At 66.0% G+C, this 67,296-nt stretch overlaps 2 protein-coding genes across 2 annotated transcripts; one reads left to right on the forward strand and one right to left on the reverse strand.

The window, feature by feature from the left end:
* Window positions 1-1,519: 1,519 nt before the first annotated feature.
* On the reverse strand, window positions 1,520-37,138 carry MECP2 (methyl-CpG binding protein 2). Its single transcript, XM_045000693.1, is given in 4 exon segments — window positions 1,520-7,808; window positions 7,811-8,114; window positions 9,709-10,014; window positions 37,040-37,138. Coding segments are annotated over 4 exon segments (1,347 nt in total). The 5' UTR covers window positions 37,075-37,138; the 3' UTR covers window positions 1,520-7,106.
* A 7,809-nt stretch (window positions 37,139-44,947) lies between these two features.
* Window positions 44,948-54,954, forward strand: LOC123357513 (blue-sensitive opsin-like). The gene is made up of 5 exons (XM_045000692.1): window positions 44,948-45,522; window positions 47,483-47,651; window positions 47,987-48,152; window positions 53,839-54,078; window positions 54,704-54,954. The coding sequence occupies exons 1-5, from the start codon at window positions 45,138-45,140 to the stop codon at window positions 54,830-54,832; spliced, it is 1,089 nt and encodes a 362-aa protein (XP_044856627.1). The 5' UTR covers window positions 44,948-45,137; the 3' UTR covers window positions 54,833-54,954.
* Window positions 54,955-67,296: the final 12,342 nt, after the last annotated feature.

Here is a 67,296-nt window from a genome sequence, read left to right on the forward strand (position 1 = left end):
TAGGATTCACTTTAAGATGGAGTTAAAATTAAATTAGGGGCTGTTGGCTTTTCCCCCTTGGTTTCTCATCCAAATTTGGGGGCGCAGTCCACTCAAAAGTTAGTCAATTTTGCCAAAGGGTTCGCCCCTGCCATTGGTAGCAGCTTCACAATGTTCCAGATTTTTTAAATAACCCCAGGTTTCTCTCTTTCCACCTGCTGCCAAACCAAGCCATGCTCTCATTCAAACGGGAATTCATTCAGGGACGTTCTGGCCGGGGAATCTATGAACAAGACACCCATGAAATGAATGACACAACCAGCTTTGTCAACTGCCTGGAGAATTATTTAAAGGTGGGGTTGGCTTGATCCTCTCAGGTTGGGGTTCTGATCAGCTTTGGAGCAACTCCACTGGTCAGTGGGCCCCGATTCCGCAGCGGGCAGACGCCGGCATTGCTTGGTGACACAGTGATGGAAATGCTACCAGTGGGGCCACAGATTTTATAGCGGACTAGCTCTCTTTAACGGTAATTGGTTTTATTCCAGCTCTTCATTTTGACACGGAATTTGTTAAAGATGTAATCATCGGCTGCTTTCACATCCTAGCTAGAAAGCTGGCTAGATCGTCGGGCTCAACAGGTAGTGATCAATGGCTCAATGTCTAGTTGGCAGCCGGTATCAAGCGGAGTGCCCCAGGGGACAGTCCTGGGGCCAGTTTTGTTCAACATCTTTATTAATGATCTGGAGGATGGCGTGGCCTGCACCCTCAGCAAGTTCACGGATGACACTAAGCTGAGGGGAGAGGTAGATACGCAGGAGGGTAGGGATAGGGTCTAGAGGGACCTAGACAAAGAGGATTGGGCCAAAAGAAATCCGATGAGGTTCAACAAGGACAAGTGCAGAGTCCTGCACTTAGGATGGAAGAATCCCATGCACTGCTACAGACTAGGGACCGACTGGCTCGGCAGCAGTTCTGCAGAAAAGGACCTAGGGGTTACAGTGGACGAGAAGCTGGATAGGAGGCAGCAGTGGCCCTTGTTGCCAAGAAGGCAAACGGCATTTTGGGTTGTATAAGTAGGGGCATTGCCAGCAGATCGAGGGACGTGATCATTCCCATCTATTCGGCATTGGTGAGGCCTCATCTGGAGACTGTGTCCAGTTTTGGGCCCCACACTACAAGAAGGATGTGGACAAATTGCAAAGAGTCCAGCGGAGGGCAAGGAAAATGATATGGGGGCTGGAGCACATGATTATGAGGAGAGGCTGAGGGAACTGGGATTGTTTAGTCTGCAGAAGAGAAGAATGAGGGGGGATTTGATAGCTGCTTTCAACTACCTGAAGGGGGGTTCCAGAGAGGATGGAGCTTGGCTGGTCTCAGTGGTGGCAGATGACAGAACAAGGAGCAATGGTCTCAAGTTGCAGTGGGGGAGGTTTAGGTTGGATATTAGGAAACACTATTTCACTAGGAGAGTGGTGAAGAACTGGAATGGGTTACCTAAGGAGGTGGTGGAATCTCCTTCCTTAGAGTTTTTTAAGGCCCGGCTAGACAAAGCCCCGGCTGGGATGATTTAGTTGGGGATTGGTCCTGCTTTGAGAAGCGGGGTGGACTAGATACCTCCTGAGGTCCCTTCCAACCCTGAGATTCTATGATTCTGTGTCACGGCCAGAAGAAGCTGCCACTCACCCCGGCAGTTCCTCCATCCCAAAGTTGTGATAGAGCAATTAGAAAATCCAGCCCAACTTTGACTGAACTATGGCATGTGATGGACACTGCGTGAACTGTCTCTCCAAGTGGTCGACTCCCTTGTTAAAAGTCTGCACTTCATGCCCCCCGGCCCGTGGCTAGCGTTAACTCCCAGGCTCCCTTTGGGCATTAGATTCCAGAGGTGTCGACAGTCCGGACGTGGCAGCAGGTAAGTATCTAACGGTGAGTACCTCAGTGAAGTAGGCAGGCCTCCATTTGCACTTCAAGAGCAAATAAGTGTAGATTTCTGTTGCAAGTGGGAGCAAAACCTATTTTGATTAACAAATTTATTTTAGCATGAGCTTTCGTGAGCTGCAGCTCACGCTGCAGCTCACGAAAGCTCATGCTAAAATAAATTTGTTAGTCTTTAAGGTGCCACAAGTACGCCTGTTCTTTTTGCGGATACAGACTAACATGGCTGCTACTCTGAAACCTATTTCGATTGGAAGCTCTCGGGGGCTCTCTAATTTTTTTTTTTTTGTAAAGCATCATGATGGAAACGTGTGTTTGGGACAATTACTTTCTAGAAACGTTCACGATACAGACCTGCAGGCCATCGCAAAAGGAAAACAGAAAACACAGAAGACTTCACCAACATTCCTCTGTCTCATCATTTTTTTTTAAACTCGACTGGGCAAGACTAAAAGAAATAACACACAAATATAAAATCTCGAAACACCACGTTTTTTGTCCCCCCCTCCCCCCCAAGAAACGACTAGCAGAGGCAGGGAAAACTAAAATTGAACCAAAATCCCAATTCTCTGTGTGTGTGTGTGTGTGTGTGTCTCTGTCTCTCTCTGGAATTTTCAACAAGATAAAAGAACAACTTGTTTAAAACCAAAAAGGCAAAAAACGTAACAAAACAGCCTCTTGCTAGAAAGAGTCGGATATACACGGGGGAGTTTACATCTGTATACAAAGGGCAAGCACTCAGCATATACTGATTAACAGTCCTGGTAATATTTGGTCATATGACAATCACTACTGAGTCTTGAAAGCGGAAAGATGTTGTCTGACGGAAGCGGAGGAAAAAGGAGGTGGCCTCTGACCCTAGGGAGGGCGAGAAGCTTACCAATAGATTTAATTTTTTGCACTCAACAGATTGCGTGTGGGTGGTGGAGGAATCCCACGGCATCTCCTCTAATCCCATCCAGGGTGAACTCCCAGCCCAAGGGTTGGGGAGCGGGGAGTGAGTGAGGGGTGGGAGGGGGTTGGATCCGGAAGAGGGCAGGAAGACAACCGTGGTGGAAGAATCTGGACACTTCGGGACCCTCCCACCCCCTCCCCTTGGAAGTTGAATGCTTGGGCTACTCGTCTTTTGGAAGAACAGCAATTCAAAACTGCTACTTCCCGAGCGGCTATTGCTAACTTAAATGAAAGGGCGGGAGCCAGAATGGTCTTTAAGCACAGCCCCAGATTGCGTGCCATCATGGGCACTGCTCCCATCAGTGGGGAAACATTGAGGAACACAAAGACCAGGTCTTCCTAGCTCCAGTTACGTCATCCAGCGGGTGTGGGTGCATTGCCTACGGAATCAGTCCGGTCTACGCCAGTTGGCCACGAGGCTGCTCAAAGTGCTCCATTGCGATGGCGGAGGGCCAGGCGTCCAGCAGGCAGAGTCATGCCCACTTGGCGCCCGCTGGAGACACGCTGTTCTAAGGTTGACCGAGAGTCCAAAGAGGAAGCAGCGTTGCACGCAGAGCAGATTGGCTCACCCAAGATGCACACAGGGTTGGAGAGAGAATGGAGGGTCTGATCCTGTAGCCCCTGGGGTCCCGATTCCGCCACTACAGGACTTCCCGGCCCACAGCAGCCAGGATCCGAGTGGTCTACTCATTGCTACGGGTGCTTCCAAGGGCACCCTGTTCAGGATCAGAGACATTCAGGAGTTGAGACACAAGCAGAGGAGTGCAAAAACCCCACCCCACCCCACTAGGGCATTAGCTGCCCCCTTCACTCCTCCACACCGGAGCTGGGCTGGGGTCCCTTTAGAGAGAGAACCAGAACCACTGAGATCACAGCTCTGCTCACAGAGAAAGCTACTGGCAGGCAGATTAGAAGGATCTGTTTATTGTCCCTTATCCTACGCTAGTAAGTCGCAGGGATCCTGTAAAGAAGCAAGAGGAAGATTGCGCCCCCCCACCAGACAGGTGCATTGGGGTGAGTTTTTAAATCCCCCCCTTGTGTTGTCAGTCACAAGCAGAAAGAGGAACGAAAAGGAAAGGAAAGGAAGCAAGTCAATCCCCACGGATTTATAACGCACTAGACAGGTAGGTATAGAAAACTCTGATGCTTCAGGGCGCATTTAAAAATAAATCAGAGAAACAGAAGGAAATCATGTCCCCCCCCGACCCTTGGAAACAGAAACCAAGCCCAAACCTCAGGCCTCCCATTAAACTCTAGCTGGGATCAGCTGATGGCAGGGACCACTTTCACGTGGGGGTGAGGTGAGTCGCAAAGCTAGCATGGGGAGGTCCTGTTTTAACCAGTTCGGCTCACTCTGAGTCTTCACTGGGGAGGGTTTGGGGATATCACAGCTGAGCTGGCCATGTAGGAACAAGAATGGGGTGAAAATACCATCCAAGCACTGCCCCCTTTGGCTTCCTGGTTTTGGGGGGGTCCCATGAAATCCCACTTCACCCACCAATCCTTTTTTTTTTTTTTCATGACAGGCTGGGAAAAGAGGGGGATGTCCAGGGGGATACAGGCTACCGGCTGCTCTGAATTTTACAGCCAGAGAGTGGGGGTTCTACCGCAGGGAACATTCTGATCTGGCCCTACCGCGGCTCAGGTGCCAACCGGCAGAGGTGAAGAAGTTTTGTCATGGTGGGTGTAAGGGCCCTTGCCCCCCCAGCCGGTGCCACTCAGATAAATCACTAGACTCTTGTTGTTAGGTGAAGGGAAACCTAAGCAAAAATAAAGAGACATTCAGTGACTAGCCAGGCCCCGCTCCTTAAAGTGCAAAAGTACCGATCTCCTCCTCAAGCCGCTGGCCGGCTGCGCTGCAGGCCCGGCTGCCAGGAAAGGGGGGTTGGAGCCAGGGTTCCAAGGAGGCAGCCTCCAGCTTTGGGCCCAGATGTCTAGACAGCCGACTCCGGCCCCACTTGCCCTGGATGTGGTGGCGGAGGGACAGCGGGGTCCGTACCAGCCCTGGGCAAGCCGTGCAGAGCAGCTCAGTGCTGGGCTCTGCTGGCAGCTGCTCAGCGCGGAACGACGGGGGCACCGTTCCCAGCCAGGCTTAGGCTGCCCTGCAATAAAAGCACCCCACTTTAGTGCTCAGGTACCTTGGGGCGTCCCGTCTGTCCCCAGCCCGTGTGTGGGGCGGGCGAAGCCGGGAGGCTCTGCCCTGCGCTGCCTGGCAGCAGCCCAATCGCTCGGTGCCGAGGGGAGGCCTTGCGGCCCGGGAGCGAGTAACGTGCTACAAACAGGGCACAGCGGCTCCCCCCCTGCACACTCGGGGATCTGAAGGAGCATTTTGGAGGCTGGCCGCCGAGGAGAGCAGCGGGCAGGGTGCCAAGCTGGGTGCAGGACTGATTAACACGCCCCAGCCCCCGCCGGGGCCAAGCGTCCCCCTCTGTTGCCAAGCCCTGGCAGCGAGTGTCGCTGGATCCCTCCCCCGGGGGGGGGGTCACCCTCGGGACCCCCTTTCCACCCACCAAGCACATCAAAGCCTCCGTCCGGCCCTAGCATAGGACCCCCCAGGATCGCGGGACAGCAGAGGACACCATGGATTTAGGCCTTTTTCTGCTGGCTTTGGGGGGATTTTTTTTTTTAAATGAAAACTAGCGGCACCTCTCCCCAGGGTCAGGTCTGGCCAACCCCAAAAAGCCTTGGTGGGAAACTGGACCCAGCTCAGCAACAGCAGGGGAGAAACAGGAGGAAGTTTCAGTTACTCTCTGGAACGGATTCCCAGGGTGAATCCGGAATCACCCCCGTTTGCAACGGGGCAGGGACGGATTCTGATCTTGGTACCCACCACGGTCAATCCGGAGTCACTCCTGATTGCAATGGGGCAGGGCTCAATTCTTATTTTAGCTCCCACCGGGGTTAATCTGGAGTCACCTCAATTGCAATGAGGGCAGGACCAGATTCTGATCTCAGCTGCCCTGCGTCAGTCCAGAGTCACTCTTGATTGTAACAGGGGCAGGGCCAGATTCTGATCTTGCTCCCCGTGGTCAATGCAGAGTCACTCCGGTTTGCAATGGGGACAGAGCTGGGTTCTGATCTTAGCTCCCCTGCGCTCAATGCAGAGTCACTCCGGTTTGCAATGGGGACAGAGCTGGGTTCTGATCTCAGCTCCCCTGCGCTCAATGCAGAGTCACTCTGGTTTGCAATGGGGAGGGCCGGGTTCCAGGCTGCTGGAGCTGTACCGCTCTGCTATGCACAGCGCAGAGCTCAGCCTCTGATGTATTTCTCTCTTAGCCGCAGGGCTTTGAGCGGAGGGGATCGGCCCCTCCCCATTTCGCTCACCTTGGGGAGGGGGAGGAATATATGTTAAACCCTTTGTGTCCATCATTTAAAAAAAAGGCACAGCCTCCTTGGGGGGGTTCAGCTAGGTTTTCCCTTCCCATCTGCCCCCCCGCCCGGCAGTACAAGCCACGCCCCTGGGGCTGGGTGGGGGCAGCGCAGGTATGAATGGAGAGCCCTGGATTTCCCCCTCCCGAAGCAGCCCCGTTAGAAACCCGCTGATGCTCAGGGCTCTGCCCGCCCCCCGCCCCGGGACCGATCCAAGAGTTACAGGTAGTTTCACACCCGACCCCCCACCCCCGGCCGGCCAAAGGCTTGTTAGTGCAAATGGTTTCCTAAGCTAGTAACGTTGAGAAAGAAGTGGAAGAACGTTGTCGTTCCTCGGCCGCCCGGCCCGGCCCGACCCGACCCCCACCCTGCGGGAGGAACAGGCTCTGAGCGCCCCCGCTTTGTTCGGAGTTTGGGGGAGAGGGGCTGAGTCCCCCTACGTGGGCCCTACCCAAACGAACACGGATCGATACTGAAGAACAGACGACGTTACATGGCACTGGAGAGGGAGAGGGGGATCCACACACACGGTCCCCCCCTCATCCCGCCCGGTGGGGGGTGTTCAGGAGCTGGGGGGGCAGCCCCCCCAAACAGCTGCCCTGGTCAGTAGTATATGGGCACCCCTCTCTCATAGAAAAAGTGCAAAGTGGCTTCCAACCCGGGGGGGGGGGGGTCCACACCCCTCACTGTGCTTCTTGGTAGTAAAAACGGGGAGGGGGGCAGAAGTGGAGGGGGTGGAAGCCAGGGGGCGCCGTGGGGCTGGGGAGGTGCTTTGCCGGAGCCCTACCCGGGAGCAGCTGCCTCTCGTCTTGGGGGGGGGGGGTGTGTCTGTCTGTCTGTCCGTCCCGCTAGCCGTGGGCCGCCCAAAGTCAGCTGACGCGCTCCGAGACCGGCGTCCGGGTATCCACCGCCTCGTCCCTGCTGCTGGGCCGGGGGGCCGAGGAGGGGGTGGACACAGCGTCTTTCCGCTCCCCTTCCCCTCGGTGTTTGTAGAGCACCGCGGGCGGCTGAGTCTTAGGCGGCTCCTTGGGGCAGCCGTCGCTCTCCGGCTGCCCCTTGCTGCTCAAGTCCTGAGCCTCGGGGGGGCTCACGCTGTCCTTGGGGCTGGCGGGGGGCTGGGCCAGAGGCTCGGGGGGCGGCTGGTGCGGTGGGGGGGGCGGCTGTGGCTCCTTGCGGCTGGGGGAGGGGGAGGCGGGGGTGGCGTTGCCCCCTCGCCCCTTGGGGCTGCTCTCCTTGCTCCGGCGCCCAGGACGGGGTCCCTTGGGGCTGCGCTCGGGGGGCGGGGGGGCCACCTCCAGGGCCACGGCCTCGCGGGTCTTGCGCTTCTTGATGGGCAGCACCGTCTCCTGCACGGCCTGGAAGGTCGGCTCCTTCACCAGCTTCTTCTTGGGCTCGGCCACCGCCGGCCCCACGGGCCCCGCCGCCGCCCCCGGCTTGCGACCCCGCTTCTTGGGCAGCGTCTGGGGGTCCGACTCCGACTTCCGCTTGCGCCCAGGCCGCCGCCCGCCCGCCCCCGGGGCCGCCGAGGTGGTGGCCGAGCCCCCCGCCCCTCCGGCGCCCCCCGGCGGCCCGGCTGGAATGGCATCTTGACCAGCAGCTTGCCGGAGCTCTTCTCGATCACCCGCTTGACCTGCACGCCCTCCGAGGCGGCCGCCTTGGGCCGGGCCGAGCCACTGCCCTTGGGCCTGCCCCGCCCACGCCCCGTCCCGGGGCCCTTCTGGGCTTTGGCCTTCTTGGGGGGCCTCTGCTCTCGGCGCGAGGGGCTGCCCCGGCCCGTCACCGTGAAGTCGAAATCGTTGGGGTCCAGGGAGGTGTCCCCTACCTTTTCGAAGTAAGCGATAAGCTCCACCTTGGAGCGGAAGGCCTTGCCCTGGGGGCTGCGGGGTTGGGAGAACAAGGGTTAATAGGATCCACCCTCCCGAGCGGGCACAAGGAAGTGGGTGAGCAGGGGATCCCCCACACACTGCCCAAGACAGGAAGCCCCCCCATAGCACCAGCTCTGGGGGCTCGGGTCCCCCAGCTTGTCCAGCTGCTGCTCAGCAGGGGATTGGGGGGGTCTGGAGAAGATGGGGGGGACACACTGGGGCCCCACGAGCCGGGGGATCTGGCGTCAGCCCTTGGGGATCGAGAGTCCCAGCAGCCTCATGCTGGGAACTCTGGCTAATGGTCACGGTGCCTGTGTCTTTCGCCAGCCAATGGGCAAGGCTCCTGGGCTGTGGACGAGCACGGCATGCTGGGAGCTCTGGTCTCTCCTGGAGTGCCTTTAACCTGACCCCATGGTGATACTACAAGTCCCAGCATACAATGCTCAGACCAGCACTGCATGCTGGGAGCCATAGTTCTGCCCCCCCCTACACCAGAGGCCCTGTGCATGCTGGGAGCTGTAGTCCTGCTCTTTCCCCCCCCCCAACCGAGGCCTGGTCAATGCTAGAAGCCATAAGCCCCATCCACACCCCCCACCAGAGACCCAGTGCATGCTGGGAGCCATCGTCCCACCCCCCCACCAGGGACCCAGTGCATGCTGGGAGCTGTAGTCCTGCCCCCCCACCAGAGACCCAGTGCATGCTGGGAGCCGTAGTCCTCCCCCCCCAAGACCCAGTGCATGCTGGGAGCTGTAGTCCTCCCCCCCCAGAGACCCAGTGCATGCTGGGAGCCGTAGTCCAGCCCCCCAGATACCCAGTGCATGCTGGGAGCCGTAGTCCATCCCCCCCAGAGAACCAGTGCATGCTGGGAGCCGTAGTCCGTCCGTCCCCCCCACCAGAGACCCAGTGCATGCTGGGAGCCATAGTCCGTCCGCCCCCCCCACCAGAGACCCAGTGCATGCTGGGGGGCGTAGTTCCCCCCCCACCAGAGACCCGGTGCATGCTGGGGGGCGTAGTTTCCCCCCCCCACCAGAGACCCGGTGCATGCTGGGAGGCGTAGCCCCCCCCCCCAGAGACCCGGTGCATGCTGGGAGGCGTAGCCCCCCCCCCACCAGAGACCCGGTGCATGCTGGGAGGCGTAGTCCGTCCGTCCCCCCCCCCAGAGACCCAGTGCATGCTGGGAGCCGTAGTCCATCCCCCCCCCCCCCCGAGACCCAGTGCATGCTGGGAGCCATAGTCCGTCCGCCCCCCCCCCCACCAGAGACCAAGTGCATGCTGGGGGGCTTTGTTCCCCCCCCCCCACCAGAGAACCGGTGCATGCTGGGGGGCGTAGTACCCCCCCCCAACCAGAGACCCGGTGCATGCTGGGAGGCGTAGCCCCCCCCCACCAGAGACCCGGTGCATGCTGGGAGGCGTAGCCTCCCCCCCACCAGAGACCCGGTGCATGCTGGGAGGCGTAGTCCCCCCCCCACCAGAGACCCGGTGCATGCTGGGAGGCGTAGTCCCCCCCCCCCACCAGAGACCCGGTGCATGCTGGGAGGCGTAGTCCGCCCCCACCAGAGACCCGGTGCATGCTGGGAGGCGTAGGCTCTGCCCCCGTCCCACTCACTTGATCAGGTAGACATCGTACTTTCCCGCCGAGCGGCCCGACTTCCTCTGCTTCAGCTTGCGGGTCCAGCCCTCGGGCAGCGTGGGGTCATCGTACATGGGGCCGCGGTCCCGGATGATGGAGCGCCGCTGCTTGGGAGAGGCCGAGGCCTCAGGGGCGGCCGGGGCGGCCCCGGCTCCTTCGGACGTCTCGGCCTTGCCCGCCTCGGCCGGCTCGGCTTCCCTCTGCTTCTCCTTCTTCATCTTTTTGGCCTTCGGGGACTTCTCCTTGAGGCCCTGCAGATTCTGGTCCTCAGATTTTTCTTCCCTGGGGGCGGGGAATCAAAGAGACATGTTAAGGTCGGGGGGTGCACCTGGGAGGACTCCCAGCCAGCCCCGTTAAAGAGCCCCCTGGCTACTGGTCCCGCCCAGAGGTGTGAGTGTGTGTCTCTGTCGGCGCCCGGCCTGACCCCGAACTCAGTCCAGGGGGGGCGTCTGTCGGCGCCCGGCCTGACCCCGAACGCAGTCCGGGGGGGGCGTCTGCCGGCGCCCGGCCTGACCCCGAACGCAGTCCGGGGGGGGCGTCTGCGCAGCGCCCGGCCTGACCCCGAACGCAGTCCACGGGGGGCGTCTGCGCGGCGCCCGGCCTGACCCCGAACGCAGTCCGGGGGGGGCGTCTGCGCGGCGCCCGGCCTGACCCCGAACGCAGTCCAGCGGGCCGAGGCGTCTGCGCAGCGCCCGGCCTGACCCCGAACGGAGTCCAGCGGGCCGAGGCGTCTGCGCGGCACCCGGCCTGACCCCGAACGCAGTCCGGGGGGGGCGTCTGCGCGGCGCCCGGCCTGACCCCGAACGCAGTCCGGGGGGGGGCGTCTGCGCGGCGCCCGGCCTGACCCCGAACGCAGTCCGGGGGGGGCGTCTGCGCGGCGCCCCGCCTGACCCCGAACGCAGTCCCGCGGGCCCAGGCGTCAGTCGGCGCCCGGCCTGACCCCGAACACAGTCCGGGGGGGGCGTCTGCGCGGCGCCCGGCCTGACCCCGAACGCAGTCCAGCGGGGCCGTCTGCGCGGCGCCCAGCCTGACCCCGAACGCAGTCCGGGGGGGGCGTCTGCGCGGCGCCCGGCCTGACCCCGAACGCAGTCCAGCGGGCCGAGGCGTCTGTCGGCGCCCGGCCTGACCCCGAACGCAGTCCGGGGGGGGCGTCTGCGCGGCGCCCGGCCTGACCCCGAACGCAGTCCAGGGGGGGCGTCTGCGCGGCGCCCAGCCTGACCCCGAACGCAGTCCGGGGGGGGCGTCTGCGCGGCGCCCGGCCTGACCCCGAACGCAGTCCAGCGGGCCGAGGCGTCTGCGCGGCGCCCGGCCTGACCCCGAACGCAGTCCAGCGTGCCGAGGCGTCTGCGCGGCGCCCGGCCTGACCCCGAACGCAGTCCAGCGGGCCGAGGCGTCTGTCGGCGCCCGGCCTGACCCCGAACGCAGTCCGGGGGGGACCGAGGCGTCTGTCGGCGCCCGGCCTGACCCCGAACGCAGTCCAGCGGGCCGAGGCGTCTGCGCGGCGCCCGGCCTGACCCCGAACGCAGTCCAGCGGGCCGAGGCGTCTGTCGACGCCCGGCCTGACCCCGAACGCAGTCCGGGGGGGACCGAGGCGTCTGCGCGGCGCCCGGCCTGACCCCGAACACAGTCCGGGGGGGGCGTCTGCGCGGCGCCCGGCCTGACCCCGAACACAGTCCGGGGGGGGGCATCTGCGCGGCGCCCGGCCTGACCCCGAACGCAGTCCGGGGGGGACCGAGGCGTCTGCGCGGCGCCCGGCCTGACCCCGAACACAGTCCGGGGGGGGCGTCTGCGCCGCGCCCAGCCTGACCCCAAACGCAGTCGGCGGGGGGCGTCTGCGCAGCGCCCGGCCTGACCCCGAACGCAGTCCGGGGGGGGCGTCTGCGCAGCGCCCGGCCTGACCCCGAACACAGTCCGGGGGGGGCGTCTGTCGGCGCCCGGCCTGACCCCGAACACAGTCCGGGGGGGGCGTCTGCGCGGCGCCCGGCCTGACCCCGAACGCAGTCCGGGGGGGGCGTCTGCGCGGCGCCCGGCCTGACCCCGAACGCAGTCCAGCGGGCCGAGGCGTCTGTCGGCGCCCGGCCTGACCCCGAACGCAGTCCAGCGGGCCGAGGCGTCTGTCGGCGCCCGGCCTGACCCCGAACGCAGTCCAGCGGGCCGAGGCGTCTGTCGGCGCCCGGCCTGACCCCGAACGCAGTCCAGCGGGCCGAGGCGTCTGCGCGGCGCCCGGCCTGACCCCGAACGCAGTCCAGCGGGCCGAGGCGTCTGTCAGCGCCCGGCCTGACCCCGAACGCAGTCCGGGGGGGACCGAGGCGTCTGCGCGGCGCCCGGCCTGACCCCGAACGCAGTCCAGCGGGCCGAGGCGTCTGTCGGCGCCCAGCGTGTCAGGGGGTCCTGATCCCGATGCTCCCACAACAGTCTCACACACATCAGTGAGCCGGAGGATGGGCGTGGGCAGGTCCCAGCCGGCTGCAAGGAAAGGCTGGACCACCAGTGTCTCCTGTCGCACCCGCCTGTGCCCAGAGTCCCAGCTCAGTACAGAAGCAGGGAACGGGGTAGGCGTCTGTCGGCAGAGGGGTCTATGATCCCGCAGCCAGGGGGCAGGATGGGAACCTCTGACCGGCAGCAAATAAGGTGTAGATTTGTAACGAGAAACAGGGACTGATCGTGGAGAGCAGCTGATTTTGGGACTTGCTTGGACTCCTGACACCTTGACTACACACGCTTTCGTTAGCCCGTTTTTCGCCAGAGCAGATCGGGCGGGAAATCCCTGGTCGGTCCAAACAGAAACATCTGGCAGAACAGGACATTTTCGACTGACAAGTCTTGAAATGAATCAGCCGAGACACTGAATCTGCGTGTTTTGTAAGAGACGATGTTCTGGCCTCCAAAGCAAGCAGGCGCCGAGATTCCAGCTTAGGCGCTGGCGGCATTTCGCTGCGTTACGACTTTCAGAGAACGGCCGAGCTGACACATCCTACTCGGTCACACCCGTCTCTGATGTCACAAGGATCCACAGAGCTTTTGGAGTCTTTTCATTTCACTTTGTTTAGGCTTTCGAGACTGTTCCTACCCCAGCTCAAGTCCCTGCTGGCGCGTAGGCATCACTGGGAAAGTTCAAAAGAGCCAAAAATGGCTGAGAACTTAACAGCTGGAGGGTTGCAGGCGGCTAACGGCAGCGCTGCCCAAACTTGGCGTTATTCTGAACAACGAGCGCTCAGCCCTGCCTGGAGCTTGACTCAACAGCCCCTCCAAGCGTCAGTGCCCCCCCCCCCCCCGCACAGGTGACAACCTGGCAACCTTCCCACAGCTTCCTAGGACACGTATCAACTGGTTTGACATCAACAGCCGTCAATCCGGTGAGGCCAAAAAGTGGCGACTCTTATTTTGTTTAGTTTAGACTTAAAATATGCACCAATAGAATATCTATTTAAACTATTCACAAGATTTACGACGTTTTGACATTATAGAAACAAACCTATTGGATAAGGTTAAGCGTTTTCGACTCATTTCATTCAAACGTTTAGATCGTATATTTATACAAACATTCGATATTGAATATATTGTATTGGGGCAAATTTGAAATAAAACATTCCAACATCAAAATGAAACTACACAGCGACTACGTTTCGACTGCCGGTTCATTTAATTGGGTTTATACATAGGTGATCAAATTGTATCTATTTTAATATGCACATTTAGACTTTCAGATAAGATTCACCTATTTATATATTTAATACGGACATTCAATATTTTATATTATATTGTTTTGACATCATCTAAACAAAATGATGACTTACGATAAAATGGGTTTGGAGATCAGAATATTAACCTTAGGGCTGGTTTGTGTTCATGGATATTTATATCTAACATTTGAGATCATCAAAACCATTTGATAAGGCAAAAATGTTTCATTTAGACTTTTATTAGAATTGTTTTTCTTTAAAATTGTAACGTTATATTTTATGGCTATTTAATATTTTTATAACTGCTTAATACATCACAGCATCAAACTATTCAATAAGGTTCAAACATTTCATTTAGACTTTGATTAGATGCCATTGTTACATGGTTGTATTTTTATATCTATATATTTAATATTTTATACCAAACAGCTTGAGAAGATAAATGTGTTTTGTTTGGACTTCTATTAGAAGAATATTCATTTGAATCTCTTTGTTTTACAGATCGTTAATTATATTTTATTTAACCGTTTCCTGGGATTGAAACGATTGGATGTTTCCAAATGTTGTCAACTGTTCCGAATTTCTGTGGCCATGTCAGTCTGTTTCGGAGTCAAACCCTGCTTCAAATGGGCCAATTTCCCACGGGACGCAAGTCCCGTTTTCCGGCCCGTTCTAAGCACGCGCTGGCCCGTGGAATGGCGGCTGGGCTGACCCGAGGAATAGAGACGATGGATCTCGTGAGAGGACGTGAGCCCAAGACGCCGGCCAAAGGGGCCTGGCTGTTCTCCCTAAGGACCTCGGGGAGGGGGAAGCGCTACTGGAGCGAACGGACAACAGTGGCACAACCTGGTCGTGGATCAGTGGAGGCTGGGCCGCAGCAGCTTTCCAGCCCAGCAGAGCAGGACGACGGGAACTCGTTTGAAGCCGGAGCTGGATACGGTTATGAAGGGCTGACCCGCCAGGCTAACCCCCAGGCCACGTTCTCCAGTCCTCCGTTCTAGGCTCTGGCGCGTTTCAATTCTGGCGAGGTCTCCCCACCTAAAGCAGCAGCAAACCCGGCTGCTGAGATAAATGCGGAGGCGGCGGCTAGGGGAGAAAATAGGAAGCGTCTCGCTGCTCTGAGCTATAATTAATCCTGCACAGCCCCCTACGAGCGTTGGTAAACAACAGGCGCCGGCTGCCGCTCTGCTTCCTGGAAACCTGGGGCGACACGGGAGCCGTCGGCGTGACGCTCTTCGGGCCCGGCGCCGAGCCCCAAGAGGCCACTGGCAGGTGATCTGCGGCTGGGGGCATGGCATAATTCACAGCCCTGGTCACCCGCTGGCGAGGGGGAAGGGGTGACCCCATTTTTAGAGATGGGGAAAGCGAGGCCCAGAATCGGTCCCCGCGTGGGCTCCACCAAACTGCAAGCCGGTCAGTCAGCCAGAGGGATGGAGTCGACGCTGCTCGGGGTCCCGTGGGCAGAGACGAGAACCAACCATGGTGGGGCTCAGGTCCCCGTTGAAGAGGCGGCCGAGGCTCGTCAGCACGTCTGGCGGGGCGGATGCTTTGGGTCACATCTGGGCCAGCTGCACCCGCTCACTGCGAGCGGCACGGGCTCTTGGCAGACTCAGGCAGCAGCCGGCGGCCTCCTGGAAGAGGCAATTTCCGACTTGCAGCGCGTGGCCACAAGTCTGTTTGGGGCCGAGGTTCGTCCTTCCCCCTAACGAGACGAGCTTCAACGCCAGCTCTGCGATGCTGCGTGGGGCTGGATTTGCGGCAGACCCGCTCTGCCCCAGGGCAGGGCCATCTCAGCAGGGCCGGATGTGTGTGAGGAGGTCGCTCTGCTCCGCTCCAGAGGGGGCTGCATCTCAGCGCGGCCGCGGGTACAGAGCGAGGCCGTTCCGCACCAGATGTGGCTGCATCTCAACAGGGCCGGGCGTATGGAGGGAGGATGCTCCGCCCCAGAGGTGGCCGCCTCTCAGGGTGGAATGAAACCAAGCAACGTTCCACTTGGCCTTCCCTCGGGAGTTGTGCATCACATGCATGGCCCTGCCCAAACGCCTGGCCAGCTGGGGGCGCTGGGGAGCTCCTCCCCCCAGCTCCCCATGGCTGGGCACCGCAGCCCCGATCAGGATCCTGTTGTGCTGACACCCCCCCAACCCGGTGGTGGACAATGGTGGGGGCGTGAGGGGATGCCCCAGCCCCGCTCCGGGGATCAGAGTGACTGGCACATCTGTGGCTAATAATAGCCCCGGGGAAACGCTCCCCCCAAAGCCGGGGGGCCCCGATCGCGGCACAGCCATGGAGGCGATGCCCCGCCCTGCGCCCGGCGTGAATGGGATCTGCAGTCGAACCCCGGCGTCCCAGCCTCAGGGCAGGGGGCCCGTGCAGCGCCTGGCACGACTGGGGGGGGTGCTCGGCGCCGCCCCCCTCGTCTGGGCCAGCCGGGCAGAGGACGGTGCCCTCCAGCAGTTCCCACGTCGGGCACACGATGGCGCTTGGGGCTCACGGACCAGCTGGCTCTGGCAGGCAGACGGCAGCTGGGAGCGCCAGGCCGCTCCCACGGCCTCCCCCGCTCCCGTCAGACACCAACGTCCCACCATTACCGGGGGGAGGGTCCCACTGGGCACTGCAGGGTCCCCCAGGCTGAGATCAGAGCCCCCCAGCACGCTGGGTGCTGCACAGCCCCTGACCAAGATGGAGGCTCCCCCCCGCAACAGGAGCCACAGAGACACCCCCCCACAAGCAAAATCAGAGCCTGAGTATGCACCGGACAGTGCCCTGTGCAACACGGCCCCCAGTCTCAGTCCGGGGGGGTGCGCAGCGCCTGGCGTAACAGGGACCCTGAGCTCTCCGGGGGGGAGGGGGGTGCGCAGCGCCTGGCGTAACAGGGACCCTGAGCTCGCTGGGGGGGGGGAGGGGGGTGCGCAGCGCCTGGCGTAACAGGGACCCCGAGCTCGCTGGGGGGGAGGGGGGTGCGCAGCGCCTGGCGTAACAGGGACCCTGAGCTCCAGGGGCAGGAGAGGGGGTGTGCGCAGCGCCTGGCGTAACAGGGACCCTGAGCTCGCTGGGGGGGGGGAGGGGGGGGGTGCAGCGCCTGGCGTAACAGGGACCCTGAGCTCGCTGGGGGGGGGAGAGGGGGGTGCGCAGCGCCTGGCGTAACAGGGACCCTGAGCTCCAGGGGCAGGAGAGGGGGTGGGTGCAGCGCCTGGCGTAACAGGGACCCTGAGCTCGCTGGGGGGGAGGGGGGTGCGCAGCGCCTCGCGTAACAGGGACCCTGAGCTCCAGGGGCAGGAGAGGGGGTGGATGCAGCGCCTGGCGGAACAGGGACCCTGAGCTCGCTGGGGGGGGGAGGGGGGGGGGGTGCAGCGCCGGGCGTCACAGGGACCCTGAGCTCGATGGGGGGGGGAGAGGGGGTGGGTGCAGCGCCTGAGGTAACAGGGACCCTGAGCTCGCTGGGGGGGGGAGAGGGGGTGGATGCAGCGCCTGGCGTAACAGGGACCCTGAGCTCGCTGGGGGGGGGGGGGGGGTGGGTGCAGCGCCTGGCGTAACAGGGACCCTGAGCTCGCTGGGGGGGGGAGAGGGGGTGGGTGCAGCGCCTGGCGTAACAGGCACCCTGCGCTCGCTGGGGGGGAGGGGGGTGCGCAGCGCCTGGCGTAACAGGGACCCTGAGCTCACTGGGGGGGGAGGGGGTGTGCGCAGCGCCTGGCGTAACAAGGACCCTGAGCTCGCTGGGGGGGGGACGGGGTGTTAGCAGCGCCTGGCGTAACAGGGACCCTGAGCTCGCTGGGGGGGGGAGAGGGGGTGTGCGCAGCGCCTGGCGTAACAGGGACCCTCAGCTCCAGGGGCAGGAGAGGGGGTGTGCGCAGCGCCTGGCGTAACAGGGACCCTGAGCTCCAGGGGCAGGAGAGGGGGTGGGTGCAGCGCCTGGCGTAACAGGGACCCTGAGCTCACTGGGGGGGGGAGCGGGTGGGTGCGCAGCGCCTGGCGTACCAGGGACCCTGAGCTCGCTGGGGGGGAGGGGGGTGCGCAGCGCCTGGCGTAACAGGGACCCGGAGCTCACTGGGGGGGGGGAGAGGGGGGGTGCGCAGCGCCTGGCGTAACAGGGACCCTGAGCTCGCTGGGGGGGAGGGGGGTGCGCAGCGCCTGGCGAAACAGGGACCCACAGCTCGCTGCGGGGGGGAGAGGGGGTGTGTGCAGCGCCTGGCGTAACAGGGACCCTGAGCTCGCTGGGGGGGGGAGAGGGGGTGTGTGGGCAGCGCCTGGCGTAACAGGGACCCTGAGCTCGCCGGGGGGGAGTGGGGGTGTGCGCAGCGCCTGGCGTAACAGGGACCCTGAGCTCGCTGGGGGGGGAGAGGGGGTGTGTGCAGCGCCTGGCGTAACAGGGACCCTGAGCTCGCTGGGGGGGAGAGGGGGTGGGTGCAGCGCCTGGCGTAACAGGGACCCTGAGCTCGCTGGGGGGGAGAGGGGGTGGGTGCAGCGCCTGGCGTAACAGGGACCCGGAGCTCGCTGGGGGGGGGAGGGGGGTGTGCAGCGCCTGGCGTAACAGGGACCCTGAGCTCCAGGGGCAGGAGAGGGGGTGTGTGCAGCGCCTGGCGTAACAGGGACCCCGAGCTCGCTGGGGGGGGGAGGGGTGTGCACAGCGCCTGGCGTAACAGGGACCCTGACCACCAGGGGCAGGAGAGGGGGTGTGCGCAGCGCCTGGCGTAACAGGGACCCCGAGCTCGCTGGGGGGGGGGGGGGGGTGCGCAGCGCCTGGCGTAACAGGGACCACGAGCTCGCTGTGGGGGGGAGGGGTGTGCGCAGCGCCTGGCGTAACAGGGACCCTGAGCTCGCTAGGGGAGGGGGTGTGTGCAGCGCCTGGCGTAACAGGGACCCTGAGCTCTCCGGGGGGGAGGGGGGTGCGCAGCGCCTGGCGTAACAGGGACCCTGAGCTCGCTGGGGGGGGAGGGGGGGTGTGCGCAGCGCCTGGCGTAACAGGGACCCTGAGCTCGCTGTGGGGGGGAGAGGGGGTGGGTGCAGCGCCTGGCGTAACAGGGACCCCGAGCTCAGACCCAGCACATGCTAGTGGCACCCAAGGCCTGCGGACCCCCCACCGAAGCCCGGCCCGCGTCCCTTGGCCAGCCAGAGCGGAGCAGAACGAGGCTGCCAGGAGGTGGGTTCTCCGGCCGCGAGGGGGAAGCGCCCCACGGCCCCCGGGCAGGAGGCGGCAAGGAGGGCCAGGCGGACGCAGACAAAGCCAGCCAGATCCTTGCCGGATCTCGACTGCTCGGAGCCAAGAGTGTTGCACACGTAGCCACGTTTGGGCCAGTTGTGCTGCGTCGCACGACGTGGAGCCTCAGAGAGACCCCTGGGGGTCCGCAGCCTTCGTCCCACAGCCCACAGGTCTCTGTTCTCCAGCCAAAGGGTTTGGGGGCCGCACACAACGAAAGGCTGAAGCCCCCGGTTCCTGCTGCACGCGGCCGGGTTCGGTTAGTTCTGCGCACGGCCGCTGGCTGCGGAGAGAGCTCAGCCCTTCCGCTCGCCCGTGGCGCAGGCTGGGGAAAAGGAGGCTCCCGTCACCACACTGTGCACGAGAGTCAGTGCACTGTATGGTGCAGGCTGGTGAAAAGGAGGCTCCCGTCACCACACTGTGCACGAGAGTCAGTGCACTGTATGGCGCAGGCTGGGGAAAAGGAGGTTCCCGTCACCACACTGTGCACGAGAGTCAATGCACTGTATGGCGCAGGCTGGGGAAAAGGAGGCTCCCGTCACCACACTGTGCACGAGAGTCAGTGCACTGTATGGCGCAGGCTGGGGAAAAGGAGGCTCCCGTCACCACACTGTGCACGAGAGTCAATGCACTGTATGGCGCAGGCTGGGGAAAAGGAGGCTCCCGTCACCACACTGTGCACGAGAGTCAGTGCACTGTATGGTGCAGGCTGGGGAAAAGGAGGCTCCCGTCACCACACTGTGCACGAGAGTCAATGCACTGTATGGCGCATGGCGAGGCGGGGCAGACCCCTTCCGGCCCCTGGCTGAACACAGGGCTGGCCTGCACCCGGGCGCGGGACCGGGGGGGTTGTGCGGCGCCCCGTGCAAGGCCCCCCCGCTTTCAGGGGCGGGGCGGTGCAGAGTCCCACACAAGGCTCCCGTGCTGCCCCTCAGTCCTGTGGTGCTCACGCCAACACCGCCAACCCCGTGCTGCTCCATGCAGACACGCTGAGCTGTGGGCTCAGGCCAGGCCGGCGTGCGAGGCCGGGGAGGGAGCCCGCCCAGGACCCGCAGCGCCAGCGGCGCCCGGGTCGCCACGGAGACCAGTTCTTTGGGGGGGCTCCATCCCGGGGAATTGCCAGGCAGGACGCCTGGGTCCCTCCTGGCTCTGCCGCACTCACAGTGTCCCAGGAGACCAGCTTTGCACAGGCGGGGGTGGGGCAGAAGGGCTCAGCGACCCCCACCTGACCCGGATCAGCCACTGCACAGACGGGTGACAGGGCCCATCGCCCCCCCCCCCCCCGCCCCACGGCCTGAGGAGCAACACAAGCATGTGCCCCCCATTCATTCCCTCCACAGAGGTGTGAGCACGCAGGAGAGAACCCAGGCATCCGGCTCTAACCGCCCAGACCCCCTCCCACCCCAGAGCCAGGAGAGAACCCAGGCCTCCTGCTCTAACCGCCCAGACCCGCCTCCCCCCCCCCCGAGCCAGGAGAGAACCCAGGCGTCCTGCCTCCTCAGCCCCCGGGAGCCCCAGTCCAGGCCTGCGTGAGGTGCTGGACGGACGGTCACTCACGGCTACCGAAGGGCCCAGCCCATCCTAGGCTGGTTTCCCAGGACAGCCTGGGACGTCCTGCTGCTGTTGGCACCGGGATCCTGGGCCCCAATTCGGGCCGATCGCACGAGAGGAGACTCGCGAGGCTTGTGCAGCCTCAGCCGGAGCCAGAGGCCAGGTGGGAGCTCGCCGTCAATGCGGGGCGGGGGGGACCCCGCTGATCCGAGAACAGGGGGGACCCGGGCAGGGAGCCGCGCTCTGAGCACGGGACGGTTCTAGGAGGAGCCGGGGAACCCCCTGGCTACGTTCACTGATGGGACTCCATGACAGCGCCTCAGCTCCAGTCCTGCGCTCCCTGGCACTCAGGAAATCAGTAACGGCGCCAAGCCAGGCAGGTGCGAGAGATGCCTGAGGAGTCAGCCAGAGCCCTGCCCTGCTCCCGGAACGCGGCCCACGCTCATGGCGCCCAGCAAGGCTTCACCGCGTGGCTTTCAAGACAGAGCCTGGACCAATTCCTTTAGCCAAGGGGTCCCAGGTAGGAGCCGCTCCCCAGGGCGCTGGGGAAGGAGCGGACCGAACCTGGACCTAGACGCACAGATCACCAGGCCAGAAGGGACCATCTGCACCTCCTGGATAGCAGCCGTCACTCCCGTTCACCCAGGCTGCATCTTGCCTTTCTTCCCGACGGGCTCCGGCCTCGCAGAAGCTGCAGGGCCTGCTGACACGGGAACCGAGACCAATTCCGCTGGCCGTTTCCACGCCTCCTCTGCGGACTGGCCACGGCGGAGGGGAAACCCCACCCCACTGGTGCACGTTGGCAGCCCTGGATTGCTCCCGGCACATCCTACAAGCAAACCACCGGCGCTCAGCTCATAAAACCTGGCCCCGGCCCAGTCCAGCGCCACACCTCCGGCGCCCGCTCTTCAGTGGTGCTGCAATCCCAGGAGCCGAGCGCCTCCCCATCTTTAGTGCACTTCTCAGATTCCTGATCAAATGGTTTGCCACCAAAATGCTGTTTGGTCAAAAAGAAACTTTCCGCGAGGGCGTGTGGATTTGATGAAGTTTCGTTTGTGGGGCAAGAAGGGGGGTGGAACAAAGCATCTCAGCCCCGGCCGAAATGTATTTTAGGGTCTAAATGACAGATGGCTCCATTTGTCATTTCCAAATGGATTTGAGTTTCTATTCTAAAGGATAATATAAGATACAATTAAAGTCCGTAGAAATTGGAAGGAAATTTGTTGACTTTCTAGGAATGTTCCAATTGTATTTCATACTCTAGATTCTAACAAGGTGCGATTTAGCGCAGCGTTTGGGAGGAGCAGAGCAGAGCTCTCGGACGGATGGACGGACGCGCTACCCTTCGGAAGGGAAAATCCGATGCCCAGCTACCAGAGGCGAGTGGCTGCTCGGTGGCCAGGCTGCGCCGGGGAGCAGAGCCACCAACGGGAAGCAGCTGGGAAGGGGCTAATGCCGTTCTCAGGAGCGGCAGGCGGAGCTCGCCAGAGGGAACCGTCCCGCTCTGCAGGCTCAGCTGCAGCCGCGTCCGGTTCTGGGCACCGCACGTCAGGAAGGATGGGGACAAACTGGAGAGAGGCCAGAGGAGAGCAGAGGGCTGAGCCCAGCCTTCACATCCATTAAGGGCTGTGCTAACGAGGATGGGGAGCAATTGTTCCCCACGGCCACTGCCAGGAGGAAACGCAGCGATGGGAGGGAGCCGCGAGTAGCTGCTAGGAAACGCTCTGTAACTCGGACAGTTCAGCTCTGCAATCAGCTGCCCGGGGAGGCTGTGGGATCCCCGGTGTCGAACAGGTTGGGATCCTCTGGCTTCCCTTGGTCCTGCCGCAGGGCTGCACTAGACGCCTCTGCAAGGCCCTTGTCAGTCCTACGGCTCAGGGCTTCTGTGACGTTCCATGTAGGGACTGTCTAAAGAACACAATCTACGCTGGAGAGACGCTCGGACTCGGAAGGAGACTTTCCAACCTCGGGCCAGTTCAATCGCTCATTTTCCAACGTATCGTCTTTCGTATTCGAAATTCTAATAAAAGACAACTGGAAAGCATTGAAATCCGAAGGAGACATTTTGATTTCATCAGAACGTGTCCATTCTTCGGTTCTCTCGTTACTGTGTCAATTCAAACGAACAATTAAAAAGGTGAAAATCGGAACAAAACATCAGGACGGTTCAACCACCCCGGAACAAAGCGATTCCCAAATTTCGTTTGGTGGAAAACTGCCGTTGTTTTACGAGCCCAGATGTCAAGGCGGCGGGATTTCCCCCAAACCACAACCTGAGGCCCCCGCAGGACCCCTGGATTCCTCCCCGGCATGGGTGCCCCGGCAGCCTGAAGAGACAAAGCGACTTGCAGCGTAGATCAGCCGTGAACCTGGAGTCGTTCAATACCAGGCCGCTGCCCGAAGCTCTGGGCGTGCGCAGCGCCTGGCGCAGTAAGGCCATAAATCTAGATTACCCATTGTCACGCCTGGATGCCATGGCGATACCACTACCGAGTTCTAGTTGATTTGCCGAGGTAGTGGGGCCTTCTCAGGACTCCTGGGTTCTTTTCCCACCTCTGCTAGCTGCTGTGGGACCTTGGGCAACTCACTTCCCTGAGCTGTGCCTCAGTTTCCCCTCCTGCTGCTTTGTCTGGTTTAACGATCTGCTCTTTGGGGGAAGGGCAGTCTCTCGCTGTGTGCGTGGGCGTGTGCAGGCCCCAGCACGATGGGCCTCTCCATCTCCGGTGCCTCCAGGCGCTGCCCGTTTGCCCTAATTCTGCTGACTGGCTTTTCACCCGGGGCAGAAGAAAGCAGGAGGGGCCGAGTCTCGGGGCCCTCGGAAAGGCCTTGTTCCCCGGGGCGCATGCGTGCGCAGCATCACCCAGCCGTCGCCAGAGCTTGTGCCGCTACCCCGGCTGCTGGTGCGTGTTTCCCCCACGGGAAAGGGCACCGTAAATCACAAGAGTGACTCCCTGGGCAGCCTTTCGACTCAGCCCGGGCCCGGGAGCCGGAGCCGCCCGGGGCGCACACGCCCGGGAGCCGGAGCCGCCCGGGGCGCACACGCCCGGGAGCCGGAGCCGCCCGGGGCGCACACGCCCGGGAGCCGGAGCCGCCCGGGGCGCACACGCCTGGGAGCTGGAGTGCAGAGCGGCAAGGAAGGGAAGAGATGAAGGGCCAGGGCTTTAAACTCTGCCTTCCTTCCTGCTGCACCCCAGGCAGAGCCTTTCACACGCCCGGCTAGTGGGCACCTGAGCGGCGGGCCCAGGTGCCTCCACGTTTTACCCCTTTGAAAGGGCCCTGATCACCGACCCGCTGGAAAAAAAGGCCCCTCTGGGCCCAAAAACTAAGGACATCTAAAGTCCCTGGTTTTTAAAACCTTCCGTACGAGTCCCCCTTCGGAGAGACCGGGCGGGACCCCAGCATCAGGAGCTGCATAGATCCCCCCCCCCCAGCATACCGGGAGCTGCCCCCCACTGTGCCAGGAGTAGCAGAGACCCTGCCCTCAACTGAGATCAGGGCTCCCCCGGCCGGCCGGCCGCCAGATCTGACCTCTCCAACCTGAACAGGCCTTGTCCTAGCTAGTGAGCCACCCGACAAGGCAAAGGGTGGGGACGGGAAACTGAGGCCCAGGGCAGGGAAGGGACTTGCTCAGTCACCGAGCAGGTCTGAGGTACGAGCTGGGAACGACCCGTCACCGTCGCACGGCACCTAGAGAAACCAAAGGTGAGACCGGCACGGGGCCGGCCAGAGCCGCTCTGGGAGCCCAGGGCGCCCCACAGGCCGGAGCCCAGGGCGCCCCACAGGCCGGAGCCCAGGGCGCCCCACAGGCCGGAGCCCAGGGCGCCCCACAGGCCGGAGCCCAGGGCGCCCCACACGGCCGGAGCCCAGGGCGCCCCACACGGCCGGAGCCCAGGGCGCCCCACAGGCCGGAGCCCAGGGCGCCCCACAGGCCGGAGACCAGGGCGCCCCACAGGCCGGAGACCAGGGCGCCCCACACGGCCGAACACGCCCAAGGCGGCTCCCCCTTGGCTGGTGTGGGCGGCCGAGCGCCCTGGGTCGGCTCCTTTCACCCAGCCGCCCAGGACAGCCTCGGGGGGGTCACGCCAGACGCATCACTGAACTGCTAGAGCCCCACCCAAAACACCAGCCAGCCCCTCCTGCTGGTTAGGAGACAGAGCCCAGCACCCGCCGCCAGGGAGGAGCTCGGCTATTCGCTTGGCAGGGGGCTGCCGGGCGCGGGGGGCTGCTCACCCAGGGCTCACGCTGCCCCCCCCGAAGAGCAGCGCGCCACCCAGCACTGGACAAACGGCAGCATTGTGAGGGGAACATCACCAGACCCCGGCTGCGATCGGGGGGACCCCCCATCTCTGCTGGGTGCCGCACAAATCCTCCCCCCCCAGCTGTGATCAGGGGACCCCCCCATCTCCGCTGGGTGCCGCACAGACCCCCCCCCCACGGCTGTGATCGGGGGACCCCCCCCGGCTGCGATCGGGAGACCCCCCCCATCTCCGCTGGGTGCCGCATAGATCCTCCCCCCCGGCTGCGATCGAGGGACCCCCCCATCTCTGCTGGGTGCCGCACAAATCCTCCCCCCCCCGCTGTGATCAGGGGACCCCCCCCATCTCCGCTGGGTGCCGCACAAATCCTCCCCCCCCCGGCTGCGATCGGGGGACCCCCCATCTCCGCTGGGTGCCGCACAGACCCCCCGGCTGCGATCGGGGGATCCCCCCATCTCCACTGGGTGCTGCACAAATCCTCCCCCCAGTTGCAATCCGGGGACCCCTCCCATCTGTGCTGGGTGCCCCACAGATCTGCGCCCCCCAGCTGTAATCAGGGGACCCCCCCATCCATGCTGGGCGCTGCACAGACACCCCCTCCTCGGCTGTGACCGGGCACTCGTTTGTGTCAGGCTCCCCAAACAAGCCTGGGGACCCCTGTTCATGCCAGGGGCACACAGACCACCCCCAAGATGGGGGGATCCCTCTGCACAGCCATCCACCTAAGCTGAGATTCATGGGCCCCCGATTGTGCTGGCTGACACAGACAGGGCGAGAGGGGAAACTGAGGCACAGAGGTGAAGTAATTTGCCAAAGGTCCCAGGGCAACTTGGTGTCAGCGCCACGAAGCGTGACCCCCGCGCCTGGCAAAGCCAGGCTCAGCTGCGGTGCTTTCCGAGGGCGAGAGACATCCCCAGTGACCCGAGGCCGAGGGGCCGTCGGACACCGTCCCCAGCGCAGAAGGGGGGAGAGACGGTGCCCTCAGCTCAGCCGCCGCTCGAGTCACACGCCCCTTTGCAGCAGCTCGGGCAACGCTTCGCCCACAGAAAGGGCCAAAATAAAGCATCCCTGGGCCTTTTGTGCCAGCAGCTCCCAGAACGGGCAGGGGTTCCCGTCGCCACAGAGGGGGCCAGATGAATGCAGGCCCAGGGTGCATCGGTGCTGAACACGGGGCCTCTGCAGCCGTCTGGGTGGGTGGGCGAAGCCCTGAGGGCTGGGCCGCCGGGCGATGGCAGGAGGGGGAGCAGCGAGCGCCCCCATCCCAGGAGGCTGGCCGGGAAACACTCAGCCACGGAGCCGGCTTTCTGCACATGCTGCCCTGTCTGGGGACACCCGGCCACCAGCTCCAGCCGCTTCCTCAGCGCACGAGACGTTTGAACCCGACTTGGCAAAGAGAGAGAAGATGATGGCGGGGGAGAGCGTCCCACTGCAACCAACTAAAACCCCAGCGCCAAGCCGTCAGCAACACAGGCAGGACCCACTCTGCCCCCGGGGCAACAGCCTCACTCCCCTCCGGTGAGCACGGGATTTCTGCAAGAGAAGGCCCAGATTCCGACAGCCGGATCCCGGCCGGCGTCAATCGGCCCGAGCCCCAGCGGAGCCCAGGGGCCGGATCCCGGCCGGCGTCAATCGGCCCGAGCCCCAGCGGAGCCCAGGGGCCGGATCCCGGCCGGCGTCAATCGGCCCGAGCCCCAGCGGAGCCCAGGGGCCGGATCCCGGCCGGCGTCAATCGGCCCGAGCCCCAGCGGAGCCCAGGGGCCGGATCCCGGCCGGCGTCAATCGGCCCGAGCCCCAGCGGAGCCCAGGGGCCGGATCCCGGCCGGCGTCAATCGGCCCGAGCCCCAGCGGAGCCCAGGGGCCGGATCCCGGCCGGCGTCAATCGGCCCGAGCCCCAGCGGAGCCCAGGGGCCGGATCCCGGCCGGCGTCAATCGGCCCGAGCCCCAGCGGAGCCCAGGGGCCGGATCCCGGCCGGCGTCAATCGGCCCGAGCCCCAGCGGAGCCCAGGGGCCGGATCCCGGCCGGCGTCAATCGGCCCGAGCCCCAGCGGAGCCCTTGGGCCGGATCCCGGCCGGCGTCAATCGGCCCGAGCTCCCACGTAAAGTTACAGCAGTTCGGTTGTCCTGCAACAGCTGCAAGATCCAACCTGTAGATTTTAAGATATTTAAGTTGCTGTCTGAACTTCTGCATCACCCAGGCTGCAACTTGGTGGTGGCAGGCACCTACTTCCGCCTCCGACGTACAGGAGCAGAGTCAATGCCCTTTGCTAAACTACCTCCCGGCTTCCATGGGCTGGCAGCAATGTTGCCGGGGTACCCGGCCATGTCCCAGCTCATGGCCCAGCCTGGGGTGGGGGCCCACCCCGCTGCAGCCTGACCCCCTGCCCACGGAGATCACTGGCTTCATCTGCCAGAGGGATGGATTTGAGCTGCCAGTGAAAAGCACGGCCCCCCCGTACATCCCCCGATGCTAACCAGAAGCTGGCCGGGTGTCACGCTCAAACTGGCCGAGGGAGCTCCCGTTGCCCGCTGAGAAGGGAGCTGGAACTTGAATGCCAGGCGCTGGGATGTTGCTGGAGTCTGCCAGGACGGGGGCATGCTCTCCGCGGTCTGGTACTGCCTTGCCGAGACGCCACGCCACGCCACGCACCGCGCAGACCCTCTCGTCTATGGCTAGAACCCCCCGTCTGGGATTGGGGTCCCCGTTGTGCTGGCTGCTCATAGACCCCCCCGTCTGAGGGGTCTGGGGTCACACAAGGTGCTGCATAGACCCCGACTGAGGTCAGAGCTGCATCCCCCCCGTGCAAGGTGCTGCACAGATTCCTGCCCCCCCAGGTGAGATCAGCGCCCTCCCATGTCCCCAACACTGCACAGACACCCTCCCTGCGCCATCCCTGACCCAAAGATCTGCAGGTCTCAGGAGAAACGGAAGGGCTGTATCCCAGCCTTCAGCGTGTCAGGGACACATTCTAGCAGGACAAGTGAGACGCCGGGGCCTTCCACTGTCATCAATTAGAATAATTAATGCTTGAGGCCGTTAGTGGGGAGGGCAGGGTCTGTGTATAAAGGGGCCCCCGATCGCAGTTGGGGCTGGGGACGGGGTCTGCACAATGGGGGGCCCGAGCAGTGCCCAGCACACCGGGCCCATTCGCAGTCGTGATCTCTAAGCCCAAATCAGTCCTAAAATCGTAACCATGCACATGGCCCCGCGCCCGCCGGCTGAGCGTGCAGTGAGGTGAAATTCCCCCCCAGGCCGGCCCTGAGACCTGGCTTGGGGAAGTGACTCAGCAGAGACCCAGGGCGAGAACCCAGGCACCTGGCAGCCCAGCCCAGAGCCAACATTTCGAACCAGTTTCACTTTCTGCTCCCTGCCTCTCCCCAGGCAGAGAGCACCACGGGTCGCAGCCGCTATCTGCAGAGGACACTTACAAGAGACTTTGACTATTCTGCTTTCCAACCCCTCCAGCTCCCAGATTTCAGGGGGTGGGGGAGCGAAGGAAGACTGAACGCCAACGCCAGGCGGGGGGGGGCGGCCGTGGTGGGCTCAGGGTAAGCACGAGTTAAAGCGTGTCGCGATCTGAGCCGGCTCCGGCCGCAGATCACCCACCACTGGAGGTGCTTGCGAACGGCGGCTGGGCTGTCGGGTTCCCGAGAACTCCGAAGCAGCAGCCCCAGCCCCGAGCCACCGGACACTGCACTGGTGGACGTTCACATACACAGTCAGAAGAGGCCTGCGGAGTCAGGCCTGATTTCCTACCTCCACCTTGGTCCAGCCGATCCCAAACCACTCTCTGTATGATCCTTTCACCCAGCGCCAGATTTCCACGCCCGCCTCGGGACCCCCCGGCTGCGTTTGCCACCACACCTCGTAGGAACTTCTTCACATTCACAACTGAAAAAGCCCTGGTCCCGGTGAGAGCGAAGTTCACGTCACGCACGAGGCGACGAGAACGAACCCTACGCTTCGGGCACAAATTGGAGCATCTCCTACCAAGGCAGCCTCCAACCTGCTGGTTCCTGGAGCGGAGAGAAAGGTGGCCAGCTGCGGCCACCCCGCCCGCGCTCGGAGGGCGCCAGACGGACCAAGCTCCCCCAAACGGCACAGTGTGATCCCTTGCAATAACGACACTCCAGCGCTGGCTGCACAGCACAGAGCAGAGCCCGTTCAGCAGCCCTTCAGCCTCCAAAAATATAATCCCTGTGGCCCGGCCAAGGTGCTGCCCGCTGGGCTTCCGCGGCTCGCCCGCCCACCGCTGGCAAGGGGGCTCCGCCCTCACGGTGCAGCAAGCCCGCGCCTGCTCCACACCCTCGATGCACCAGGAGTGCCGTTAACAAACCACCACACGCCAGGCGGCTACTCCCTAACGCCCAGTCTCTTCTCCATCATGGCTATCAGCGCAGTCGCCAGAGCAAGCCTGCACTCACCAAGACTGGGGGTCCCCTCGTTCCTGCTCACAAACATCGGGGACCTTCGTCACACCAAGCATAGCACAGGCCCCCCTCAACCTGGATCGGGGCCCCCCATCGCAATGTAGTAAGAGGAGGCCCTGAGATATAAACCTTGGTGTCAAGGCCTGGTCTGAGGCCTGAGGCCTGAACTGAAGTCATGGTCAAGGCTTTGCTCACATAAAGCAAAGTGAAGCCGTGAGCCAGAGGCAGGCCCTGCTCACAGGAGCTGGCAAGGAAAGGGCTGATACGTACCTAAAAGGTCCTGGACATTCACACACTTGCACATTCCACACAGATAACAAGGAACAGGCCGGCCCATCCCAATGACAGGGGCAAAAGGGGAATATGATGGATAGAGTTGTTTTGATCGAACCAACATGTACAGGGTAGAAGGTGGCACCTAAATCCGTAGAGAGGTTGAACTTTGCTGCGTAGAGGGGTGGCCCCTCCATACGTTAGGATGATGTGTAACTTGTTTGTATCTGGGTATAAGAATGCACCCCTGGGGCGGTGCCTTTGTCCGGCCGAGGGGGCAGTGGAAAGTCCCGCCACTGACTGAGCCGGGTCCATTGCCAAGAGGCACTTTCTCGTCGGATGCCCTGAGTTAGGCTAAGAAACCTACAGGGAACTGCCATTGTGTCCGAGGTCGCAATAAACCTAGCCGACGTGGCTTTGCATCTTACTGGACTCTGTGGTTATTGGGGGTTCTCGTCGGGTCTGCTGTCAGCTATCTGCGCAGAGCTGGGACAGCACACAGAGGGAACACACACACGCAGCCGAGTGATATCAACACTGGAGAGAGCAGAGCACCACACCGGTACAGCTCTGACAACACTGGTGACCCCGACCGCTGATCTGGTGAGTAAGCGAACCTGCCGTGGTAAGAATCGCAATCCAACATGGCAGCAAACCTCGAGCTAGGGAACCCCCTGATCCCCTCCCTTTTGATCCTCACGGAGTTTGATAACTCCTGGACCCGCTGGAGTGCCACTAAGGGGGGTCCATATTGTCCCAACCCACCCAACTAGCGTAGCCAATTCATCACAAGGCTCATGACACACAGTGGGTTTTCGCCCCACAGCCCCAGCTCCTGGGGTCAGAACGTCAGACTTCAATTTCCAGTGCGCACAAGCCCAGAGCAAACCTCGAGAAACCGGACCCCCAGCAGCACAAACCCATATTCAGGTTATTACACAGATCTGGTTTGGGAACCTTTGGGGCAAGCTGAGAGACAGACGACAAACCTCCCACCAGGAACGCAGCTGCCGGCCCCTGTTTGTGCCTCTCAGGGACGGGATGTAACATTTCGGTGACCTCCCTTAAGAGCGTGTGGCAAACATGGGCTGGAGCGGGGGGGCGAGTTGATGGCTCCTGCTTCGGGGGTTTTGCCAACTGCTCTCCTGAGTGCTACCTAAGCTGTTCGGAGTGGCCGGAGCTCTCACGGCCCTGCCATCTCGGGCACTGGGGACATGTTGCCAATGCTCGGGTCCCTTCTCCAAAGGGGGCTAAGCTAGCAGCCAGAGGGGCTCTGGCTCGGTGGTCTCCAGCCCAGGGCGTTGAACCAGGATCCCAGCTCCCGGAGACAGTAGCCTCCAGCCCTTTCATTGGCGCTTTGGTTCCTCTTTGGACACCGCATCTCCAAGACGCAGCGTCAAAATGAAACGGATGCAGCCAGGTAGGGGCTGATCAGCAGGTTTTTGCCAAATAAGAGCTCAGTCTCCATAAAACCGGGCTTCCACAGCCGATTCGGGTCTTTCCCCTTCGAAAACCACCCCGCCTGGAACCATTTCCTCCGGGTGCAGCTTCATGCCACGTCCCTAAAAGCCAACTCAAAATATTGAAGCTTACGGGTCGCATGGGAGTGAACATCTCTTCACACTCCCAGCTCAAAAGAACAGCTTCTTACATGATCGTCTGCCAATTGCAGCGATGCTCAACATTTATCCATAGTCACCAATTAAAGCTGCACAGAACAACACAGTCTCAGCCCCACAGAGCTTACAATGCACGGCAACAGCTATGCAAATCATTCCCAGCCCGGTCTGGGCCCCTGGTACAGGCCAGACGTTAATACCACCTCGGTGACACGCACTCCGGATTCACCAGACCCTGAGTAACCCAAACGCCCAGGTAAGCCAGGTGGCTCGTGCTGGCTGCGAGCGTAACTCTCAGAGTAAGTTTCTCCCCAGAGACGGCTGCTTTTCTGTCTCCACTGGAAATCCCGGCTCCTGTAAGCCCTATTCCGATGCCATGCAAGGAGCAACCGTTCATGTCCTACGAGTGTCACTCTCAAACAATCCCCTCCTGCAAAATTCCCACGATTTTGTCAGGTAAACAGAGCGATCCGGTCAGGTGTCCCCACGGTACACAGAAGAGTCGGGCAAACCAGTGGAAGAGGAAGCCTGAAGCCAGGAGATCGGCGGGAACAATTTATGCCCGAGGGAAAACATCATGAAGGTGACCCCAGTGGACAGGGCTCAGGTGAGAGTCTGCACTGGGATTACCAGAGGGGCTGGTGGGAGTGTGGGGGGGCACCCGTCCAGGACACTGCAGGAGTTGGCATAGGATGGACACTGCTTTGATGCTGCCCAGCAATAATGCCTTAGCGTGAGTGTGCCCCGACTCGCTGGGCTGGCTTGAGTGGGGCGGTGAGGTGTTTGCACGAGCATGCAGGCCACGGCACTTTGGGGCCCCGGTGTGGGGGGCTGGCAGGAGTCAGGGGCTCCTCCGGGGCTGGCATGGGGTAGCTCGGCGGTGGTACGGGGTTAACGTGAGCCCGCGATACTGGGGAAACTGGCCTGAGCCTGCTGCACCTCGAGGCTGGAGCTGCTGTGAGCCGAGGCAGCTAGGGGCTGGCATGGGCGGGACCTCAGCTCCCAAACACCAAAGGGGTGACATAAGCAGAGGCTGGGCAGCACCTGGGCACGAGGGGGCTGAGTGTGGGCAGGGAATGGGGTCAGCATGAAGAGAAAGGGGGTGACCTGGGAGTGTGGCTGGCTTGAGTGGAGCCAGGACAACATCATGAGGGCAAGGGGCTGGGGTGGCATCACAGGACTTGATGTGAGGACAGGAGGTGTTGGCGTGAGCCACGCCATGCAGCACCACAGGACTGGGGGGCTGGCACAGGTGGGGGGCACCATAGTGCCACGGAGGACTGGGACGAGAGGAAACAGAGCTGCCATCAGTGGAGCTGGTGTGAGTGGAAACAGGGGCAGGGGTGCTGGCGTGAGCAGGGCTGGGTGGCACCACAGGGCCAGGAAGGGATGCGCAGGAATGGGGCAGCACTGGAGCTGGTGGGGGGGCTCTGGGGGAGCAGGCCTGAGGGCTCGGCAGTAAAGAGGCTGGTGAGAGTCGGGGCACGACAGAGCTGGGAGTGGGCACAAGAGGGACCCAGAGCAACAGCAGGTTGGCGTGAGGGGCACCAAGGGGAAGTGTTGGCATGAAAGGGGGCTGGGCCACATGGGGTGGGTGGTGTGAATGGAACTAGAATGGTGCTGCTCACATCAACACCTCCGAGGGGGCTTGGCCTGAGCGGGGCTGGGGGGGGTCGGGACTAAGGAGTTGGTGGGAGCGGTCCAGGTTGGCGTGAGCTTACTCAGGGGTTGGCATGGGCTAGGCCGAGGGGATCGGCACTAGAGGACTGGCGTGAGCTGGACTGGGGGATCGGCGTGAGCCGGGTGGGTCAGCACCAAGGGAGCTGGCGTATAGTAGGCCAGGGGAGTCAGCAATGGGGGGGTTGGCGCGAGTCAGGCCGGGCAGCACCTAGGGGGCTGGCGTGGGAGTCGGGCCGGGCAGGGCGGTGCTGAGGGGGCTGGCGCGAGTCGGGCCGGGCCTGGGGGGGGATCGGGGCTGAGGGGGTTGGTGCGAGTCGGGCCAGGCAAGGCGGCGCTGAAGGGTTTGGCGGGAACTGGACCGGGCCTGGGGGGCACTGAGGGACTTGGCGCGAGTCGGGCCGGGCGGCACCGAGGGGGTTGGCGCGAGTCAGGGGGGGCGCTGAGGGGGTTGGCAGGAACTGGGCCGGGGGGGCACCGAGGGGGTTGGCGCGAGTCGGGCCTGGGGGGCACTGAGGGACTTGGCGCGAGTCGGGCCGGGCCTGGGGGGCACTGAGGGACTTGGCGCGAGTCGGGCCGGGCGGCACCGAGGGGGTTGGCGCGAGTCGGGGGGGGCGCTGAGGGGGTTGGCAGGAACCGGGCCGGGGGGGCACCGAGGGGGTTGGCGCGAGTCGGGTTGGGCCTGGGGGGCACCGAGGGGGTTGGCGCGAGTCGGGCCTGGGGGGCACTGAGGGACTTGGCGCGAGTCGGGCCGGGCGGCACTGAGGAGGTTGGCGCGAGACGGGGTGGGCGCTGAGGGGGTTGGCGGGAACCGGACCGGGCCTGGGGGGCACCGAGGGGGTTGGAGCGAGCCGGGCCGGGCCTGGGGGGCACCGAGGGGGTTGGCGCGAGCCGGGCCGGGCCTGGGGGGCACCGAGGGGGTTGGCGCGAGCCGGGCCGGGCCTGGGGGGCACCGAGGGGGTTGGCGCGAGCCGGGCCGGGCGGCACCGAGGGGGTTGGCGCGAGTCGGGGGGAGCGCTGAGGGGGCTGGCGCGACTCGGGCCGGGCCTGGGCGACACCGAGGAGGTTGGCGCGAGTCGGTCCGGGCCTGGGGGGCACCGAGGGGGTTGGCGCGAGTCGGGCCGGGCGGCACCGAGGGGGTTGGCGCGAGTCGGGCAGGGCGGCACCGAGGAGGTTGGCGCGAGTCGGGGGGAGCGCTGAGGGGGTTGGCGCGAGTCGGGCCGGGCCTGGGGGGCACCGAAGGGGGTTGGCGCGAGTCGGGGGGAGCGCTGAGGGGGTTGGCGCGAGTCGGGCCGGGCCTGGGGGGCACCGAGGGGGTTGGCGCGAGTCGGGGGGAGCGCTGAGGGGGTTGGCGCGAGTCGGGCCGGGCCTGGGGGGCACCGAGGGACTTGGCGCGAGTCGGGCTGGGCGGCACCGAGGGGGTTGGCGCAAATCGGGCCGGGCGGCACCGAGGGGGTTGGCGCGAGTCGGGGGGAGCGCTGAGGGGGTTGGTTGGGAACCTGGCCGGGGGGGCACCGAGGGGGTTGGCGCGAGCCGGGCCGGGCCTGGGGGGCACCGAGGGGGTTGGCGCGAGCCGGGCCGGGCCTGGGGGGCACCGAGGGGGTTGGCGCGAGCCGGGCCGGGCCTGGGGGGCACCGAGGGGGTTGGCGCGAGCCGGGCCGGGCGGCACCGAGGAGGTTGGCGCGAGTCGGGGGGAGCGCTGAGGGGGTTGGTGGGAACCGGGCCAGGCCTGGGGGGCACCGAGGGGGTTGGCGCGAGTCGGGGGGAGCGCTGAGGGGGCTGGCGCGAGTCGGGCCGGGCCTGGGTGACACTGAGGAGGTTGGCGCGAGTCGGGCCGGGCCTGGGGGGCACCGAGGAGGTGGGCGCGAGTCGGGCCGGGCGGCACCGAGGGGGTGGGCGCGAGTCGGGCCGGGCGGCACCGAGGGGGTGGGCGCGAGTCGGGGGGAGCGCTGAGGGGGTTGGTGGGAACCGGGCCGGGGGGGCACCGAGGGACTTGGCGCGAGTCGGGCCGGGCAGCACCGAGGGGGTTGGCGCGAGTCGGGGGGAGTGCGGAGGGGGTTGGCGCGAGTCGGGCCGGGCCTGGCGGGCACCGAGGCGGGTGGCGCGAGTCGGGCCGGGCAGCACCGAGGGGGTTGGCGCGAGTCGGGCCGGGCCTGGGGGGCACCGAGTGGGTTGGCGCGAGTCGGGCCGGGCGGCACCGAGGGGGTTGGCGCGAGTCGGGCCGGGCGGCACCGAGGGGGTTGGCGCGAGTCGGGCCGGGCGGCACCGAGGGGGTTGGCGCGAGTCGGGGGGACCGCTGAGGGGGTTGGTGGGAACCGGGCTGGGGGGGCACCGAGGGGGTTGGCGCGAGTCGGGGGGAGCGCTGAGGGGGTTGGTGGGAACCGGGCCGGGGGGGCACCGAGGGGGTTGGCGCGAGTCGGGGGGAGCGCTGAGGGGGCTGGTGCGAGTCGGGCCGGGCCTGGGCGACACCGAGGTGGTTGGCGCGAGTCGGGCCGGGCCAGGCGGCACCGAGGGGGTTGGCGCAAGTCGGGCCGGGCCTGGGGGGCACCGAGGGACTTGGCGCGAGTCGGGCTGGGCGGCACCGAGGGACTTGGCGCGAGTCGGGGGGAGCGCTGAGGGGGTTGGTGGGAACCGGGCCGGGGGGGCACCGAGGGGGTTGGCGCGAGTCGGGGGGAGCGCTGAGGGGGCTGGTGCGAGTCGGGCCGGGCCTGGGCGACACCGAGGTGGTTGGCGCGAGTCGGGCCGGGCCAGGCGGCACCGAGGGGGTTGGCGCGAGTCGGGCCGGGCCTGGGGGGCACCGAGGGACTTGGCGCGAGTCGGGCCGGGCGGGGGGGGCACCGAGGGACTTGGCGCAAGTCGGGCCGGGCCTGGGGGGCACCGAGGGTCTTGGCGCGAGTCGGGCAGGGCGGCACCGAGGGGGTTGGCGCGAGTCGGGGGGAGCGCTGAGGGGGTTGGCGCGAGTCGGGCCGGGCAGCACCGAGGGGGTTGGCGCGAGTCGGGCCGGGCCTGGGGGGCACCGAGTGGGTTGGCGCGAATCGGGCCGGGCGGCACCGAGGGGGTTGGCGCGAGTCGGGCCGGGCGGCACCGAGGGGGTTGGCGCGAGTCGGGCCGGGCGGCACCGAGGGGGTTGGCGCGAGTCGGGCCGGGCGGCACCGAGGGGGTTGGCGCGAGTCGGGGGGACCGCTGAGGGGGTTGGTGGGAACCGGGCTGGGGGGGCACCGAGGGGGTTGGCGCGAGTCGGGGGGAGCGCTGAGGGGGTTGGTGGGAACCGGGCCGGGGGGGCACCGAGGGGGTTGGCGCGAGTCGGGGGGAGCGCTGAGGGGGCTGGTGCGAGTCGGGCCGGGCCTGGGCGACACCGAGGTGGTTGGCGCGAGTCGGGCCGGGCCAGGCGGCACCGAGGGGGTTGGCGCAAGTCGGGCCGGGCCTGGGGGGCACCGAGGGACTTGGCGCAAGTCGGGCCGGGCCTGGGGGGCACCGAGGGACTTGGCGCAAGTCGGGCCGGGCCTGGGGGGCACCGAGGGACTTGGCGCGAGTCGGGCAGGGCGGCACCGAGGGGGTTGGCGCGAGTCGGGGGGAGCGCTGCGGGGGTTGGCGCGAGTCGGGCCGGGCCGGGCGGCACCGAGGGGGTTGGTGCGAGCTGGGGCCGGGCCGGGCGGCACCGAGGGGGTTGGCGCGAGTCGGGCCGGGCGGCACCGAGGGGGTTGGAGCGAGACGGGGCCAGCGGCGGCGGTGGTGGCGCAGAGGATGATGGCGCGAGACGGCCCGGGCGGCACCGAGGGGGTTGGCGCGAGTCGGGCCGGGCGGCACCGAGGGGGTTGGCGCGAGTCGGGCCGGGCGGCACCGAGGGGGTTGGCGCGAGTCGGGGGGAGCGCTGAGGGGGGTGGCGCGGGACGGGCCGGGCCGGCCGGACCCGAGGGGGTTGGTGCGAGCTGGGGCCGGGCCGGGCGGCACCGAGGGGGTTGGCGCGAGTCGGGCCGGGCGGCACCGAGGGGGTTGGCGCGAGTCGGGCCGGGCGGCACCGAGGGGGTTGGCGCGAGTCTGGGGGAGCGCTTAGGGGGTTGGCGCGAGTCGGGCCGGGCCTGGGGGGCACCGAGGGGGTTGGCGCGAGCCGGGGCCGGGGTGGGGTGGGGGGGCTGAGGAGGTTGGCGCGAGCCGGGCTGGGGGCGGGCACTGAGGGGGTTGGCGCGAGCCGGGCCGGGTGGGGGGGGCAGGGGGTTGGCGCGAGCCGGTCCGTAGGTGGGGGGGTCAGCACTGGGTGAGAGGTTGGCGCGAGCCAGGCCGTTGGCCCGGGGGGGGGGAGGTTAGCGCGAGGGGGTCAGGCTGGCGCGAGCTGCCCTTTGACCTCCCTCCCCTCAGCCTCCTCCCTCCGCCCCCAGGTGAGGGGCGGCCCCGCCCCGGTCAGAGGGGGCCGCTGTGACGCACTCGGGACCCCCCGGGCGCGCGCGAAGGGGAGCGGGAGGAGGGGCCGCCGCGAGCGGGAAGGAACCAACAGCCGCAGCCCCCCGCGCGCGCTCCCCCTCCTCTCCTGGCGCGGGGCCCGCGGGATGGGCCCGTCCGCCTCCCCCCCGCGCGAGGGAAGCGAATGGTCCCGTCTCCGCCTCTCCCCTCCCTCCCCCGGCCACTCACAATCTCTCCTCGTCTCCGCTCGGCGCCGCCGCCATTTTCTTCGCAGCGAAGAACCCGCGGGGACTGAGGGGGGGCGGGGGGGAATAGACCGAGCCGGAGAGGAAACCCGGAGCGACGGGCCCCACCCCTCCACTGCCACTGGACGACGATGCTGTCGCTCACCATGCCGCAGCTCGCTCATTGGCGTGCGCCGTTCGACCCGACGGGCGGGGCCGGCGCGCTCCCGGCGGCCGTTGGAATTGGCGCGAAGCGCTGTCAGTTAGAACGTTCTAAAGAGGGAGCGGCTGAGGAAGCGCGCGCGGATCCTGATTGGGCCCCGGCTGCCCCTCTGCTCGCCCGTTGGTCCAGCGGCCCATCGGTCACTTTCTAAAGGGGGCGGGCAGCGGCCTCAGGCTACGAAGGTTTGAAATTTAACGGTTTTAACGGTTTTTCCCTTTAACCGTCACCACAACCGCTCCTTCCAGCGGCCTTTCACGGCGCAGGCGGGGTCACCACCTCAGCCACAGCACCGCCCTGCCGCTCCTCCTCAGGCACCAACCCGTGCGTGGGTATCGCCACACCCACTCTGTGGCCGAGGGCTGCCCTAGGCCCCCCAACATGGCTGCCCCGGGCCCCTAACATCGTCCCCCCAACATGGCCGCCAAGTTCGCCCTGGGCCCCCCAACATGGCTGCCCCATCATGCCAAGGCCCCCTGGGCCACCCAACACGACCGCCCCATCACAGCAACGCTGCCCCAGTGCCTCCCCAACATGGCTGCCCCATCATGTCCCGGCCACCCCAGTTCCCCCCAACATGGCTGCCAAGTTCGCCCTGGGCCCCCCAACATGGCTGCCCCATCATGTCCCGGCCACCCCAGTTCCCCCCAACATGGCTGCCAAGGCCACCCTGGGCCCCCCAACATGGCTGCCCCATCATGTCCCGGCCACCCCAGTTCCCCCCAACATGGCTGCCAATGCCACCCTGGGCCCCCCAACATGGCTGCCCCATCATGTCCCGGCCACCCCAGTTCCCCCCAACATGGCTGCCAAGGCCACCCTGGGCCCCCCAACATGGCTGCCCCATCATGTCCCGGCCACCCCAGTTCCCCCCAACATGGCCGCCAAGTTCGCCCTGGGCCCCCCAACATGGCTGCCCCATCATGTCCCGGCCACCCCAGTTCCCCCCAACATGGCCGCCAAGTTCGCCCTGGGCCCCCCAACATGGCTGCCCCATCATGCCAAGGCCCCCCTGGGCCATGCAACATGGCTGCCCTGTTACACCAGGGCCGCCCCAGGCCATCTAACATGGCCACCCCATCACGGCAAGGCAGTCCCCGGCCCCCCAACATAGCTGCAGTCACATCAAGGCTGCTTTCCCACAACTACTCCCCCTAGCCATGGCCACCCACTCAGTCCACCACGTCCCCTCCTCCCCAGCACTCTGCAAGTCCCCCATGACTCTAGGGCAGGGGTAGGCAACCTATGGCACGGGTGCCGAAGGCGGCACATGAGCTGATTTTCAGTGCCTGGGTCCTGGCCACCTGTCTGGGGGGGCTCTGCCTTTTTTTTTTATTTTAAATGAATCTTCTTAAACATTTAAAAAACCTATTTACTTTACATACAACAATAGTTTAGTTATATATTATAGACTTATAGAAAGAGACCTTCTAAAAACATTAAAATGTATCACTGGCACGCAAAGCCTTAAATTAGAGTGAATAACTGAAGCCTCGGGCCAGCACTTCTGAAAGGTTGCCGACGCCTGCTCTAGGGTCACGCCCAGACCACCCCTGACCCTGCCCTGGCCTCACAATCACGATGGCTCTGCCCCATCCCTTCCATCAGCCCTGGCTCAAGGCCTCACAGTCGTGCCAAGGCTGCCCCCCGCCCCCAACTGCCTCAACCTTGTACGGTGGGCCTCGGACACCACTTTGTGCCACCTGTGGCTATGGGGGGCTGAGGCCATCCTGCCAATGCAGGCGAAACTCAGCCCCCCAGCTGTGGCACCCACTGATCGGACTATCAGGGACGCCAACACCCGTACACACGCCTCAACATGCCACCTTGTCTAGCTCAGAGACGCCAGCCTCCTGGAGGTGCCCAGCCTGGTCGGTAATAACCCAAGCCCAGCAGCAGAGGGCTCTGCTGTCCCAGTCGGAACCTGGGCCCTAAGCGGGTATATGGGACATGCCTGGCTAAGGCGTGAGGCATTGGGACAAAGGGGGGAATGACATGGGGGGCTGGGAGCCAGGACTTCTGGGTTCTGTCCCTGGCTCCGGGATGGGAATGGAGGGGGCCTCAGACAGTGCAGTGCCCCAGACGGCATTTAGCCCCACACCCCAATGTATCCCCCCGACCAACACCCCCCAGAGGGGAAAGGCCCCATGTCCCATTCCCTGTCCCCCTGAGCCAGCCAGCCCATGCCCCTGTCCCAGGTGGATGAGGGGTGGGGTGGGGGGCTGCCCACTCCCACCCCCCAGGAAGCGCATGGCGAGATGAGCTGAGCTTTAATTGGCCTCACAACAGCTGCTGCGAGCTAATCCCCCCCGACTTTAATTTCTGCCCATGCACTCTGTCCCCACAGCGGGGCGGGGGACACAGGGATTATAACCCCCCCTCACTCACATCTCCCCATCCTAGTGCCTGGGTGTCAGGGCCTGGCCGGGGCGGCCAGCTCCAGGATTGGTCCAGGGGCCCGTAAGGCGGGGCTGCCTGGATTTACACCCCCCCTGTTTCTGGGGGGGACGCATCCTGCCCTGATTTCGCTGGATCTCTGCCCAGCCCCTCCTCTCCCCTGCCCAGGGCTGACGAAAGATGCTAAAAGTGGCATCCTACCCCTTCATCTAGAGCCTGGGAATGTGGGGCAGGGGGTCACAGCACCATGGGGGATAGTGCAGCTGGGATGGAAGGGTGGTGACCCCAAATAGACTCCCCAACCTACAGCCCCCTGCTAGCCCAGCCCTGCCCTCCCACAAGCTCTGCCGGTGCCCCTCACTCCCGACCCGCAGCCCCTGCTAGCCTGGCGCCAGGCTCCCCCAGCTCTGGATAGGCTGGGGCTTGTGGCAGGGAGCTCGGCCCACTCCATGCCCCACGCACTCCCGCTAATCCCTATCAGCACAAGCTCTCGATTTAGCCCTAATCCTGGCTCCTTGAGGTGATTCCCCCAGCTCCTATGGGGATTTGGCCCTGGCTCCCCTGTGGGGCGGCAGGGCCTGGGCACTTGTGAGAGGGGGAAGGGGTGTAAATCCTGATTGCCTTTCCAAATTACACCCCTGCAAAGACTCCTGGGAGATGTAGTCCCCCCGCCCCCCCCGCCTGTGGCACCAGGATTCATGGTGTCATGGTGCCATCTAGTGGCACGTTGCCAGCTGTGCAGAGCCCAGAACAGCAGAAAAGGTGTGAGGGGGGCACAGGGTTGTTGGCACACTAATCACTGGTTGGATGGCGAGGAGGGGCAGGCAGACAGCAATGTGGGGCGGGGTGGACCGTGGGGCAGGCGGGAAGGTGCAATATGGGGCGGGACAGATCCTGGGGTCGGGCGGGCAGACAGCAGTGTGGGGTGGGGCGGATCATGGGGTAGGGTGGGCAAACGGCAATATGGGGCAGGGCGGATCATGGGGTGGGGCAGGCAGGTGGCAATGCGGACGGGTAGCGGGGCGGGGTGGATCGTCGGGTGGGGCGGGCAGGTGGCAATGTGGGGCAAGGTGGATCGTGGGGCGGCACAGGCACACGGCAATGTGGGGCGGGGCGGATCGTGGGGTGGGGCAGGCAGACAGCAATGTGGGGCGGGACGGATTGTGAGGTGGGGCGGGCAGGTGGCAATGTGGGGCAAGGTGGATCGTGGGGCGGGACAGGCACACGGCAATGTGGGGCGGGACGGAATGTGGGGTGGGCTGGTGGCAATGTGGTGTGGGGCAGATCGTGGGGCGGGACCGGCAGACGGCAATGTGGGGCAGGAAGTATCGTGGGCAGGACGGATTGTGGGGTGGGCTGATGGCAATGTGGGGCGGGGCAGATCATGGGGTGGGGCGGGCAGGTGGCAATGCGGACGGGTAGCAGGGCGGGATGGATCGTGGGGCAGGGCGGGCAGACAGCAATATGGGGCGAGGCGGATCATGGGGTGGGGCGGGCAGATGGCAGTACGGGCAGGTGGTGGGGCAGAGCAGATCGTGGGCAGGGAAGGTGCAATATAGGGTGGGACGGATCGTGGGGCCAGACAGATTGTGGGGCAGGCAGGTGGCAATGTGGGGTGGATCGTGGGGCGGGGTAGGCTGCTGGAAATGTGGGGCGGGGTGTATCATGGGGAGGGGCGGGCTGGTGGCAATGTTGGGGGGTGTATCAGACGGGCGGGCAGACGGCAGAGTGGGGCGGGCGGGCAGACAGCAGTGTGGGGCGGGGCGGATCGTGGGGCTGGACAGATCGTGGGGCAGGCTGGTGGCAGTGTGAGGCGGGGCAGCTCGTGGAGCGGGCAGACGGCAGAGTGGGGTGGGACGGATGGTGAGGCAGGGCGGGCAGACGGCAGAGTGGGGTGGGACGGATGGTGGGGCAGGGCGGGCAGACGGCAGAGTGGGGTGGGGCGGATCGTGGGGCAGGGTGGGCAGACGGCAGAGTGGGGTGGGGCGGATGGTGAGGCAGGGCGGGCAGACGGCAGAGTGGGGTGGGGCGGATCGTGGGGCACGGTGGGCAGACGGCAGAGTGGGGTGGGACGGATGGTGGGGCAGGGCGGGCAGACGGCAGAGTGGGGTGGGACGGATGGTGGGGCAGGGCGGGCAGACGGCAGAGTGGGGTGGGCCGGATCGTGGGGCAGGGTGGGCAGACGGCAGAGTGGGGTGGGGCGGATGGTGAGGCAGGGCGGGCAGACGGCAGAGTGGGGTGGGGCGGATCGTGGGGCAGGGGGGGCAGACGGCAGAGTGGGGTGGGCCGGATGGTGGGGCAGGGGGGGCAGACGGCAGAGTGGGGTGGGACGGATGGTGGGGCAGGGCGGGCAGACGGCAGAGTGGGGTGGGCCGGATCGTGGGGCAGGGTGGGCAGACGGCAGAGTGGGGTAGGGCGGATCGTGGGGCAGGGTGGGCAGACGGCAGAGTGGGGTGGGGCGGATCGTGGGGCAGGGTGGGCAGACGGCAGAGTGGGGTGGGGCGGATCGTGGGGCAGGGTGGGCAGACGGCAGTGCAGGCAGCCACAGGGGGCTCCGGCACGTTGCAGCCCCGAGGTGGGATGGGGGGTTCGTGCCCGTGCCCCGCGGTCAGTGCCCGTGCACCATGGTCGGTGTGCTTGCCCCGGGGTCGGTTCCCGTGCCCAGGGGTCGGTTCCCATGCCCAGCGGTCAGTGTGCTTGCCCCAGGGTCGGTGCCCGTGCCCCGCGGTCGGTGCCCGTGCCCCGTGATCCGTGTCGGTGCCCGTGCCCCGCGGTCGGTGTGCTTGCCCCACGGTCGGTTCCCGTGCCCCGTGCTCCGTGTCGGTGCCCGTGCCCCGCGGTCGGTGTGCTTGCCCCACGGTCGGTTCCCGTGCCCCGTGATCCGTGTCGGTGCCCGTGCCCCATGGTCGGTGCCCGTGCCCCGTGATCCGTGTCGGTGCCCGTGCCCCGCGGTCGGTGTGCTTGCCCCACGGTCGGTTCCCGTGCCCCGTGGTCCATGTCGGTGCCCGTGCCCCGCGGTCGGTTCCCGTGCCCCGTGCTCCGTGTCGGTGCCCGTGCCCCGCGGTCGGTGTGCTTGCCCCAGGGTCGGTTCCCGTGCCCCGCGGTCGGTGCCCGTGCCCCGCGGTCGGTGTGCTTGCCCCAGGGTCGGTTCCCGTGCCCCGTGCTCCGTGTCGGTGCCTGTGCCCCGCGGTCGGTTCCCGTGCCCCGTGGTCCATGTCGGTGCCCGTGCCCCATGGTCGGTGTGCTTGCCCCAGGGTCGGTTCCCGTGCCCCGTGGTCCGTGTCGGTGCCCATGCCCCACGGTCGGTGCCCGTGCCCCGCGGTCCGTGTCGGTGCCCGTGCCCCACGGTCGGTGCCCGTGCCCCGCGGTCCGTGTCGGTGCCCGTGCCCCACGGTCGGTGCCCGTGCCCCGCGGTCCGTGTCGGTGCCTGTGCCCCGTGGTCGGTGTGCTTGCCCCAGGGTCGGTTCCCGTGCCCAGTGGTCGGTGCCCGTGCCCCGCGGTCCGTGTCGGTGCCCGTGCCCCGCGCTGCGCAACGCAGGGCTCGCCTGAGGACGTGAACAGGAGGAAACACTTGCGCACCCTGTGCACGGTTGGCCTGTGGAACCCCCTGCCACAGGACATTGTGCAGGGGGGCTGGGCAGAAGGAGAGCGACCTCCCTGGGGGACAGGTCCAGTGCTGGCCAGTAGCTGCAATGGCCAGGCGCAGCCCCCTGCCCGGGGTGACCGCGGGCCTCTGGCAACCAGGAGCCTGGGGGGAGCAGGCTGTGTTGTGTTCGCTCCCTGGGAAGCCCGGCCCTGGGCGCAGTGGCAGGACGCCTGCCCTCGCTTTGCCAAGGGGCTGGACGAGGGGCGGCTGACGGCTCTGCCAAGGGGGACGTCCGTCCCTTTTATCATCCACCCGGTGAGTTCATGCGGGGACCTAGGGCAGCTAGGCCCCTCCGCCCCCTGCCGTGTCTCGGCGCCCGGGACCCACAGCCCTGGCAACAGGACCTGGCAGAGACATGCCGGGCTGGGCTAGCAGGGGCTGCGGGTCGGGAGTGAGGGGCACCGTCAGGGCTGGGGGGGGCCGGGCTGGGCTAGCAGGGGCTGCGGGTCGGGAGTGAGGGGCACCGGCAGAGCTGGGGGGAGGGGGCAGGGCTGGGGAGTGGAGGTTTGGGGGGGTCCTGGAGGGTCTCCCATTAACCCTTTCTCCTCCAGGGCCCTATTGGTAGGAGTTCAGGCCTGGTGGGTCTCTGAGTCACCCCCCCCCAAAGCCAGGGCTTAATCGGGGCTTGGGCGTGATTAGTCTTTGGCAAAGCTGCTTGACTCCGCGGCTAAGCCCGTCTTTGCCGCCCTTGGGCTGTGCTGGGCACAGCGCTGCCGGGGGATAAGCCCGGCTCAGCCGAGCTTTCCAGTTTTAGGGGCGATTAAGGAAGGAGCCAGTGTTAACTGGGGCAAAGACAGATCCCGCTGCCCTTCCCCACGCGGCCCAGGGCACCCCCTGGCTCCCTAGGGTATAAAAGACCCCTCTCTCGGCCCCTCCACCACTCACTGCCGCCTGCCATGGCCGCCCCGCCCGTCTGAGTGCCCTGGGGCCCACTGGTGCCACGGTGACACAGGGCTGGGCTGCGCGAGGGCACAGGGACGCTACCTCTCCGACCGCAGCCGCTGCCTTCCCTCCTTCCCGCCGGTGCCGCGGCTGCTAGCTGCTTGTGTGTCTGTCCATCCATCCATCTGTGCCGAGACCACATCCCTCTGTCCCCGTCGATCTATCTACCCCCAGCCACCCCCTCTATCCGTCTATCTATCTACCCCATCCACCCCCTCTATCTATCTACCTATCTACCCCATCCACCCCCTCTATCTACCCCCAGCCACCCCTCTATCTATCTCCATCTACCCCTCTATCTATCTACCTATCTACCCCCATCCACCCCCTCTATCTATCTACCCCCAGCCACCCCTCTATCTATCTCCATCTACCCCTCTATCTATCTACCTATCTACCCCCATCCACCCCCTCTATCTATCTACCCCCAGCCACCCCTCTATCTATCTCCATCTACCCCTCTATCTATCTACCTATCTACCCCCATCCACCCCATCTATCTACCCCATCCACCCCCTCTATCTATCTACCCCATCCACCCCATCTATCTATCTATCTATCTATCTATCTATCTACCCCATCCACCCCCTCTATCTATCTATCTATCTATCTATCTATCTATCTACCCCCATCCACCCCTCTATCTATCTACCCCCATCCACCCCCTCTATCTATCTATCTATCTATCTATCTACCCCCATCCACCCCATCTATCTACCCCCATCCACCCCCTCTATCTATCTATCTATCCATCCCCAGCCACTGTCCCTCTTTCCAAAAACACGCCTCCATCCATCCTGTAGCCTCTCCACCCACTCGCTGCCCCAGCCTCCATCCCCACAAACACGCCTCCCCCCACTGCTCCCTGCCTGCCTCGGCCGCCCCTTCCCGCCAGCCATGCACAAGACCCGCGACCTGCGGGACGACCTCCCGGAGGATTTTTTCATCCCGGTGCCTCTGGACACAAACAATCTGACGGCGCTGAGCCCGTTCCTGGTGCCGCAGACACACCTGGGCAGCCCGGTCATCTTCATGGGCATGTCAGCCTTCATGTTCCTGCTCATCGTGCTGGGCGTGCCCATCAACGTGCTCACCGTCTTCTGCACCGCCAAGTACAAGAAGCTGCGCTCCCACCTCAACTACATCCTGGTCAACCTGGCCGTGGCCAACCTGCTGGTCATCTGCGTGGGCACCACCACGGCCTTCTATAGCTTCTCCCACATGTACTTCGCCCTGGGCCCCATGGCCTGCAAGATCGAGGGCTTCGCTGCCACGCTGGGGGGTGAGTGGGGCTGCGGGTCGGGAGTGAGGGGCACCGGCAGGTGCTGGGGGGGCAGGGGCTGCGGGTCGGGAGTGAGAGGTACCGGCAGGTGCTGGGGGGGCAGGGGCTGCGGGTCAGGAGTGAGGGGCACCGGCAGGGCTGGGCTAGCAGGGGCTGCGGGTCGGGAGTGAGGGGCACCGGCAGGGCTGGGCTAGCAGGGGCTGCGGGTCGGGAGTGAAGGGCACCGGCAGGTGCTGGGGGGGCAGGGGCTGCGGGTCGGGAGTGAGGGGCACCGGCAGGGCTGGGCTAGCAGGGCCTGCGGGTCGGGAGTGAGGGGCACCGGCAGGGCTGGGGGGGCAGGGGCTGCGGGTCGGGAGTGAGAGGAACCGGCAGGTGCTGGGGGGGCAGGGGCTGCGGGTCAGGAGTGAGGGGCACCGGCAGGGCTGGGCTAGCAGGGGCTGCGGGTCGGGAGTGAGGGGCACCGGCAGGGGTGGGCTAGCAGGGGCTGCGGGTCGGGAGTGAAGGGCACCGGCAGGTGCTGGGGGGGCAGGGGCTGCGGGTCGGGAGTGAGGGGCACCGGCAGGGCTGGGCTAGCAGGGCCTGCGGGTCGGGAGTGAGGGGCACCGGCCGGTGCTGGGGGGGGCAGGGGCTGCGGGTCAGGAGTGAGGGGCACTGGCAGGGCTGCGGGGGGGCAGGGCTGGGCTAGCAGGGGCTGTGGGTCGGGAGTGAGGGGCACCGGCAGGTGCTGGGGGGGCAGGGGCTGCGGGTCAGGAGTGAGGGGCACCGGCAGGTGCTGGGGGGGACAGGGGCTGCGGGTCAGGAGTGAGGGGCACCGGCAGGGCTGCGGGGGGGCAGGCCTGGGCTAGCAGGGGCTGCGGGTCGGGAGTGAGGGGCACCGGCAGGTGCTGGGGGGGACAGGGGCTGCGGGTCGGGAGTGAGGGGCACAGGCAGTGCTGGGGGGACAGGGCCTGCGGGTCGGGAGTGAGGGGCACATGCAGTGCTGTGGGGACAGGGGCTGCGGGTCGGGAGTGAGGGGCACTGGCAGGGCTGTGGGGGGGCAGGGCTTGGCTAGCAGGGGCTGCGGGACCGGAGTGAGGGGCACAGGCAGAGCCGGGGGGACAGGGGCTGCGGGTCGGGAGTGAGGGGCACAGGCAGAGCCGGGGGGACAGGGGCTGCGGGTCGGGAGTGAGGGGCACCAGCAGAGCCGGGGGGACAGGGGCTGCGGGTAGGGAGTGAGGGGCACAGGCAGAGCCGGGGGGACAGGGGCTGCGGCTCGGGAGTGAGGGGCACAGGCCGAGCTGGGGGGACAGGGGCTGCGGGTCGGGAGTGAGGGGCACAGGCAGAGCCGGGGGACAGGGGCTGCGGGTCGGGAGTGAGGGGCACAGGCAGAGCTGGGGGGACAGGGGCTGCGGGTCGGGAGTGAGGGGCACTGGCAGGGCTGTGGGGGGGCAGGGCTTGGCTAGCAGGGGCTGCGGGTCGGGAGTGAGGGGCACAGGCAGAGCCGGGGGGACAGGGGCTGCGGGTCGGGAGTGAGGGGCACAGGCAGAGCCGGGGGGACAGGGGCTGCGGGTCGGGAGTGAGGGGCACCGGCAGAGCCGGGGGGACAGGGGCTGCGGGTCGGGAGTGAGGGGCCCCGGCAGAGCCGGGGGGACAGGGGCTGTGGGTCGGGAGTGAGGGGCACAGGCAGAGCTGGGGGGACAGGGGCTGCGGGTCGGGAGTGAGGGGCACAGGCAGAGCCGGGGGGACAGGGGCTGCGGGTCGGGAGTGAGGGGCACCGGCAGAGCCGGGGGGACAGGGGCCGCGGGTCGGGAGTGAGGGGCACCGGCAGATCCGGGGGGGCAGGGGCTGCGGGTCGGGAGTGAGTGGCACCGGCAGGGCTGGGGGTCCGGGGTGGGCTAGCTGGGGGCTGGGGGTCGAAGGCAGGGGGTCGGGGGCGGATGGGATCCCTGCTGCCCCGCTGGTCTCAGCCTCTCCACCTCAGGCATGGTGAGTCTCTGGTCTCTGGCCGTCGTGGCCTTCGAGCGATTCCTGGTGATCTGCAAACCCCTGGGGAACTTCACGTTCCGCGGCACCCACGCCATCATCGGCTGCCTCCTCACCTGGGTCTTCGGCCTCGTGGCCTCTGCACCCCCCCTCTTCGGATGGAGCCGGTAGGGGACAGCGGGGGGAGCCGAGGATGGGCTGGCAGGGGCTGCAGGTCGGGAGTGAGGGGCACCGCAGGGCTGGGGGGCTGGGAGTCAGCAGTGGGGGGCACCGGTGGGGCTGGGGGGCAGGGCCGGGCTAGCAGGGGCTGTGGGTCGGGTGTGGGGGGCGCCGGCGGGGCTGGGGGGCAGGGCCGGGCTAGCAGGGGCTGTGGGTCGGGTGTGGGGGGCGCTGGCGGGGCTGGGGGGCAGGGCCGGGCTAGCGGGGGCTGGGGGTCGGGTGTGGGGGGCGCCGGCGGGGCTGGGGGGCAGGGCCGGGCTAGCAGGGGCTGCGTCCCCCCCAGGTACATCCCCGAGGGGCTCCAGTGCTCGTGCGGCCCCGACTGGTACACGACCAACAACAAGTGGAACAACGAGTCCTACGTGATCTTCCTCTTCTGCTTCTGCTTCGGGGTCCCCCTCAGCGTCATCGTCTTCTCCTACGGCCGCCTGCTGCTGACGCTGCGAGCCGTGAGTGCCCCCGCCGGGCCCCCGGGGCCCCCCGACTCCGCTCCCGCCGCCACGGGCCCCCCGACTCTGCTCCTGCCGCCCCGGGGCCCCCCGACTCTGCTCCCGCCGCCCCGGGCCCCCCGACTCTGCTCCCGCCGCCAGGGCCCCCCGACTCTGCTCCCGCCGCCACGGGGCCCCCCGACTCTGCTCCCGCCGCCCCGGGGCCCCCCGACTCTGCTCCCGCCGCCACGGGCCCCCCGACTCCGCTCCCGCCGCCCCGGGGCCCCCGACTCTGCTCCCGCCGCCAGGGCCCCCCCGACTCTGCTCCCGCCGCCACGGGGCCCCCCGACTCTGCTCCCGCCGCCACGGGCCCCCCGACTCTGCTCCCGCCGCCACGGGCCCCCCGACTCCGCTCCCGCCGCCACGGGGCCCCCCGACTCTGCTCCCGCCGCCCCGGGCCCCCCGACTCTGCTCCCGCCGCCACGGGGCCCCCGACTCCGCTCCCGCTGCCACGGGCCCCCCGACTCCGCTCCCGCCGCCACGGGCCCCCCGACTCTGCTCCCGCCGCCACGGGCCCCCCGACTCCGCTCCCGACTCCGCTCCCGCTGCCACGGGCCCCCCAACTCTGCTCCCGCTGCCATGGGCCCCCCAACTTCCCCCGACTCCGCTCCCGCCACCCCGGGGCCCCCCGACTCTGCTCCTGCCGCCACGGGCCCCCCGACTCTGCTCCTGCCGCCCCGGGGCCCCCCAACTCTGCTCCCGCTGCCATGGGCCCCCCGACTCCGCTCCCGCCCCCCCGGGGCCCCTCGACTCAGCTCCCGCTGCCACGGGCCCCCCGACTCTGCTCCCGCTGCCATGGGCCCCCCAACTTCCCCCGACTCCGCTCCCGCTGCCCCGGGGCCCCCCGACTCTCCTCCCGCTGCCACGGGCCCCCCGACTCTCCCCGAGTCCACTCCCGCCACCCCGGGTCCTCTCGACTCCGCTCCCGGGGCCCCTGGACTCCGCTCCTGACTCTGCGGGTCCCCGACTCCGCTCCTGCTGCCCCAGATCCTCCCGACTCCCCTCCCACTGCCACGGGCCCCCTGACTCCCCGGGGCCCCCCAACTCCGCACCCGCTGCCCCGGATCCTCCCGACTCCCCTCCCCCTGCCACAGGCCCCCCCGACTCCGCTCCCGCCGACCTGGGGCCCCTGGACTCCGCTCCCGACTCTGCGGGTCCCCGACTCCCCTCCCACTGCCATGGGCCCCCCGACTCCGCGGGTCCCCCGACTCTGCCCCGGCCGCCCTGGATCCTCCCGACTCCGCCTCCGCCGCCACAGGTCCCCTCGACTCCGCTCCTGACTCCCCTCCTGCTGCCACGGGCCCCCCGACTCTGCTCCTGCCGCCCTGGGGCCCCCCGACTTCCTTCCCACCGCCCCAGATCCCCTCAACTCCCATCCCGCCACCCCGGATCCTCCCAACTCCCCTCCTGCTGCCACGGGCCCCCCGACTCCCTGGGGCCCCCCAACTCTGCTCCCGCCACCCCGGGGCCCCCGACTCCGCTCCTGACACCCCGGGGCCTCCCAACTCTGCTCCCGCCAGCACAGGGGCCCCCCGACTCCGCTCCCGACTCCGCGGGCCCCCCTGACTCTGCTCCTGCCGCCCTGCCCCCTTCAACTCCGCTCCCGCCGCCCCGGATCCTCCCGACTCCCCTCCCACTGCCACGGGCCCCCCGACTCCACTCCCGACTCCCCGGATCCTCCCGACTCCCCTCCCGCTGCCACGGGCCCCCCGACTCCGCTCCTGACACCCCGGGGCCTCCGAACTCCCCTCCCGCTGCCACAGCCCCCCCGACTCTGCCCCTACCGGCACAGGGGCCCCCCAACTCTGCTCCCGCCACCCCGGGGCCCCCGACTCCGCTCCCGACTCCCCGGGCCCCCCTGACTCTGCTCCTGCTGCCCTGCCCCCTTCAACTCCGCTCCCGCCGCCCCGGATCCTCCCGACTCCCCTCCCACTGCCACGGGCCCCCCGACTCCACTCCCGACTCCCCGGATCCTCCCGACTCCCCTCCCACTGCCACGGGCCCTCCGACTCCGCTCCTGACACCCCGGGGCCTCCCAACTCCCCTCCCGCTGCCACAGCCCCCCCGACTCTGCCCCTACCGGCACAGGGGCCCCCCAACTCTGCTCCCGCCACCCCGGGGCCCCCGACTCCGCTCCTGACACCCCGGATCCTCCCAACTCCCCTCCCGCTGCCACAGCCCCCCCGACTCTGCCCCTACCGGCACAGGGGCCCCCCAACTCTGCTTCCGCCACCCCGGGGCCCCCGACTCCGCTCCTGACACCCCGGGGCCTCCCAACTCTGCTCCCGCCAGCACAGGGGCCCCCCGACTCCGCTCCCAACTCCCCGGATCCTCCCGACTCCCCTCCCGCTGCCACGAGCCCCCCGACTCCGCTCCTGACACCCCGGGGCCTCCCAACTCTGCTCCTGCCGCCCTGCCCCCCTCAACTCCGCTCCCGCCGCCCCGGATCCTCCCGACTCCCCTCCCGCTGCCACGGGCCCCCCGACTCCACTCCCGACTCCCCGGATCCTCCCGACTCCCCTCCTGCTGCCACGGGCCCCCCGACTCCGCTCCCAACTCCCCGGATCCTCCCGACTCCCCTCCCGCTGCCACGAGCCCCCCGACTCCGCTCCTGACACCCCGGGGCCTCCCAACTCTGCTCCTGCCGCCCTGCCCCCCTCAACTCCGCTCCCGCCGCCCCGGTTCCTCCCGACTCCCCTCCCGCTGCCACGGGCCCCCCGACTCCCCTCCCGACTCCCCGGATCCTCCCGACTCCCCTCCCGCTGCCACGGGCCCCCCGACTCCACTCCCGACTCCCCGGATCCTCCCGACTCCCCTCCTGCTGCCACGGGCCCCCCCCCCGACTGCCTTCCTGCCACAGGGCCCCCCGACTCCTCTCCTGCCGCCCCGGATCCTCCCAACTCCCCTCCCGCTGCCACAGCCCCCCCGACTCTGCTCCTACCGGCCCAGGGGCCCCCCAACTCCGCTCCCGCCGCCCCAGATCCTCCCGACTCCCCTCCTGCTGCCACGGGCCCCCCCCCCGACTGCCTTCCTGCCACAGGGCCCCCCGACTCCCCTCCTGCCGCCCCGGATCCTCCCAACTCCCCTCCCGCTGCCACAGCCCCCCCGACTCTGCTCCTACCGGCCCAGGGGCCCCCCAACTCCGCTCCCGCCGCCCCAGATCCTCCCGACTCCCCTCCCGCTGCCACAGCCCCCCCGACTCTGCTCCTACCGGCCCAGGGGCCCCCCAACTCCGCTCCCGCCGCCCCAGATCCTCCCGACTCCCCTCCTGCTGCCACGGGCCCCCCCCCCGACTGCCTTCCTGCCACAGGGCCCCCCGACTCCCCTCCTGCCGCCCCGGATCCTCCCAACTCCCCTCCCGCTGCCACAGCCCCCCCGACTCTGCTCCTACCGGCCCAGGGGCCCCCCAACTCCGCTCCCGCCGCCCCAGATCCTCCCGACTCCCCTCCTGCTGCCACAGGCCCCCCCGACTCCTGCCAGCACAGATACCCCTCGACTGCCCCTGCCACGAGCACCCCGCTGCCACTGGGGTCCCCCAACTCCCTACTGCCACCAAGGGGACCCCTGCCTCCTGCCAGCCCAGAGACCCTTTCTGCACCCCACTGGCATAGGGTCCCCCCTCCATCCCTGCCCACCCGCCAGTACCCGTCCCTCTGCCTCTGCAGGGACCCGCCCGGCCCAGGGCACCCTCAGCCCCAGCCTCCCCACCATGGGCACCGCCCTGGCCCCTTCCCTTCCACGGGGTCCCAGCGCTGGGAAAGCCATGGGGCGCCCCTGGAGCAGGCAGCGTGTGGGGCGGGGCTCCCCGGCTGGGGGCGACCAAGCTGGTGTGACACGGACAGGGACCGGGACCGGGACCGGGCGAGTCTGGCTGGAGCCGGCTTTATTGGAGGTTTATACAGCGGGGGAGGGACAGACAGAGCCAGGAGACGCCCCTCCCCCCCGTGCCCCCCCACACCCAGTCTCCCCCCAGGACCCCCTTCCATATGGGCTTGGCTGGGTCCCAGCTCTGCCCCCCCGAGCTGTCCCCAAGGAGCCCCCCCCGACGGGTTTGTGTGGGTCCCACCAGGAGGCCACCCTCCCGGTGCCACCCTCATGGGCACTCCCTGGCTGTGTTCCCACAGGGACTGGGGGGGCCACCCCCATGGACACCCCGGGAGCTCCTGGCCACCACCTGGCTGCCCTGCCCGGCCCGACAATTAGCGTCGGTCCCACTGATATGGCCGCCCAACATGGAGGGGGGGGGGTCCCTGTGCTGTGGCCCCACATGGCTAGAGAGGGTCCCACTGCAGTGGCCAGCAGTCTCCCGCGCTGATTCGGGTGGGGCCCAGCAATATGGCCGCTGTGCCCCACAGACGAGCGCAGGCCCCAGGCAATGGCCGCTGTGCCCCACAGACGAGGGGCCGCCCCAGGCAATGGCCGTCCCTGCCCCCTACGGACGAGCGCAGGCCCCAGGCAATGGCCGTTCTGCCCCCCACGGACGAGCGCAGGCCCCAGGCAATGGCCGCTGTGCCCCATGGACGAGCGCAGGCCCCAGGCAATGGCCGTTCTGCCCCCCACGGACGAGCGCAGGCCCCAGGCAATGGCCGGTCTGGCCCCCACGGACGAGCGCAGGCCCCAGGCAATGGCCGTTCTGCCCCCCACGGACGAGCGCAGGCCCCAGGCAATGGCCGCTGTGCCCCACGGACGAGCGCAGGCCCCAGGCAATGGCCGTTCTGCCCCCCACGGACGAGCGCAGGCCCCAGGCAATGGCCGTTCTGCCCCCCACGGACGAGCGCAGGCCCCAGGCAATGGCCGTTCTGCCCCCCACGGACGAGCGCAGGCCCCAGGCAATGGCCGTTCTGCCCCCCACGGACGAGCGCAGGCCCCAGGCAATGGCCGTCCCTGCCCCCTACGGACGAGCGCAGGCCCCAGGCCATGGCCGTTCTGCCCCCCATGGACGAGCGCAGGCCCCAGGCAATGGCCGTTCTGCCCCCCACGGACGAGCGCAGGCCCCAGGCAATGGCCGTTCTGCCCCCCACGGACGAGCGCAGGCCCCAGGCAATGGCCGCTGTGCCCCACGGACGAGCGCAGGCCCCAGGCAATGGCCGTTCTGCCCCCCACGGACGAGCGCAGGCCCCAGGCAATGGCCATTCTGCCCCCCACGGACGAGCGCAGGCCCCAGGCAATGGCCGTTCTGCCCCCCACGGACGAGCGCAGGCCCCAGGCAATGGCCGTCCCTGCCCCCTACGGACGAGCGCAGGCCCCAGGCAATGGCCACTGTGCCCCACGGACGAGCGCAGGCCCCAGGCAATGGCCGTTCTGCCCCCCACGGACGAGCGCAGGCCCCGGGCAATGGCCGTTCTGCCCCCCACGGACGAGCGCAGGCCCCGGGCAATGGCCGTTCTGCCCCCCACGGACGAGCGCAGGGCCCGGGCAATGGCCGTTCTGCCCCCCACGGACGAGCGCAGGCCCCGGGCAATGGCCGTTCTGCCCCCCACGGACGAGCGCAGGCCCCGGGCAATGGCCGTTCTGCCCCCCACGGACGAGCGCAGGCCCCGGGCAATGGCCGTCCCTGCCCCCTACGGACAAGCGCAGGCCCCAGGCAATGGCCGCTGTGCCCCACGGACGAGCACGCGCCCCACTCCATCTCGCCTGCCCCCCACAGGTGGCCAAGCAGCAGGAGCAGTCGGCCACGACGCAGAAGGCCGAGCGGGAGGTGACCAAGATGGTGGTGGTGATGGTGGCCGGGTTCCTGGTGTGCTGGCTGCCCTACGCCTCCTTCGCGCTGTGGGTCGTGACGCACCGTGGGGAGCCCTTCGACGTGCGCCTGGCCTCTGTGCCCTCCGTCTTCTCCAAAGCCTCCACCGTCTACAACCCCGTCATCTACGTCTTCATGAACAAGCAGGTCGGCGCCGGGCCGGGTGGGGCGTGGGGAGCGGCCGAAGGGCAGTGGGGGCGGGGTTGGGGCGTGGGGAGCGGCCGAAGGGCAGTGATGGGGGGCAGAGGGGGCCGGGATGGGGCGTGGGGAGCGGCCGAAGGGCAGTGATGGGGGGCAGAGGGGGCCGGGATGGGGCGTGGGGAGCGGCCGGCCGAAGGGCAGTGATGGGGGGCAGAGGGGGCCGGGATGGGGCGTGGGGAGCGGCCGAAGGGCAGTGATGGGGGGTAGAGGGGGCCGGGATGGGGCGTGGGGGCGCGGCCGATGGGCAGTGATGGGGGGCAGAGGGGGCCGGGATGGGGCGTGGGGACCGGCCGAAGGGCAGTGATGGGGGGCAGAGGGGGCCGGGATGGGGCGTGGGGAGCGGCCGAAGGGCAGTGATGGGGGGCAGAGGGGGCCGGGATGGGGCGTGGGGAGCGGCCGAAGGGCAGTGATGGGGGGCAGAGGGGGCTGGGATCAGGGCAGCGATGCGGGTTGGGAGTCAGGGACGCGCCAGGAAGTGAGCTGGCAGAAAAGAGAGGGGTGGAGTTAGTCAGGGCTCTGCCCCTAGCCCGAGCTGTGGGGCGCCCCCCACGCTCACCCCCCTCTCTTGCAGTTCCGCTCCTGCATGCTGAAGCTGGTGTTCTGCGGCCGCAGCCCCTTCGGGGAGGACGACGACGTCTCGGGGTCCTCGCAGGCCACCCAGGTCTCCTCCGTCTCCTCCAGCCAGGTGTCCCCGGCGTAGCCCTGGACACCCCAGCATGCCCTGCTCGGGGGGGCCCCGAGATATCCCAGCATGCCCTGCTCGGGGGGGGGGTGAGATATCCCAGCATGCCCTGCTCGGGTGTGTGTGTGAGATACCCCAGCATGCCCTGCTTGGGGGGGCCCCGAGATATCCCAGCATGCCCTGCTTGGGGGGGCCCCGAGATACCCCAGCATGCCCTGCTCGGGGGGCCCCGAGATATCCCAGCATGCCCTGCTCGGGTGTGTGTGTGAGATATCCCAGCATGCCCTGCTCGGGTGTGTGTGTGAGATATCCCAGCATGCCCTGCTTGGGGGGGCCCCGAGATACCCCAGCATGCCCTGCTTGGGGGGCCCCGAGATATCCCAGCATGCCCTGCTCGGGGGGCCCCGAGATACCCCAGCATGCCCTGCTCGGGGGGCCCCGAGATATCCCAGCATGCCCTGCTCGGGGGGCCCCGAGATATCCCAGCATGCCCTGCTCGGGGGGGGGGGGGGTGAGATATCCCAGCATGCCCAGCACAGGGGGGGGGAGTGTGAGATATCCCAGCATGCCCTGCTCAGTGGGCGGGTGGTGAGATATCCCAGCATGCCCTGCTCAGCAGGGGGGGGGGGGTGAGATATCCCAGCATGCCCTGCTCCGGGGCCCCTGGGACTTCCCAGCATGCTGTGCTCTGGGCCCCCCCCCAAAGAAATCCCAGCATGCCCTGCGGGGGGGGGCGAGATATCCCAGCATGCCCTGCGGGGGGGGCGAGATATCCCAGCATGCCCTGGGGAACCACAGGCCTGCTGGGCTCGGCCGGGGCGGGGCTATAAGCCAGGTGGGGGTTGGGGGGGCTCTGGGCCACTCGCAGCCCCCCCCTCGCTAGCAGTGCCCCCACCCAGGCCCCCAACAGCCCTCGCCCCTGGCCCCCAACAGACAGGGCCCCCCTAAGATCACCACGGACCCGGCGGGGGCCACACGTGACTGTTGTATATTGTAAATATGAGCCTGGCTATTCCCCCCCCGCTCTAATTACCCCCATGACTGTAATTAATTCCCCCCCCCCGCGTCACTCAGGTAATAAACAGACACTGGAAATGCAGCTCCAGTTCCCAGCGTCCAGGCTCTTTATTAGCCATGGGGGGCGTGGCCTGGGGCAGTCGCTTGGGGGCAGCGTGGGGGCCATGGGGGGGCCCTGCCCGGGGGGGCAGCAGCAACCCCACCACACAGGGCCTTGGGGGGCACCTTGCCAAGTGCTCTACTGTAGTGCCCCTGCCCCGGCTCCACGGTCCCCCTGGCCCCCATGGTCTCCCGGTCCCCCCAGTGCCCTGCCCCCCACGGGCCCCTGGTGTCCTGCCCCCCAGACCCCCATCCTCCCCAGTTCTCTTCCCCCCCATGGCCCCCTTTCTCCCCAGTTCTCTGCCCCCCACAGGCCCCTGGTGTCCTGCCCCCCCAGGCCCCCATTCTCCCCAGTGCCCTGCCCCCCACAGACCCCTGGTGCCCTGCCCCCCTGTGGTCTCCTGTCTCCTACCCCCATGGTCCCTCGTCCCCCCCAGTGCCCAGCGCCCCCAATCCCCCCGGTGCCCTGCCCCCCTGCGACGTTGGGGGGCGCGCACCCGAGTTCTGCTAGTAGTGAACTTTTTTCAAGTGTCAATAGTTCAGAACTAGCGGAATTCCTGGTGAACGCCCCAGAGATGGGGGGCAAGGCACCAGCCCCCCAAATCCCCCATGCACCCCTCACGCAGCCCCCAGCACCCCAATCCACCCCACCCAGCCACAGCCACACACCTGAGACCCCCAATGCCTGCCCCAGCCTCCCCCTTCCCCGGGTACTTATCTGGCTCCTGCTGCACACGGCTCCAGCCCCCCGGCGCTGGGGGGGCTCCTGGCCTGCCCCCCCGACTCCTTCATGGGAAAGGGGAGAGAAGAGGGGAGACCCCGTTCAGTCACCCCCAGGACCCCTTGGCATGGCAAGGGGGGACACAGCCACCCCATCTGCCAACCCTGGCCCCCCAAACACTGCCCTCCACCAGCACCCTGATCCCTCATCCCCCCAGAGCCCCCCGGAGCATCACATGTGTCTCTGGGACCCAGGACCCCCAACCCACAGACATGGGCACGAGCGTCCCAGGGCTGCCGCCCCCTGGGTGCGTGGCACGAGCGTCCCAGAGCTCCCACCCGTGGTGCGTGGCACGAGCGTCCCAGGGCCGCCACCCCCTGGGTGCGTGGCACGAGCGTCCCAGAGCCCCCACCCCCTGGGTGCGTGGCACGAGCGTCCCAGAGCCCCCACCCCCTGGGTGCGTGGCACGAGCGTCCCAGAGCCCCCACCCCCTGGGTGCGTGGCATGAGCGTCCCAGAGCCCCCACCCGTGGTGCGTGGCACGAGCGTCCCAGGGCCGCCACCCCCTGGGTGCGTGGCACGAGCGTCCCAGAGCCCCCACCCCCTGGGTGCGTGGCACGAGCGTCCCAGGGCCGCCGCCCCCTGGGTGCGTGGCACGAGCGTCCAGAACCCCCCCCCCCCGGTGCGTGGCACGAGCGTCCCAGAGCCCCCACCCGCAGTGCGTGGCACAAGCGTCCTAGAGCCCCCACCCGCGGTGCGTGGCACAAGTGTCCCAGAGCCCCCACCCCCTGGGTGCGTGGCACGAGCATCCCAGAGCCCCCACCCCGGGTGCGTGGCACGAGCGTCCCAGAGCCCCCACCCCCGGGTGCGTGGCATGAGTGTCCCAGAGCCCCCAGCCCCTGGGTGCGTGGCACGAGCATCCCAGAGCCCCCACCCCCGGGTGCGTGGCACGAGCGTCCCAGAGCCCCCAGCCCCTGGGTGCGTGGCACGAGCGTCTCAGAGCCCCCACCCCCAGGTGCGTGGCACAAGCGTCCCAGAGCCCCCAGCCCCTGGGTGCGTGGCACGAGCGTCCCAGAGCCCCCAGCCCCTGGGTGCGTGGCACGAGCGTCCCAGAGCCCCCAGCCCCTGGGTGCGTGGCACGAGCGTCCCAGAGCCCCCACCCCCTGGGTGCGTGGCACGAGCGTCCCAGAGCCCCCACCCCCTGGGTGCGTGGCACGAGCGTCCCACAGCCCCCACCCCCTGGGTGCGTGGCACGAGCGTCCCACAGCCCCCACCCCCTGGGTGCGTGGCACGAGCGTCCCAGAGCCCCCAGCCCCGGTGCATGGCACGACTATCCCAGCCCCCTGCCCGAGCCCCCTGGCTTCCCCGTGCCCAAGGACTCACGCGTGTGCGCTTGGGTCCCGCAGCTCCAGCCCTGGGGGGCACTGGGGTGCCGGTCCCAGCTCCGCTCAGTGCCCCAGCTCCGCTCCCTGCCCAGCGCGGCCCCTTTTCCGCACCCGGGAGATTAAACTTTCCAGTTTCCTTTAATCAGACTCCCCCGGAGCGACCCGAAAATCCTGGATTAGGGGGGCGGGGGGGTGTCACCTCCCATCAGCTCAGCGCCCAGAGCACCTGGGGGGATTAGTGCAGGAGGGAGGGGGAAGAGCTGGGGGGAGAGGCAGAACCCAGAGCCCCCCAAGCGAGGGAACCCCAGTTCTCGGTGTGCCCCATGGGGAGGTGGTGGGGGGCACTGGGCGGCGGAGGATGGGGCAGAGGGGCCCCACAATGCCCACCCCATGCCTGTGTTGGGGGTATATAGGGGTCCTGGCCTCGCTCCCTCCCCCTCTGGGGGGGTGCCCAGTGGTACCGGCCCCTCCTTAATCCTCCCTGATCCCTCCGTTAGCCCTAATTAGCAATTAAGGCTCCATTGGGGCTATTTATAGGGGACCGGGCTGGGGGCAGCTCCCCCCCACGTACCACACCCCTGGGGGTCTGAGTGGGGGGCGTGGGGGAGCTGGGCGATGTGGGGCGAGAGGGGTTAGCAGGGGGGTCCTAGCTCCTGCCTGGGATGTGCCCCCCACTCCCAGCGCCAGCCTCGAGCCGGCCCCCCCGCCCAGCTGAGTGCCCTAGTTGGCGCCAAGCCCTGACCTACAGCGGCCCCCGCGCCCGCCCCGGTGATATAACAGCCAGGCCCAGGCCTGACCCAATTCGCCCCTCAGCCCTGCCCCCTTCCCGCCCCCGAACCAGCCAGCCCCGCCCTGGGGCCAGATGGGAGCCGGCGCCCCCCAGAGGGGACAGGCCCCTGCCCCATTCCCCAGCCCCCGAACCAGCCAGCCCGTCCCTGCCCCCTTCCCCGCCCCCCGAACCAGCCAGCCCGTCCCTGCCCTATTCCCCGCCCCCGAACCAGCCAGCCCTGCCCTGGGGCCAGATGGGAGCCGGCGCCCCCCAGAGGGGACAGGCCCCTGCCCCCTTCCCCGCCCCCGAACCAGCCAGCCAGTCCCTGCCCCCTTCCCCGCCCCCCGAACCAGCCAGCCCGTCCCTGCCCCCTTCCCGCCCCCGAACCAGCCAGCCCGTCCCTGCCCCCTTCCCCGCCCCCCGAACCAGCCAGCCCGTCCCTGCCCCATTCCCCGCCCCCCGAACCAGCCAGCCCGTCCTTACCCCATTCCCCGCCCCCCGAACCAGCCAGCCCGTCCCTGCCCCCTTCCCGCCCCCGAACCAGCCAGCCCGTCCCTGCCCCCTTCCCGCCCCCGAACCAGCCAGCCTTGCCCTGGGGCCAGATGGGAGCCCGCGCCCCCCAGAGGGGACAGGCCCCTGCCCCCTTCCCCAGCCCCCGAACCAGCCAGCCCGTCCCTGCCCCCTTCCCCGCCCCCCGAACCAGCCAGCCAGTCCCTGCCCCCTTCCCGCCCCCGAACCAGCCAGCCCTGCCCTGGGGCCAGATGGGAGCCAGCGCCCCCCAGAGGGGACAGGCCCCTGCCCCCTTCCCCGCCCCCCGAACCAGCCAGCCCTGCCCTGGGGCCAGATGGGAGCCGGCGCCCCCCAGAGGGGACAGGCCCCTGCCCCCTTCCCCAGCCCCCGAACCAGCCAGCCAGTCCCTGCCCCATTCCCCGTCCCCCGAACCAGCCAGCCCGTCCCTGCCCCCTTCCCCGCCCCCCGAACCAGCCAGCCCGTCCCTGCCCTATTCCCCGCCCCCGAACCAGCCAGCCAGTCCCTGCCCCCTTCCCGCCCCCGAACCAGCCAGCCAGTCCCTGCCCTGGGGCCAGATGGGAGCCGGTGCCCCCCAGAGGGGACAGGCCCCTGCCCCCTTCCCCAGCCCCCGAACCAGCCAGCCCGTCCCTACCCCATTCCCCGTCCCCCGAACCAGCCAGCCCTGCCCTGGGGCCAGATGGGAGCCAGCGCCCCCCAGAGGGGACAGGCCCCTGCCCCCTTCCCCAGCCCCCGAACCAGCCAGCCCTGTCCTGGGGCCAGATGGGAGCCAGCGCCCCCCAGAGGGGACAGGCCCCTGCCCCCTTCCCCAGCCCCCGAACCAGCCAGCCAGTCCCTGCCCCATTCCCCGCCCCTCTGAGCCAGCCAGTCCCTGCCCTGGGGCTGGATTGGGGTGCGGGGTGTTGCAAGGCGGATATAGGGTGTTAGCAAGGTGCATGTGTGTGCCAATCTGGGAGCAAGGGCACTGTTTGATGGTGCACAGGCAGCGGATGTGTTGGAGGCCAGGGGTTGGGTTTCTGTTAGGGGAGGTGTAGGTCTTCGGGGTAGTCAGAGGGGACTCAGTATTGTGTTGTGGGGTTCATGTGTGGGGGTGTACCGTTGCTGGGTGTGTACGTTGTGGTGTCTTGGGTGTGTGTGGGCGCGTTTTGGGGTGTATCCATTGTGTCTGTGTGTCTGGGGCTGTTGGCCTGTAGCTGTTGGGTTGTGTGTGTGTGAGGGGATGTAGGCGTGTCAGTGTGTAGGTGATGGGGTTGCACTGGGGGTCAGTGACAGCGTGCTGTGGGTGCAGGTGTCTGTCTGATGGGGTGCAGCTGTTGTGTCTGAGCGGGTGTTGGAGTGTAGCTGTTGGGATTGTATCAGGGTATGTGAAGATTTGTTGCAGGGTAGGTGTTGGCACTGGGTTGTGGTGTGTGTGGCAGGGTGTTGTTGTCAGGGTGACGGGGTTGTGTCAGTCTGTGTAGGTGTTGAGGTGATGGGGTGTAGATGTGTACATGCCATGAGGCATAGGTGTCAGGTCAGAATGTGATCGGGTGTAGCTGTCAGCGTGGAGATGCTGTCAACATGTCCATGATGTGGTGTGTTAGTGTGTGTAGCTGATGGGACATTGTCAGGGCATGACGGGGTGTATGAGGGTGTTGGTACATAAATGTCAACGTGTGTAGATGGGATGAGGTATAGCTGATGGTCTGTAGATGTCACTGTCGGGGTGTGTGACATGGTGTAGGTGATGTGTGTGGTGAGGGGTAAGGGACGGGGTGTGTGCATGTGGCAGGGTGTAGCTGACAGTGCGTGTAACATTGGGTAGCTCTTGGGGTGATGCTCTGGAGCTGCTCCCCACAAGCCAGGCAGGACTCTGGGGAGCCTCCTCTCCCTCGGAGCAGCCTGTCTGCAGGGCAAGAAGCTCCCACGGCTTCACCTCCTGGGTCTCTCCTTGGAGCATTCAGCCTCCTCTGCCCCTCCGTGCGCTTCCCACAGCGAGTCCGCCCGGCGGGGTCCTGGGGGGCCACAGGGTCCTGCCCCCCCACGGCGCAGTCAGACGTGACTCTCAGCCAGCCGGGGACACAGAGGTTTATTCGATGACAGGAACAGGGGCTAACACAGAGCTTGTAGGTACCGCGAGCCGGACCCCTCGGCCGGGTCCATTCTGGGGGGGAGTGAGCCAGACCCCCCCGTCTGCCCTCACTCCTCGTCCCCAGCCAGCCCCAGACTGAACCCCCCTCCAGCCCCTCCTCCTCTGGGCTTTGTCTCTTTCCCAGGCCAGGAGGTCACCTGACCTCTTTGTTCTCCCCCACCTTCAGCTATTCCCTTGCAGGGGGAAGGGCCTCGGCCATTTGTTGCCAGGATACAGAGTGTCGGCCATTTATGCACACTGGAGACTTAAGAAATGCAGAGGGGAAACTGAGGCACCCACACAGTATTCAGAGGAAACATTAAGAATAGTCCCACTTTGTCACAGGTGCGTGTGATGGGATGGAGGAGTTGGGGTGCAGGACGGGGTACTGTTGGTGAAGGTGATATGGCACAAGTGAGGAGTGTCGCTGTTGGTCTGTGTGTACGAGAGGGTAGGTGACAGGGTGAGACAGTGCGGGTGAGACGGGGGGGTGCATGGTGCAGTGGAGGTGATATGGAGTGAGTGTGATGGCGTGTGGGTGATTGAGTGTCAGGGATATGGTATAAGTGAGAGGGTCCGGGTGATAGCTGCGTATGATGGGGCACAGTGGCAGGATGCAGTGCAGGTGACATGGTACAGGTGTTAGGGTGTTGGTGATATGTGTGTGCATGTGATGGGATGGAGTAATAGAGTGTAGCGATTGGGTGTGTGACAGGGTGTTGGTGACATGGTGTAGGAAATAGGGTGTGGCTGACTGTGTGAGAAGCTGTGTAGTTAACACAGTGTAGGTGACAAGGTGCGGGTGATGGTGTGTGTGTGACAGGGTGTAGTTGATTTTTTGTAGGTAATAGTGGGATGGTCGTGTTGTATAGGTGACGCTCTCTAGGCAATAAGGTGTGGGTGACAATGTGTGTGAGTGATGCAGTGTAAGTGACGGTGTGTGTGATGTACTGTAGGTGACAGTGTGGGTGTGTGACAGTGTAGGTGATGCAGTGTAGGTGACGGGGTGTAGTTAATCAGGTGTGGGTGATGCAGTGTAGGCAACAGACTGTGGGTGACAGTGTGGCTGTGTGACATGGTGCAGGTGATGGTTTATGTGTGAGTGACGAGGTGTGATGAGTTGCAGGTGATGGGGTGTGTGCGGGTGACGGAATGAGTGCAGGTGTTGAGTGTGATAGAGTGCAGGTGATGGGATGTGCGAGGGCAACAGGATGTGCTGAGATGCAGGTGACAGAGTGCGGGTGACGGGATGTGATAAGGTGCAGCAGGTGTGAGGGTGATGGGTATGACGAAGTGGGACTGGTCGCACTGGGGGCTGGGTACAGATCCTAAGTATCTAGCAGCAAAAGGCCATGCAGCCAAATGCCTGAAGCTCTGTCTCCTAGCAACGGATGGCCGGGCCCCTCCCTGCAAAGGTGCTGGCTAGAGGTGTTGGAGACAAAGGGGTCAGGTGACCTCCTAGCCTGGAAAAGAAGCTGAGGAGAGAGGAGGGGCCGGAGGGGGGGCTGGGCAGTTTGGAGTTGGCTGGAGAACAGAGGGGAGGCAGAGAGACCGGGCTCTGATCCCCGAGGGGGCTGGGAGGCCCCCCAAGATGGGGCTAACCGGGGGAATCCGGTTATCTGTGCCTGCAAGACCTGTCCTGGCCTGTGTTCCTGTCGTCTAAATAAACCTTCTGCTTTACTGGCTGGCTGAGAGTCCTGGTGAATCGGCAGGGAGACCGGGGGTGCAGGGCCTGGCTCCCCCACACTCCGTGACAATGGGGTGTGGGTAGCAGGATGTGTGCGCAAGTGACAGGCTGAATGCGGGTGATGGGGTTTATGAGGGTGATAGGGTATGATAAGGTGTGGATTACAGGGCATGATGGGATGCGGGTGATGGGGTGAATGCAAATGACAGGATGCGATGGAGTACAGGTGTCACGGAGTGTGGGGGATTCAGGGTCCTGCACCCCCGGCCTCCTGCGATTCACCAGGACTCTCAGCCAGCCAGGAAAGCAGAAGGTTTATTTAGACGACAGGACACAGGCCAGGACAGGCCTTGCCGGCACAGATAACAGGATCCCCCCTGTTAGGTCCATCTTGGGGCCCCAGGAGCCCCACAGCCCCCATTGGGGATCAGAGCCCTGTCTGACCTTCCCTTCCTTCCCCAGCCAGCTCCAGTCTGCCCAACCCCCTCCGGCCCCTCCTCTCTGCTCAGCTTCTTTCCCGGGCCAGGAGGTCACCTGACCCCTTTGTCTCCAACACCTTCAGCCGGCACCTTTGCAGAGGAGGGGCCCAAGCCATCAGTTGCTAGGAGACAGAGTGTCAGGCATTCAGGTGCACTGGCCTTTTGCTTTGCTAGATACTTAAGAACTGCCTAGGGGACATTGAGGCACCAACACAGCATTCACAGACCCCAGTAAGAACAGTCCCACTTCGTCACACCAGGTGACAGGGTGTGTGAAGGTGATGTGATGGGGTGCGGGTGACAGCGTGTTTGTACGGTTTTGGGGTGAATGTGGGTGACAGGGTGTGTGCAGACCATGGGGTGTGACGAGGTGCGGGTGACAGGGTGAATGCGGGTGACGGAACATATGAGAGTGATGGGGATGTGATGAGATACAGCTGATGGGGTGTGTGAAGGTGACAGGATGTGATGAGGTGTGAGTAACAGGGTGTGTATACAGGTGCCGGGGAGAATGTGGGTGACAGAGTGTGTGCAGGTGATGGGATGAATGCAGGTGACAGGGTGTGTGAGGATGATGTGGTGTGATAGGATGTATGAGGGGGATGGGATGGGGTGACGGGGTGCGTGAGGGGGATGGGGTGTGATGTGTATGATGGGGGTGACAGGGTGTGTGAAGGTGACGGGATGTGTGTGCCAATGACAGGATGTGATGCGATGGGGTGACAGGGTGTGTGAGGAGGATGTGTGATCGGGTGACAGGGTGTGAGGATGATGGGGTGTGATGAGGTGCAGGTGACGGGGTGGATGAGGGTGATGGGATGTGATGGGGTGACAGGGTGTGTGAGAGTGATGGGGTGACAGGGTGTGTGAAGGTGACAGGATGTGTGTGCAGATGACGGGATGTGTGAGGGTGACGGGATGTGATGTGATGGGGTGACAGGGTGTGTGAGGATGATGGGGTGTGATGAGCTGTGGGGGACGGGGTGTGTGAGGGTGATGGGATGTGATGTGATGGGGTGACAGGTTGTGTGAGGGTGACGGGATGTGAGGATGATGGGGTGACAGGATGTGAGGATGAGATGAGGTGCGCGTGATGGGGTGGATGAGGGTGATGGGATGGGGTGACATAGTGTGTGAAGGCGACGGGATGTGTGAGGGGGATGTGATGGGATGTGATGGGCTGACAGGGCGTGTGAAGGTGACGGGGTGTGTGAAGGCGACGGGATGTGTGAGGGGGATGTAATGGGTTGACAGGGCGTGTGAAGGTGACGGGGTGTGTGAGGGTGACGGGATGTGATGTTATGGGGTGACGGTGTGAGGATGATGGGGTGTGATGAGGTGCAGGTGACGGGGTGGATGAGGGTGATGGGATGTGATGGGGTGACAGGGTGTGTGAGGATGATGGGGTGACAGGGTGTGTGAAGGTGACAGGATGTGTGGGCAGGTGATGGTGTGTGAAGGTGACGGGATGTGATGTGATGGGGTGACAGGGTGTGTGAGGATGATGGGGTGACAGGGTGTGTGAAGGTGACGGGATGTGTGTGCAGATGACGGGATGCGTGAGGGTGACGGGATGTGATGTGATGGGGTGACAGGGTGTGTGAGGATGATGGGGTGACAGGGTGTGTGAAGGTGATGGGATGTGTGTGCAGATGACGGGATGCGTGAGGGTGACGGGATGTGATGTGATGGGGTGACGGTGTGTGAGGATGATGGGGTGACAGGGTGTGTGAAGGTGACGGGATGTGTGTGCAGATGACGGGATGCGTGAGGGTGACGGGATGTGATGTGATGGGGTGACAGGGTGTGTGAGGATGATGGGGTGACAGGGTGTGGGAAGGTGACGGGATGTGTGTGCAGGTGATGGTGTGGGAAGGTGACGGGATGTGTGTGCAGATGACGGGATGCGTGAGGGTGACGGGATGTGATGTGATGGGGTGACAGGGTGTGTGAGGATGATGGGGTGACAGGATGTGTGGGCAGGTGATGGTGTGTGAAGGTGACGGGATGTGATGTGATGGGGTGACAGGGTGTGTGAGGATGATGGGGTGACAGGGTGTGTGAAGGTGACAGGATGTGTGTGCAGGTGATGGTGTGGGAAGGTGACGGGATGTGATGTGATGGGGTGACAGGGTGTGTGAGGATGATGGGGTGACAGGGTGTGTGAATGTGACAGGATGTGTGTGCAGGTGATGGTGTGGGAAGGTGACGGGATGTGATGTGATGGGGTGACAGGGTGTGTGAGGATGATGGGGTGACAGGGTGTGTGAAGGTGACAGGATGTGTGTGCAGGTGATGGTGTGGGAAGGTGACGGGATGTGATGTGATGGGGTGACAGGGTGTGTGAGGATGATGGGGTGACAGGGTGTGTGAAGGTGACAGGATGTGTGGGCAGGTGATGGTGTGTGAAGGTGACGGGATGTGATGTGATGGGGTGACAGGGTGTGTGAGGATGATGGGGTGACGGTGTGTGAAGGTGACAGGATGTGTGGGCAGGTGATGGTGTGTGAAGATGACGGGATGTGATGTGATGGGGTGACAGGGTGTGTGAGGATGATGGGGTGACAGGGTGTGTGAAGGTGACAGGATGTGTGTGCAGGTGATGGTGTGGGAAGGTGACAGGATGTGTGTGCAGATGACGGGATGCGTGAGGGTGACGGGATGTGATGTGATGGGGTGACAGGGTGTGTGAAGGTGACAGGATGTATGGGCAGGTGATGGTGTGTGAAGGTGACGGGATGTGATGTGATGGGGTGACAGGGTGTGTGAGGATGATGGGGTGACAGAGTGTGTGAAGGTGACAGGATGTGTGTGTGCAGGTGATGGTGTGGGAAGGTGACGGGATGTGTGTGCAGATGACGGGATGCGTGAGGGTGACGGGATGTGATGTGATGGGGTGACAGGGTGTGTGAGGATGATGGGGTGACAGAGTGTGTGAAGGTGACGGGATGTGTGTGCAGATGACGGGATGCGTGAGGGTGACAGGATGTGATCTCATGTGTTGACACCTTTATAGATGATGATGCGGTGAAAGGGTGTTGGAAGGTGACGGGATAGGTGTGCAGATGACGGGATGCGTGAGGGTGACGGGATGTGATGTGATGGGGGTGACAGGGTGTGTGAGGATGATGGGGTGACAGGGTGTGGGACGGTGACGGGATGTGTGTGCAGGTGATGTTGTGGGAACGTGACGGGATGTGTGTGCAGATGACGGGATGCATGAGGGTGACGGGATGTGATGTGATGGGGTGACAGGGTATGTGAGGATGATGGGATGACAGGGTGTGTGAAGGTGACAGGATGTGTGTGCAGGTGATGGTGTGGGAAGGTGATGGGATGTGATGTGATGGGGTGACAGGGTGTGTGAGGATGATGGGGTGACAGGGTGTGTGAAGGTGACAGGATGTGTGTGCAGGTGATGGTGTGGGAAGGTGATGGGATGTGATGTGATGGGGTGACAGGGTGTGTGAGGATGATGGGGTGACAGGGTGTGTGAAGGTGACAGGCTGTGTGTGCAGGTGATGGTGTGTGAAGGTGACGGGATGTGATGTGATGGGGTGACAGGGTGTGTGAGGATGATGGGGTGACAGGGTGTGTGAAGGTGACAGGATATGTGTGCAGGTGATGGTGTGGGAAGGTGACGGGATGCGTGAGGGTGATGGGATGTGATGTGATGGGGTGACAGGGT

The sequence above is a fragment of the Mauremys mutica genome, unplaced genomic scaffold (assembly GCF_020497125.1).
Source record: "Mauremys mutica isolate MM-2020 ecotype Southern unplaced genomic scaffold, ASM2049712v1 000710F_np12_obj, whole genome shotgun sequence".
Taxonomy (NCBI): Eukaryota; Metazoa; Chordata; order Testudines; family Geoemydidae; genus Mauremys; species Mauremys mutica.

Excerpts from the sequence above, each read along its gene's own strand:
- LOC123357513 (XM_045000692.1), top strand. The coding sequence starts at position 45,138 with ATGCACAAGACCCGCGACCTGCGGGACGACCTCCCGGAGGATTTTTTC. Across the intron at positions 47,652-47,986 it reads CCCCTCTTCGGATGGAGCCG|GTACATCCCCGAGGGGCTCC; the intron begins GTAGGGGACAGC and ends CGTCCCCCCCAG. Across the intron at positions 48,153-53,838 it reads TGCTGCTGACGCTGCGAGCC|GTGGCCAAGCAGCAGGAGCA; the intron begins GTGAGTGCCCCC and ends TGCCCCCCACAG.